The 72,089-nt window shown below is 35.4% G+C and overlaps 3 protein-coding genes across 3 annotated transcripts; 1 reads left to right on the forward strand and 2 right to left on the reverse strand.

Annotated features, from left to right (window-relative positions):
• Positions 1-29,787: 29,787 nt before the first annotated feature.
• LOC129903204 (uncharacterized) lies at positions 29,788-35,299 on the forward strand. Its single transcript, XM_055978711.1, has 4 exons — positions 29,788-29,981; positions 30,049-30,252; positions 32,531-32,695; positions 35,016-35,299. The coding sequence occupies exons 1-4, from the start codon at positions 29,970-29,972 to the stop codon at positions 35,067-35,069; spliced, it is 435 nt and encodes a 144-aa protein (XP_055834686.1). The 5' UTR covers positions 29,788-29,969; the 3' UTR covers positions 35,070-35,299.
• A 482-nt stretch (positions 35,300-35,781) lies between these two features.
• On the reverse strand, positions 35,782-38,697 carry LOC129903195 (U-box domain-containing protein 9-like). The gene is made up of 2 exons (XM_055978700.1): positions 38,301-38,697; positions 35,782-37,118 (listed from the first exon to the last, which is right to left on the reverse strand). The coding sequence occupies exons 1-2, from the start codon at positions 38,544-38,546 to the stop codon at positions 36,036-36,038; spliced, it is 1,329 nt and encodes a 442-aa protein (XP_055834675.1). The 5' UTR covers positions 38,547-38,697; the 3' UTR covers positions 35,782-36,035.
• Positions 38,698-55,390: 16,693 nt separating this feature from the next.
• On the reverse strand, positions 55,391-56,010 carry LOC129892266 (uncharacterized). Its single transcript, XM_055967830.1, has 2 exons — positions 55,892-56,010; positions 55,391-55,769 (listed from the first exon to the last, which is right to left on the reverse strand). Exons 1-2 carry the CDS (start codon positions 56,008-56,010, stop codon positions 55,391-55,393), a joined length of 498 nt encoding a protein of 165 aa, XP_055823805.1.
• Between the last annotated feature and the right edge of the window lie 16,079 nt (positions 56,011-72,089).

The following is a 72,089-nucleotide window of genomic DNA, read 5'->3' on the forward strand; positions in this document are numbered from 1 at the left end:
TCTTGAGTATTTGAGTAGTTATTGTTGAGGTTAGGTCTTTCAATTCCTGCATTGCATTCGTGCCTTGAGTAAATTCTTAGCTAGGTCATCATTCGAGGATGAATGATCCCAAGAAGGATATATTGTAACACCTCATCCCATTCTAACTTAGATCAAAACCGAAGAACCATGAGATAGTAATGAAGTGATCATTGTCCAATGGCCACGGGTGGCACCAATGATCCATAGGAATATCTAAGAGTCCTAGGTTTCTATTCGGAGATCACCACTGGACTTAGAAAAATTTCGAACCATTAGAAATCTTCTACGATGAATTCTATGCCCCATCGAAGTTTCCACAGACCATATGAAGCATCTGTATATTGGTCAATGCCTTGTCATGACCCAAGTTCCATAAGCTCACTCTATGAACTATCAAGGATCCTACGACTCATAGGGTCATTCATAGACTCAAGTGTCACATTCCATTAGCTACAAGAATATGCACCCAAATCTTACAGGGTCTTACGACCCGTCTGATTAGCCTTACATACCTGGAAGATTGATGATCTAAGCGAAACTCAATGAACTTGGTTGAAATGCTTGAACCCTAGTTTTTCTCCCCTCTAATCATTGTTCTTAAAATATTCTAAGTGTTAATGAGGGAAAAGCATCATTAGATACTATTAAGTTACATATTTTAGTTCCAAAATGTCCAAGCTTTGGTTTGAGAAAGGTGGAAAAAGATAATTTTACCCACACTTAAAATTGAAAGGGACTATCAATGGCTTATTATACAAACCATTTATAGGTCATTCTATGGACCATCTGTTGGTCATTTTATGGATTGTAAAACTTTCTATAGGCCATAGAAGACCCTTCGTAGAGGATGGGGTCCAAATTTGACTTTACTAGTTCTTGGTAAACCAGGTTAATGGACACTTTCTATGGGTCGTAGACCCCATGATGGCTCGTGGGAACCAATTTTGGAACTCAACTAGGGAAATTGGGAGAGTATCACTTTGGAGGGTGCCCTTGGATTCATTTGATTCAACAAATAGTTCATTTGAGTCTCTAAGTACTTGATTGAAGCAGACTGAGAGCTAATGGTTTGAGTCAAATTCGATACATCGCTTTTGAGATCCTTGACTCCATATCTGATTACTCAACCCTCTTAAGGATGTGATTCATCATCTCTTCAATTTTAGAACCATCTGGGTTACTCACACTTGCTTGTCCATGGGGAGCATCAGATTTTTGGGGAGATACATATGGGTTTGAACCCTTATGGTTTTACCTATCATCACCTTTAGCTTAATCTTGCTCACTCCATTGTCTATCAGGTGAGAACCCATCAAGTACCTCATATCTTCATCAAATGGAGCATAAGATGTTTCTTTTTCACTCAAAGTTGAATTGCGCTCTCCAGTGGCATTTAAATTTTTTGTTCTGGTACCTATCATATGATTTGCTAAGAGGTCAACACTTTTCATAATCTTTGCTATTTTTTCATCACATTGTTCCTTGTTTTTATCTTTTCATTGGTTACCATTGATGTCAATACCGATCAACCATGAAATATATCGGGTATGCCATGCCATATTAATCTTGACCATTTGATTCAAAAAATTGGACACTTAAAGATAAATGAGGTTCTTGAATGAACATCCCTCTAAGTTATTTACTATTGTTTGATTGAACTTATCCAATGAGCGATAGAAAATTTTAAGTAGCAATTGGTTGGACAATCAATTATTTAAACACTCGATCACCTTCTTCTTGAACCTCATCCATACTTTGTGTATAGCTTCACTCAATATTTTCTCAATATTATTAATCTCATCCCATAATTTGAGCATTCATGAAGTGGGAAGAACCTTTCAAGGAAAACTCTCTTTAACTCCTCCCAAGTAGTAATGGACCCTTGAGGTAACTCTGCAATCCATGTGGTTGCTTCACCAATTAATTAAAATAGGAATAATCATAGCCAGATTGACTTTTGTCTAATATTGTGTATATTGAAAGAAAGGCACACTTCTATGAAATTCTACAAGTGCTTGTTTGCATCTTCAACCGCTTGGCCTCCAAATAAGCCTTTCATTTGTAGAAGATGAAGCATAGGACCGTCTGTAAGAGAATTTCTTTGGATACACCCAACTTCGCGGGTGCTTTATTTACGGAAAACTCATTTTCAAAGACAACATATCATATACTCTCTTCATCAACCACTTGTTCTATCTTTCCCTATTTTTGACAAGTAACAACATAAAATACTATGAAATAAGAACTCAAATTACACACAAGTTTGAATTTAAAATCAATCAAAGATGATCGTTAACAAGATCCTGGCAACGGCGCTATTTTTGATGATTTTTTGCTCAACTATGTGTCATATTTAAGAGCATAGGCGGTCATTTGCAAAACAAAACCCAACTTATGAGGTAGGGGGTGAACCACAATGACTGAAAAATGGCACCCCTCTTCAATTGATTCAAAAACACAAATAAATTAGCAATTATAGTTCTCAACAAACATATATATAAGTGGGAATTTTAGATAACAACTATAATTTGTTACTATCAAGTAATGAATATAGAGACTTATAACATTGTTGTAAACAAAGACTGGAGAGGACTAGGGGTGTATGAATAGCCATAGGAGTTTTAACTTGAATTGGCCAATATTAACCTCAACAAAAGAAATTGGTACATGGATAGCATTCTAAGCCTGATATTCTCTCGAACTATCAAATGTATGTCTCTCAGTTTCTTTCGAACACCAAGATCTTTCAAACAAAATACCAAACATTTCTTGAGTAGATAGACTATACCTAACTCACATCATTAAATGAGAAATTACTTAGATTATCCCATCCTTTGCTCGAACCCATAAAGTAATTTCAACAAGATCTCACTATTGAGTCTTACCCAACTCTATTTTGATTTTCCTTAGATATCTTTTTTTTATGGGAACAGACCCTACACGAGGCTCCCACCTCTCGTGCACAGTCAAGGGTTGAGCATCACCCCAAGCCTTATCATAAATAACAAATAGAAAAATACAAGGAGAGGGACATAAACCTTACCTCCACTCCTAGGTTGGTTCATAAGTCGGCTAACCTACTAAGGTCAGCTGACTCATCCCCAAATACAAAAAAGGACTATCTAGAAACTAAAAAACAATAAACCTATGGGAGGACTCCTCCCGATACAAGTCGACTAAGAAAGCATAAATGAGGGAGACTCTCCCCTTCCATGAGAAAAAATAAAGTAACCTACACTAGTCCCATTCAACTATGCTACATATCATACATAGCTAAATTGAAGAAGAACAAGGTACAAAACTTCTATGTCACATGGGGTGAGAAAATTCTTTTCATCTTTGCCCTTTTTAGTCTTTTCATACCAAGTAAGTCCAAATGGAAGGATGTATCAACATCAAGATCATGATTATAAGAGCTAAGAAGGATGAAAAAAGGGAAAACAATATAGAGTTATAGTAGGCCACAGCTGGAGTTGTTGTTGAAGATGATGTGGGGTTGAATTGTTGTAAGTTGCAACTTGTATGTGATGCAGCTGTGGCTTGAACTGCTGCTTAAAGGTTCAACTGATGGTGCTTTACACCTTGGAGGGTGCTTATGTGCCTGCACACAAACAAATAAGCAAGTAAATAGCTCCAAGTAGCTTGGATGCAGGAGGGCTGCTTCAGGTGTTGTAGCATGGTAGCTGGAATGGATGAATTATTAGCTGCCCATCCAAGTGCAACCATGCACTTTGTAATCCCTACACCTGTAATAAAATAAACAACCCTGCATAATGAGGCACAAAGGCTGAAGATCTGGGGTTTATTGGAAGCTGCTAGAGTAGCAATGTTACAAGAGGCTCAGCAGTGTGCATAATCTTGAGAGCTTTCAGGTTGGTGCACTCTAGTGTTGCAGTGATTGAAGTAGCCAGCAGGCAATGTAATGGAGCTTTAGATGGTTTCTTTGATACTTGTTTGCATTGTAGGAAGTCTAAAAGAGGCTTCAACTTCAAAGAGATATTGCCTTTCTTTAGTGTGCCTGCATATAACAACTTAACAAGAAACAAATATATAATAAAGATACTCTAAGAGTACTTAAAAGTGTTACAGTTGTCTAGTATATCATGCTTATGTAAGCTATAGTATCCTGCAATAGAGAGGCATGCTAATTTATGCTGCAGTTCTGCAAGCTCTTAGGAAAAAGAAGATGATGAGGGACTAGTGGTTGGTTTTTGCAAGTCTCTGATGTTCCTGCACAAGATGCAACAACCAATAGAAGGGAGGAGCTGCAACTCTATGATTATACCTGCAAGGCAGAAAATAAAGAGAGGGGAGTTTATTATAATTCTAGATGCAAGATTAGAGTTTATGAGACTAGAGGAGCAAAAACTAAGGGAGACTCTCCCTTTTACAGTGGACCTAACTATGAATTCTTCAAAGACAATATAACTATGAAGTAGATACATTCAGGTTGAAGAATAAGTTAGTGCACTAGGAAGTACTGCAGGGGAGAACTCAGGGTGGCTTCTTGATCTTATTGGTTCTTCTTCTCTTGAAGTTAGCCATGCCCAGTTTGTCCATTTCCATATGAGCTCTGTCTTCTTTAGGTAGGTCTTGCTTGGTGAAGAAGAGTTCAGGAGAAGTGCATTTGTGGCTATGTTTAGACAAGGAATCAGTTATGTAGTTGGCTTCTCTGAAGATGTGGTTGCAGTTGAAATCTTGGAATTGGCTGATGATGTTCTTTAAGTTGTCCAGCTGCTCCTTGATGGGCCAAGGGGGTTTTGCTTCTTGTTGCAGCCACCTAGTAAGAAGCTGAGAATCCACCTCCAAGTTTACCTGTGAGTAACCAAGATGAAGGCACCAAGAGAGACTAAAGATGGCAGCCTTGATCTCTGTTTGATTGTTAGTTCCTTTACCTAGGGGGGTTGCATAGGCAAAAATGAGATCACCATGAGCCTTCCTAAGGAGTCCCCCTCCACCAATGTTTCTAGGGTTGCCAAAGGCATTGCCATCAGTGTTAAGATTCACCTTGGGAGCAGCTGGTTTAAGCCAACATATAGGGGTTACTTTGGTATCATGAAAGCACTGCTCAACCAAAAGGACCAGGTCCTTCCATTTATTAGGCCAGACCATATAAGGAAAAGCTGTGGTGAGAAGGTTGTAGGTGTCTTTGAAGATGGAAACCTTGACTTTAGTGAGATTAGACTGCTTCCCACTGTATTTGGAATCACATCTATTCTTCCATAGATTCCAACAAATAAAGATAGGAGTTGCACGGAGAATGAGTTTGTAGGCCTCATTCTTATGTTTTGAAGTCCACCATCTCATTAGCAGGTTTCTAAGGAGAGTGTAATCAGTATTAATGCCCAAAGAGTCAAAAAATAATCTCCATACATTATGAGCAAAGGTTCCTGCAACAAAGGTGTGATCAATGGTATCCTGGCCAGGTTTATAACAACAATAGCATTAAGAGGGAGCTCTTCCAAAGCTTATCAACTTCTCATTGGTAGGTAATTTTCCTCTAATGGCTCTCTAGACCAAGAAGGAGCATTTAAAAGGAATACACTTGTGTCAAGTACATGAGTTTAGAATAGTCTTTGTCCTTTTATCTCTAATGATCTCCCATACAGAGGAGAAACTGAACTCCCTATTGGCACTAGGTATCCAGCAAGGCAGGTCCTGATGGAAGGGGTGGTAGCTGAATTGAGTTGCTAAAATATTAGGGACAAATTAAGGAGGGGCTTCTTGGATGATGAGATCCAAATTCCATTGGCCATTGGTTAGGAAAGCTAAAACTTGGGTGTTGTTAAGCCTACAGCTACTAGCAGAAAAGTGTGCTAAGGGGCCAATACCTAGCCAATTGTCCCACCAGAAAAGGCAAGAGCCAGACTTGATTTGCCACTGAATGTGAGGCTCAATATTGTGCTTGTTGTTCATCAGATGCTTCCAAGTTAAAGACTGACCAGTGTGCCATTTTTTGGAGATGATATTGTCCCTCTGACAGTATTTGTCCTTAATAAACTCTCCCCACAAAGTGTTCTTACTTTTGAGGGTCCACCACTGCTTGTACTGAAAGGATTTAGCAACATCATTGATTTGTCTAACTTCTATACCCCCTTTATCACAAGGATAGCTAAGATTCTTCCATGAGGACCAGTGGTACTTTCTCTTATCATTTTTCCACCCCTAAAAGAAGTTAGCAGTGATGCTTTGGATTACTTGATGATGGTAGAGGGAGGGGTACTGGCTGATAACAAGTGTATTAGCATGGATTGAATAACATACTTGACAAGAATAGCTCTTCCCACATAGCTCAATATTTTTGCATGCCATCCAGTGATCCTGTTAATAACCTTTGCAATAAGATCAGAGTAATAGATAATTCTTTGTCTGCCAATGTAAATAGGACACCCCAAGTAGGTTATGGGACTACTCTTTTGGCTAAATCCAGTGATCCTCTTGATTCTCAAGACAACAGCCTTGAAGGCATTGGATGGAACCATAAAGTGACTTTTTTTTTTGTTGATCAATTATCCAGATAACTTTTCATAAGCATCTAAGGTCTTCATGATGAGAGTCAAGGTCTGCTTCCTTCCAGAGGCAAAGATGATGATATCATCAGCAAAGTTAAGGTGGTTGATTTGAGGGCCCTTTAGAGCCATGAAGAAACCATGAAACTGAGGGTGGTGATGAAGACTGTTCATGATCCTAGAGAGAACTTCAGCTCCAAGGATGAATAAGGATGGGGATAGAGGATCACCCTGCTTAAGACCCCTTGTAGAATGAAAGAAACCATGCCTGGATCCATTAATTATAACAGAGTACCAATTGTCTGACATGATTCTCTAAGCCATGTCAATAAATCTTTCACCAAATCCTATTCCTCTCAGAACCAGGTAGGTGTAGGACTATGATACCCTATCATAAGTTTTGGCCATGTCAAGCTTGATCACAACATTGCCCACTATGTTAGGCTTTTTGATCTGGTGGATGATTTCCTGGGCCAACATGATATTCTCAAATATGCTCCTATTCTCAACAAAGTCAGATTAGTTAAGAGAGATGAGATTAGGAAGGATAGGTGCAAGTCTAAGAGAAAAGAGTTTGGAAATGATTTTGTTGGTGAAATTACTCAAACTTATGGGCCTGAATTTAGAGATTTTGGTAGGGTGGTTTACCTTGGGGAGAAGAACCAAACAGGCATGAGAGAAATACTTAGGCATAGTCTGACCACAGAAGAAGGAAATGACTACACTAAGGAGGTCTTCTTTGATGATGTCCCAGCATACTTGGAAGAATTTGCCATTCATCCCATCAGGACCAGCTGTTGAGTTGGGATTCATGGCAAACACCACAGTTTTCAGCTCTTCCATAGAAGGTGTGGCTTGGAGGGCATTCTGCTGATCAGTAACCATAGGAGTAATGCACTGAAGGTCCTGTTGTTGAATATACTTCTCTTCTCCAGTAAAGATTTATTGAAAATGGTTACAAGCTGCTTCAACTATCTCAGCATCACCTTACACCCAAGAGCCTTCATCATTTTGGATCCAATGAATGTACAGCTTCCTTCTCCTGCCTCTAATCAAAGCATGGAAATAGCTAGAATTTATATCACCCTCTTTGAACCAGTGCAGCTAAGATTTCTGCCTGAGAATGGCATCCTCCATTTTTATGTATCTAATATATTCAGCATTGATAGCATGAAGCTTGGACCTGTTATCATTGGAATTCATGTTGATCAGGTTTTCTTCAGCTTGTCTAACAGCTTCCTCATACTCTTTGACTTTAGCATAAATATCACCAAACTGATTTTTAGACCAATCACTGAGAGTGGTGGCAAGTCTCTTCATCTTTTTATGGAAGATCCACATAGGATTACCCTCTATGTGTCTGCTCCAACAGTTTTTAACAAGCTCTATAAAAGAAGGATGTTCGGGCCAACAATTAAGAAACTTGAAATAATTGATGGGGTTGTGATGTTGATCAACCATTTCCAAGAGTAGAGGGCAGTGATAAGAGCCCACAGAGGGGAGGGGAGTGATGGAGATATCTCAATCAATGTTTTCAACCACTGATTTGTTAGATTAGAACTTCAATATAATAATAAATCCATTTCATACAAACAATTTAAGAGAAGATTAATCAAAATAAATTTAAGGTTTTACACCCCCATCTAGCACGCACACCCCTAGCTAAGAATTTAGCTACTCATAAAATAAGGAATAAAGACAATACCTATAAAGGAAATATTCATTCAAAGCTAAATTGATGAAAAACATCTAAATCCAAACTTTAGATGACACAATATTGAAGGTTTCTTTGTCTATAAGCTAAGAGTTCCTCAGTATCACTATGAATATTGTATCTCTTTAGAAACATCTCTCTATTCTCTAAAATGGTAAATTGAACAATAAGAAAAATGGTACATAATTGCACAAATCCCCATTTTAATCCTTGAAACTTTCCAAAGGAAGCACTAATTTCCATAATTGCATTTGATCTATCACCTTTCGTATCAAAACTTGTATAGGACCTATTAAAGGCCAATCCACAATTAAAAATGCCAGTTGTTACCTCACTTCAATATTTAGTATTTCTAAGAGATTCTGTGGTTGGAAAGGTAAAGCACCGATGATCCATTGTACTACACCAGATATAGTACGATACTAATATAACTTGCTTTAGTCCAACCAATAAGACGCCTGTCTTCTTTCATACGCTAGTTCCTCTTTTAGTGTACTTCTGTAGTTTTTAACTCCAAATCCTTTAAACCTGCTATTTCTAAAGAATGCAATGCATATAAAAGAACTAGGGCCTAAAGCCCTTTTAATTAGCATTAAAACATGGTGATAATTTATGAATTTGAGTCTAATAAGAAAATCTATCTCATCAACACGTGACTCAGCATCCATGGGTGAGCTCTAAGGCTAAAAGATCGAGCCCCAACTAGAGGTAGAGGATGACACTGAGGTCATGCGAGATAGAGTAAAGACTTTGGAGCCAGTGGTAGAGCCTTAGAAGGCTCCTACTCCTCGACAATTGGTAGGGTTTGGACCAACCCAACCACCACCCACACCAGCTCTAAAACTTCAGATGACTATTGATGAGTTGTTAGCCATGCTAGAGGGAATGCAGTAGGCCTTAACTCCAGCTATGCCAGCACTATAGGGTCATCTTGCAGCCGCGTCTCCAAAGATCAGCCAGCACTAGCACCCGTTTCCACCCATCCAGTTATAGCAGTTGCGGCTATGCCATTAGAGAAGCAGAAAATGCACAGAATGTTCTTTAGATTATCTTTTTTGATATTTTCTAGGGTATTGAAGAGGCTTCTTATGAGTTTTTGACTACTTTCCATGAGCGGCTATACACATTGGGATTAGTAGAGTCAAGAGGAGCCGACTTCACTTCTTATCATTTTGACATGAAAGCCAGCCACTAGTGGTATTCATACTTAAAAAGTAGACTAGTTTGGTTTTCTGAGGCTTTCTTCCAGGTTTATATCTTGAAGTGTCAGGGATCAACTCCATGATCAGTTCTCTTGATTGGAACAGGGCTCCATGACTATATTTGAGTATAAGTAGAAGTTTCACAAGCTCTCTTAGCTTTATTTATGGATTGTTAATGAAGTTGAGGATAGAGACTGAGTCTATGGTCTTATGGGTTGGTCATTGTTTCATCATAACCGTACCATAGAGTAGTTTTATTGTGAGGCCCAAGGGGGTAGCAAAAAATAGACTCGACATCAGAGAAGATATAGTGGGTCTCACTAGAGGGGTAAGCACTCATATGTAGGCCTCTCTAGTATTTATAGTAGGGGCAGTTTAGTCGTCTTGTTCAAAGGGCACTTCAAACCTTAGAGAGAGATCAGTATATTATGGATGGCCCAAGTTCAGGTCAGATCTTGAGAGGTTTGTCGTTGGGTTCTTTAGGCTATGGTGGCCATCATTTTATGGGAAAATCTTGAGGTTAGTGGGATCAAGTTTTGCCTTTGATAAAGTTTGCGTACAATAACAACTACCATTATAGTATTCAAATGGCTCCATTTAAGGCCTTTTATGGTAGGCATTGTCTATCTCCAGTCGGTTTGTTTACGGCAATGAAGCATAGGCCTCATGGGATAAACTTTGTTTAAGAGACCTTAGATCATATGAGGGTGATTCGAGAAAGGCTCAATATAGCTTAGAGTAGGCATCAGATTTATGCTGATCGTAGGTGCCGACCTCTGAGATTTGCAGTTGGTGATAGAGTAATACCTTGAGTATCTCCCATAAAAGGTGTGATGAGATTTAGGATGTGAGGCAAGATTAGCCCCATATGTACTGGGCCTTCTAAGATTTTAAGGACAGTTGAAGATGTCACTTAACCTCTAGAATTTTAAGCTATCTATCCAGTTTTCCATGTCTTAATGCTGCACTAGTATGTTCCAAATGAGTCTTATGTGCTCTAGTATGATTCATTCATTTTGTAAGATCTTTTAACCTTTGTGAAAGAAATAATTATTGTTCTAGTTAAAGATGTGAAACAACTGTGTTCTAGAGAAGGCATCGTCCAATTTGAGAGGCTACCTAAGAGACTAAGAAGGAGATGGGAGAGCAATTATGCGGTATATTTAAGCCTTTAGGTACTTCTTAACTCGTACTTTCATGGACCAAAGTCCTTTTAATTGTGGATGTAATGACACTCCATATCATTTTTGTATAACTCTTTTCTTTTCATCATTTAGAGCATTCATGTAGCAACCTCAAGTTATTTATAACTTGATGGCATTAACCGTTTGGTCGGTTCGTCATTCTTTTGGGATTTATGTCCGCTTATGTGGTTTGGAATTTTTGGAACTTGCATAGTTGAATTTGGTCAAAATATTAGGTAAATACCTCAAAATTGAATTCTAATGGTTTCATCAACTCTGGAAGGGACATATAGGCTAGTGTCATGGTCGGCTTGAGTTTTAGATCTTTCAGTGTGAGCTCGAACCATTAGGCAATTTAGCCTTTAAACTTTGGCCTAAGTTTGACCTTGGTCACATTTTTGGAAAAAGTGCCCAAATGAGAATTTTGTCAAAGGATATAGCTCTTAAATATTGAGTTTGGTCTAGAATGACCCTTCATGCGCTTCCCAGGATTTTTTATCTAATCTCGAGGCCCTTGTTGTAAATGGCTAAAAAAGGCACTTGGGTTTAGGACCCACTTTTTATCAAGATGACCTTTGTTGGATATTTTGACTGCTCCATTGATTCCAGAACATCCAATTTTGTGGGATAGCATAGTTTTTTTGCTTGCAAGGGATTCTCAATGAGTATCGAGTACCTCATCGAAGAATTTTTGAACTTGGTCAAACCTATTGATCCAAATCCGCTGGTACAGGCCATGTTTACTCTTTGTATTCTTGTGCCCAAGGATGTAATTTTAGTAGCCAATGAGATTGCCAACCACATCCACAGAGCCAAGGGATATGTTCGCAAAGCCTATAGTGGCACTTCCGCATTTGTGTGGGCCATGACTGGTTTGCGGAGGCATGTCCCTCTGTTTGCCTCATTCATGGTAAAGGTGCCTCTTTCATGAAGGTATGGATTTTAACCCTCCATGTTCATGGTATCCAATGACTACGTTCACGAAGGTCTATTGTGTATGATCTTTTATGTAAAAGACAAACGCATTCATCTCTCAGCTCCAAACATAAAACTTGATAACTCTCTTATTTTAGCTCCAAAATGAGTGATTTGAAATCATAGTGTTCAAAAATTTTATGGCCACATGAAAGATCATTTGTAGAGTGTCAAGAACCATTCGTTTGAGGAAATGTTGGGCCTAAAGAGGTTGACAGCCTTCTTTTTGTTTAACTTTTTGGGTGAATTCTTGTATCATGCTCTTTTGGGCTATTTCAAGCCCCGAATTGTGTTCCATTTTGGGATAAGAGTTTGGGAGCTAATTAGGACCTTTTGAAGGAGTCAATTCTAGAATTTCCAATATGGGTCCCATATTTCTATTTTAAACTCCAAAATTGGCCTATCTCAATTTCAATTATTTTTAGTGTCTAAACAACTGTATTAACGTTGTGATCCTATTTTTGATAGCATAGAAGCATTCAAAGGTCATAAAGAATGGAAAATCTCTAAAGAATTAATTTGGAGCGTGCGTAGTTGACCAAAAGGTAGGCTATGATTTCCAATCCTTTAGATTGAGTTTGACTATGTAAATATATGTTGATTTGTGTGAATTTGGGGTGATGACCTAGTTGATCATTTTTTGCTTTGTAGAATTCATGTTTAGGCATATATCGCGTAATTAGGGGCTATTGGCATGTTATCTCCTTTATTGTTGATCATCCACACCTTCTGGTGTGACTTGTTATAGTTGTTGTTGATGTTGGAGCATGCTTGGCCTTAGTATAGGCTTAGACTGGTGTTTGTTATAGACTTGCATAGCATGGAGCTGATAGGCCTTAGAATCTCTCTGACGTTGCTTCGAATGGATTAGCTCCTTGTAGACTGATATAGCAAACTCGGGTCTGACAGTCTGAGCCTTGAGACCTTATATCCACAACTCCCTACTTTCTTCTACTCTTGTGTACTTGGTTTTTGTTCTAGAGGCCACTCGTTAATCCTGGTTAGATTTAGTTTGGGCTTGGAGTGATTTATTCATGACACTCGATGTGGGGTTCTCCTATTGATGCTCGTCTAGCTGCTGATCCAAAATCTAGCTGACTTATCTCTATTCTTGGTTAAATTCCTTGATTCACTCCATTAAATTATGGTTTAAGTCCCTACCTCTATTATTCTCCTCGATTAGAGTCTTTAACATACCAATAGCCTTGGTTAGAGTCCTTGACTATCTTCAGCCTTGGTTAGAGTCCTTGACTATCTCTAGCCTTAGTTACATTCATTGGCTATCTTCAACCTTGGTTAGATTCCTTGTCTATTCTCAGCCTTGGTTAGAATCCTTGACTCTCTTCATCCTTAATTAGAGTCCTCGGCTATCTTCAACCTTGGTTAGAGTTCTTGGCTATCTTCAGCTTCTGTTGGATTTCTTGGCGCATCCTTTTCCTTGGTTCTAGTACTTGGTGTATCCCTTACCTCGATTAGAGTCCTTAGCGTACCAATAGCCTTAGTTAGAATCCTTGGTCTATTCTTCCTTTTGGTTAAAGTCTTTGGCTCCTTCTCTACTATGATTGAAGTTCCTAGCACTCTGTTGTCTCGGTTCAAGTCTACACAAGAACATGGTAATATTACTAATACCTTCGCATTATCCTTGTAGTGTTAAACTCTTCTCTGCAGCTCTTGGACTTATGAGAGTTCATTCGGGTTTCACTTAACTTGTGCACGAGTGTACCCTCTGGTATTATAGGGGCTTGGTTGGGTTTTATTAATATTACCTTCTTTATTTATTTTCTTAGTACACTCATGTGCATTTCTGTTAGTTTCCTTCCCTTTATTTCTATTGTGTTTAAATTCTAGCATTTCATATTACTTTTACTGTTCTTTCTCAGTCATCCAATGATTCCTACTGAGTACATATTTTATAGTACTCATACTACACTTTGCATTTATCTTCATGATGTAAATCCAAGAACCAGCTATCAATGTTGAGATCGAGCCTATAGCAGTCTAATTCGGAGACGAGGATGAGCATATGGTGTTCTGGACTTTAACTGTCTCCTTCTATATGTAATGATTAGTCTTTTGCTTTTTGAGATAAGTCTCTATTTCTATAGTCCACTTTTAGGACTTATATTCATTTTATAGTAGTTCTGTATATGTGACTTTCAGGTTTTACGAGGGATCCTTTATTTGTATATATTTTGGCTTGTTTCTTCTTATTTATGTAACTTGGTTATTCTAGCTTAGTTTTTACTCTTAATCTATTTACTTGCAGTTTTGGGATATGGGTCGGCTTACTTATAGATGGGTTATAGTATATGTCATCATGACTCCAGAACTTGGGTCATGAAATAAAGGATCTAACAAGATTTCGAGACTGACATCGAACATCAAAGCAACATATGGATTCACAAAGGAAAAATTAACTTCTAGATCTAACAATGCATAAACATCAAACTGAAAGACTCGTAACATACCAGTGACAAGATCAGGGGAATCCTTGTGATCTTATCGAGTTTGAAGAGCATAAAACCTGCATTAGCGTTGTTGCAACTAGAACCTCCATGCTGAGTTAGGCGACCTAAAAAATTGGACTGAACCTGCTGAGGAATATCTCTACCCTTTCTAGTAAACAAAGAGTAATTCATATCCAAAGCAACCATCTGTACCAACTAAGCATCTCCTCAGATGGCTCTTGCCACATCTTTGGTAAGTCGGGAAAGTCTGAGTACTAGAAACACCTCATTGAGCTTAGGGTTAGACATCCCATTCTTGTTGAACTTCTGAACAACAGAACTACATGATGTCATCCATAAAACCTCTTTCTGAACTGAGAATGGCCACCACCACCAGGTCTCTAATAAGAGTAGTCACCACTATCGATCTGAGCCCTCTTAGTCTCCCTCACCTTCTCCTTAAGCTTCTCTTATTTAATCTGAGAATGAGTCATCAACCTTGAAATATTCATCTCTTTGATCAAATAGAGGTTCTATATTCTTTCTAAACTATCTCTGAGGCACCAAAAATGAATTTACTCATATGAGCCCTAGAATCGAGCACCATAGCTGGAGAATACCTAGAGAGTTGAGTGAATTTTAAAGAGTACTCCTTCACAGTCGTGTTTCCTACTTCAAATTAATGAACTCATGCACTTTTGATCTCACATCTCGAAAGGGAAGAATCGATTAAGAAATGCTCATTTGAACTTGTCCCAATCCAAGAAACCCGCATTAATAGCACTTTCTTCCTTCCATTGCTTGAACTAAATTTGAGCAATACCTTTTAATTGATAAGCAACAAATTCTGCATTATCCACCGAAGTGACACCCATAATGTTGATAATATTTTGGATCCATTCAACAAACTCTTATGAATCCTCATCCACTTTTAAACCATGGAATTTTGGGGGATTTATCCTTGTAAAGTCTCAAACTTTAGTCGTTGTCGTACCCATATTTAGGTTCATGGGAGATACAACTTCACGGTAGGCTTGAGCAGTCATGGACTGTAAAAGCACTTGGAAAACATCCCTAGACTCGGTATGAGTGGCATGCTCGGCCAAAGGATTGACCGGAGCTTGAGGTGTTTGTTGCTCCTTATCTTGATTCCTTCTTAAGGGAGCACTTCTTAGATGCATGATTCTGAAATGCATAGAACATGAATTAAAATGAAAACTTATAGAGTTCAACACTATTCCACGATTAAGAGTATGAAAGAAGTGAAGTATTTCTTAAATGTATCGTAGACTTTTATTCATGAATGCGGCATGCTTCACACCCCTGAACAAAACTCTACTTAACGCGGCTTTTAGCCACCCTAAGACACTTGAATATGATGGTCTGAATACCAAGTTTTCCACAACCCAAGACTATCCCCTAGACGTGACATGATACTTAGAGTCCCGAGAAACCCCAAGCTAACCACATGGCATAAAGATAACATATATAACTGAAACAAAATTAGAGCATAATAAAGTTTGAGCATGGTTTAATATATCATAATAGGAAAACTAAGGACAACCCAACATACGTGGAAATACTAATCTCTAGCTATCTCTAGTACATAAAAACTGAAAGAGCAGGCTGAAATGAACATAAGGAAAACATAAATGACTTGCCCCGAACCATGAGGACTCACAAAAGTAGTGTAAGCTAATAGGATCCAATACTAACCACGGCTGGAAGAATGTGCGTCAGAATATATATTATGAAATAACACAGGTAAAAGTATATAGTTAGTAATATAGAATGTACAAAGTATGGAGAACATGCATAAACATAGCATATTGACGTGATGAGTCCAAAAATATGCTAATGCAATGACCAAGTAAAACATGAACTAATCTGATAAACTAAGTTCATAAAGCATAAACAAGGTCAATGCACTATTCTAAAAATGAGTCATAATCATATCATAAGTCTTTTATGGGAGATACTGTTAAACAATATAAACACGTGAGCTATTACATGGAGTTTAATGTACTGCCCCCACACCAAAACGAGAAGTTTCCTACTTGCCAGGGTAAGAACCTTTTTCATAAGCCTGGGTGAATCCATTAGCTAGAGTCAAGCCCCAACTAGCTGGTGACTGACTAAGGAATCAAGCCTCAACTAATAGGTGAACATTTTTACTCCTACGATGGTACAAAGTTATGGTAGAAGGGGATGCTTCTAAAGAACTCTACCTCTACTAACGGGTGAGCCTTCATCCCAAAGTCCACTTGGCTCTAAGTAAACTCCCAACGAAAAACATACATAATCATATCATAAATAAAATATTTGAAGTGGTAAGAATCTAGTAATACCAAATTATAGATAACTTTACATCATAAGAATAGCACCTTTAAGTCATGATCTCATAGCATACGAATAAGAAACACTTATCTAAGGCATTTAATCATGATGATATTCCATAATGAGAATACTTCAATCGGAAGCATTCAATTTTATAAAACATACTTGGTACTTTATCTGAAAAGCATCCTTGATTTATAAACTCTTTAAATCATCATACATGCATAACAACATAGCTTAGTTCATAATCATAAAATACTTTTATGGCATGGGTTCATTAAAAATTATTGAAATCATGTAATTTTAATCAAATCATGCATAATAAGATCAATAACGATGAAAAAACTTGATATTAATTGAACCCATAACTTAACCATGAAACTCTAAAATTTTGGGTAAGAATCATAAAAGAGAATTTAAGGTTTCTTTGAGACTAAAGGGGTGAATTGAAACCCATTGATGAAATTTTCCATATACCTTGATGGAATCCTAGCTTGAACTTGGCATAGGAGACTTGAAGCTTCAAGAAACCTAGACTAACCTTGAGAGAAAACTTGGAGAAGAAGATTTGGAGTTTTGAGAGAATGAGAGTGATTGGGGAGAGTTTGAGTCTTAGAAACGGTTATAGGTCCTCAAAATAGGCTAGAAATGATATAGTTTATGAATTAAGAGAGTAGAAAAAACCCAATTAACCTTGAGAAATAACAATCGAATAACTTTTATGAGAGGCATCTACGAATTGTAATCCATTTTGCAGACCATAGAAGGCCATCCGTGACTTGAAATCTTGAGTTTCTAATATCGAACCACAAACATACTTTTATGACTCGTAAATACTTCTACAGATCGTATAGTTAACTTATAGAATCCTAAATTACTAAAGTCACGAAGACTCTAAAGAACAAACCATGAACATGAACTATGACTTGTAAAACTTTGTACGTACCATGCAACCTTATCATAGAGGCAAAGTATTGAAATACATATTCTCTGAAGTTCAATGTACGTGGCCAATTTATGGGCCATATTTCCATGTACAACTCGTATAATCTAGCTGTAAAATCCAAGTACTGAAAATTCAACTTTCTGTAAAACACAATCACAAGACCAACTATGACCCATACTCCCATCCACGATCTGTCTTGTTACTCATAAGGCCCCATCTGAAACTTGACATTTTTAAAGTTTCTAAACGTCACTCCATGAGCCATTTCACAACTCATACATAATCCACAAACCATAAAACCAACTCATAAACACAATACCCACATATTGAAATTTTAAGTCTCATCCATGACCAGCTTCCACAAGTCGTGGAATCAATTAGGGATCGTATAATGGTCTCGTAAATCACTACACCTATAACTTTTAAACTTTTATTAACTTTTACACTTTCGAGGTGTTACAAAATTTTGGTTGCATTCAATGTTCTTTTTGGGGCATATAGCTTCTAAAGAAAGAGTGATCGGTTATCCACAAAAAAATAGAAAAAGTTAAGGTTGGGTCTATACCCACTTTGGTAATCGCTGTTTTGTGGGACTAGCTGGTTATTACCACCGATTCATGAAGGGGTTTTCTTCTATTACTTCTAAGTTGACCCATTTGACTCAAAAGGAGGTTTCATTCCAAAATCTTATAAATGTTAGGAGAGCTTCCCAAAGCTTAAGACTTTTTTGACCATAGCATCTATTTTAGATCTGTTTATGGAACATAAGGCTTTTATGGTTTACTGTGAAGCTTCACTTTCTAGTTTGGGTGTTATTTTGATGCAAGATAAGCAAGTCATTAGATATACCTCTAGAGAATTCAAGGTTCATGAGAAGAACTATCTTACTCATGATTTAAAGCTTAAAACTGTGGTATTTTCTCTAAATATTTTGGAAACATTATCTTTATGGTGTCCGCTATGAGATATTCACTTATCACTACAGCTTCAGAAAGTATTCACTAAGATGGATTAAAATTTAAGACAAGAAATATGGATAGGGTTGCTTAAATATTATTATGTGGCCATTATGTATCATCCTGATAAGGCCAATGTGATAGCTAATGTATCAAACATGTGTGAGAGCATGGATAGCTTGTCTTTTTTAGAGGTTATGAGACATCCATTGTCTAGAGAGGTTCAGACTCTAGCTAACAGGCTTTTGAGACTTGAGTTGTTCAATTTTGGTGGGGTTTTGACTCGTACGAAAGCAAGGTTATCATTTCTATATCAGGAGAAATAGAGTCTTTTTTTGGCGACAGTAGCGGAGCCGAAGGAGATTCTTTCAATCGAGATTCGCCCAAAAAAAAGTATGAGGACAGGTAGTTTCAGGATGCTATGTTAAGAAAAACAATTAATGGGGTTTTGCAAGGGAAAGATAAAGAAATAGTGATGGATGATGATGTTGTTCTAAGGATCAAAGGGCATGTGTGTCACCCAATTCTAATGATTGATAAAGACTATTCTAAGTGAGGTTCAAAATTTGAGATATTTTGTACATCTTGGATCCACTAAGATGAGTTGGGAATTTCAACATCTCTGCAACTCAACTTGTTCTTTTTATAAGAACAAGCACTAGACTGTAAGAATCGGATTCGGATAATTTTTTGTTCTTAAAAATGTTTGTTCTCTTTGGCTCTTTCTTGTTCACCATTGCCCATTTCCTATTTCCTTGAGTTGCTTCTTTTTGCTGGGTAATATCGTTGCCTAACTATGAAGAAGAGTAAGAGAACTTAATGTACCCCATATGTTCGATAAATTATCTAAGAGGAAAAGAAGCTTGTTGGTGAAGTCCGAGTAATCGAGTGTTAGTGGGAGATTCATAAGAATAAGTGTAAGGTAGTTTGGAAAAGTCCACTCGAGCTGGAACTTGTAGCAACTGTGATTGGCCATAACTATTTCACTGAATCCTTGCATGACTATGATTGGCCATAGCCATTGGCCCAAAGATTTGTTCAATCCAAGATTTGCTATCCACATGACCTAAAGTTCATTGTGAATAGCATCTTGGCAAGTTGACATAAATAGTAACTCCGACATGAATAGTGTTTTCCGGCGGCAACCAATTTCATTTCAATTAGAGTTGGTACCTCTGGTTTCTATATCTATTCTTTGCTCATACAGTTGTAGTTATATTTTGTTGACTTTAGACCTTTGAATAATTTATTAGTTCATATGTGTTTTTGTGGCTTTGGGTAGTGATGGTAGACTCGGGTCATGTTCTAGCTCAGGAACAGGGAAGGGGATGAGGGTAAGGAGGGATAAGTAGGTTAAATGAGCGTCTAGACTAAGAGTAGGTTCTTAGAGCATTAGGACATTAATGGGAAAATCCATAGAGCTAGTTAAGATTCTAAAGAAGAGGAAGATTAATATAGCTTGTGTCCAAGAGACCAAATGGGTAGGTTCTAAATCTAAGGAGGTAGACGGGTATAAGTTTTGGTTCTATGGTAGATCGAAGTATAGGAATGGGGTAGGCATTTTAGTAGACAGTGATTTAAGGAATCAGGTGGTGGAGGTTAGGAAAATCACTAATAGGATGACATCGATTAAGGTAGTTGTTGAAGGGATCACGTTGAACATTGTTAGTGCTTATACGCCAAAAGAAGGCTTAGGCGAGGAGGATAAAAGGCACTTTTGGGAGGATTTGGATGAGTTAGTAGGAGGCATACCACCTATTGAGAATCCTTTCGTGGGAAGGGATTTCAATGGGTACATCGGGTCTATTTTGGGAGGGTATGATGATATACATAGAGGCTTTGACTTCGGGGACAGAAATGGAGGAGGAGTTTCACTTTTGGATTTTGCAAGATCTTTTGGGTTGATGATAGCCAATTTGAACTTCCCAAAGAAGGAGAACCACTTGGTAACCTTCCGTAGTTCGGTGGCTAAGACTTAGATAGATTTTTTACTCTTTATAAAGGATGATAAAGGTCTGTGCAAAGACTGTAAGGTCATTTTGATCAACAACTTTACGACCTGACATAAGCTCTTGGTGATGAATTTAGGGATCAAGATAACGAGGAAGAAGAGGGCCGGAGATGACCGACCTAGGATCAAATGGGGGAGTTTGACCACGGTTAGTGACTTAGAGATAGGAGAGAAATTGAAGGATACTAGGTCCTAGGATAGTAGTGGGGATGCGAACAGTATGTGGGATTAGACGGCTAGTTGTATTAGAGTTATAGCAAGGAAAGTGTTGGAAGTCTCGACAGGTAGCCGTGGCTGGTATCGAGGGGATTGGTGGTGGAATGGAGAAGTGCAAGGAAAGGTGGAAGCAAAGAAGATGGCGTATAATAAGTTGATAGGAAGAACGGATGAGGTAGAGAAGTGGAACAATAGGGAACTTTATAAGATAGAGAGGAAGGAGGAAAAGTTAGTGGTTTCAATGGCAAAAATGGCAGCTTTTGAATGCCTTTATGTTGAACTAGAAGAGAAAGGCAGGGATAGGAAATTATTCAGGATAGCTAGGGCGTGGAAAAGAAGGTCACATGATGTGGATCAAGTGAAGTACATTAAGGATGAGCATAGAAAAGTATTGGTAGAGGAGACCCTCATTAAACAGAAATGAAAGTCATACTTCCATAAACTCTTGAATGAAAAAGGGGACAAAGAGATTGTGTTGGGATATTTGGAACATACAAGGAGGTGTCACAATTCTGGGTATCGCAGGACTATTATGGTCGAAGAGGTTAAGGGTGTTGTGCATAGGATGTGCTAGGGAAGAGCGACTGGACCTGATGAGATTCCTGGGGAATTTTAGAAGAGTGCAAGCTCGGTAGGTTTGGAGTGGCTAACTATATTATTTAATGTCATTTTTAAGATGGCAACGATTCCTAAAGAATAGAGGTCCAGCATAATGATCCCTTTATATAAAATCAAGAGGGATACTATAGAGGTATCAAGCTTCTAATTCATACTATAAAAGTGTGAGAAAGAGTGGTAGAGATAAGGGTGAGTAGAGGTATATCTATTTTAGAGAACCAGTTTGGATTTATGTTGGGACTCTCAACTACAGAAGCGATCCATCTTATGAGGAGACTGGTGGATCAGTATAGGGAGAGGAAAAGGGACTTGCATATATGGTATTTATCGAACTAGAAAAGGCTTTCGATAAAGTTCCATGAGAAGTACTACAGAGATGTTTAGAGGCTAAAGGTGTATCTGTGGCGTATATTATGGTGATCAAGAACATGTATGAGGGTGGCAAAACCAGGGTAAGGACAGTAGGAGGGGACTCAGAGAACTTCCCAATTGTGATGGGGTTCCATTAATGATCAGCTCTTAGTCTATTTTTATTTTTCTTGGTGATGGATGGATTAACACAATAAATTCAAGGTGAGGTGCCATGGTGTATGTTTTTCACGGATGACATAGTCCTAATCGATAAAACTCGTAGAGGAGTTAACGCTAAGCTGGAGAATTGGAGACATACCTTAGAGTCTAAAGGATTTAAGCTGAGTAGGACCAACACAGAGTACTTAGAGTGCAAGTTCAGTGAGACACCTCACCTTGAATTTGTCGCTTCCGGTGTGCTATATTACAAAAAGGTGCCACCACAACTTAAGGACAACTTTCACAAAGTGGTGGTTAGACCGACTATGTTATATGGGGTGGAGTGTTGGCTAGTTAAGGTCTCTCATGTTCAAAATATGAAAGTTGCCGAGATAAGAATATTGAGATGGATGTGTGGGCATATCAGGAGCAACAGGATTAGAAATGAGGCTATTCGGGATAAGGTAGGAGTGGCCTCGATAAAAGACAAGATACGAGAAAGGCGACTGAGATGGTTTGGATATGTGAAGAGGAGAGACACAAATGCCCTAGTATGAAGGTGTGAGAGGTTGGCCATGAATGGTTTCAAAAAAGGTAGGGTTAGGCCGAAGAAATATTGGGGAGAGGTGATTAGACAAGACATGGCATAGTTATAACTTACCGAGGACATAACCTTAGATAGAAGGGTGTAGAAGACCCATATTAGGGTAGAAGGCTAGTACATAGTCTTGTTATTCTTCCGTATTAGTAGGCACATTAGCTCATTATAATTATTTGTTCTCTGACTTCTGCTATTATCAATTACTTTTTATACTTTGATTACTCTATTTTATCTGTATCACTTTCGTTATTTGCTTTCCCATATTGATTTGAACTTCTTAGCCTTATCTGACCTCTTTTTATGCTTCTATTGAGTCGAGGGTCTCTCAGAAATAGCCTTCCTACCTTGGTAGGAGTAAGGTCTGCGTACACTTTACCCTCCCCAAACCCCACGTTGTGAGATTTCACTGGATTGTTGTTGGATCTACTAAGATGTATCGTGGCTTGAGGTAGCATTATTGGTGGGGTCAGATGAAGCAAGATATTGTGAAGCTTATTCCTCAGTGTCCAAATTACTAGCAAGTTAAGTATGAGAACTAGAAGCCCGAAGGTACACTTTCAAGGATGTCCACTTATGAATAGAAGTAGGAAAGGATTGTTATGGATTTTGTAGTTGGTCTTCCTAAGACCTTAGGTAAGTTCGATTTTATTTGGGTGATTGTAGACAGTTTGACTAAGTCTGCACACTTCATATTAGTTCTAGTTACTAAGAATGTAGAGAAGTTGGCGAAGATTCATCTTCATGAGATTATTATGATGCATAGAGTTTCAGACTCCATTATTTCTTAAAGAGGTACGCAGTTTGCTTCTAACTTTTGGAGGGTTTTGTAAGGAGAGTTGATAACATTCAAGTATACTTCTTAAAAGAAGTATATACAGTCTTTAGCAATATATTTACCCAATAAAGAGTCTGGTCGATCCTACAGGAAATAGATTGAAACAAGTCTATTAGCAAGCACTTTTCAGTTGTAGTTCCTACTTCCCAAAAACAAATTGCATAAAATAAAAGTGGGGGTTTTGGTTTTGATTGAAGAATATTTAACAATGTAATGACAAGTCAACATGATTTAGTTGGGAAATAGTATGAAGACTAGGCTAGGATTATGTTCCCCGTGACATAAAACTTAATAGACAAACCGTATTAATGATATCGTTCAATATATTGAATGCAAAATCTAGAGAGTTAGGTAACATCTAATTCACCTCCTAGTCCATCTTAGACATATTTCATTCATCTCCTTCTGGTCTCAGAATGTTTGCTTTACTAACCCTCGCTCTGGATCTTAGTGTACTATTTCCTCTCGGTCTCAAATAACTTAAATAAAGTTTTGTTTCTCTGAATTTTTGTTATGATAATATTTTCCTAATTACTACCTCCCTCAAAGTAAAGCAATGAATATGGGTAGGTTCTCAATGCATGCACTCATTAAGAAAGAATTTTAGACGAAGAAAATCACAATACATGCAAGACAAATCACAAAAATCAATCTTACATTTGCCTACTTTGTTATGTTGTCATGGTTCCCACAACTCTAGTTGTGAAAATATTCTTCCATAATTATGATAAATAAATCAATAAAAGATAAATAAATCATGCATAAATGGCTTACAAATATCAAAGAAACAAACTTACAATTGAAGAAAACCTTGATTCAAATCACTAAACCAAAAACCCAAAGAAATCAAGTGTTGTGTTCTTGGCCAAATCTTTCCAGTCGAGTGTAGCCTCAATACCATAGGAAAAATGTTGACCTAAATGTATAACAACAAAGTGTGGTATTTATAGAAGTCTAAAACTCAATCCTACTTGAACTAGGAAACCTCAAATAAGTTGGCTCAAGTGAACCCGGGACGGCACCCATCACAGCCAGTGGTGAACACCAAGGCCAGTGGTGAGGCTCGTGGTGGCTTCCTTCTCCAATACGGTGCCCACATAGCTAGTAGTGAGCATCACGGGGTGAGGCCTTACGGGGAGGCCTTATACATTTAGTGTTTGGCCTTTCCAATACAGCACCCACCATGGCCAATAGTGAGCACCACAGCCAATGGTGAGGCCTCATAGTGGTTTCCTTAGCTTGCAGCATCTCCTGGTGACTGGACGACACCCATAACAAGGCGTATTGTGCACCACAGCCAGTGATGATTGTCGTGGTGTGCACCCTTGGTGAAAAAAATATTATTCCTTTGCTCAAATGTTGTCGCTTCAACTCCATATGCCCAGTACAAATCTCCATGGCCAGTAGTGAGCTCCTCGTACACAGCTTCAATCTATTTCTCATTAAAACCTTAACACATCAAGCTAAATGACACCAACTCATGCACACTTTATTTTTCCTGAAAACTAAAAACAAAACACATATCAAACTAACAAAGTGCACTTGAGAACTTATAATAATTATATGTTTTGAGCGTCGTGTGTGTCATATTTTGGTGACACATCAAGAGTTGGCTACTAGACTTGATTTGAGTAAAGCTTTTCATTCTCATACTAATGGACAGTTTGGATAGAATATTTAGGTATTTGAGGACATACTCTATGCATGTATAATCAACTTTGATGGTCATAAGGATCAGTTTTTTCTATTGACTGAGATTTCATATGATAATAGTTATCACTCTAGAATTGATAAGACTCTCTTTGAGGCATTGTTTGCTCATTGGTTAGTTTGATTCATTTGAGGTAAAGTCGTGGGTTACTTATCTTCTGGTAGAGTCTCTAGAAAAGGTTAAGATGATTCAGAATGAGCCTCTAGCAACTCATAGTAGATAGAAGAAATATGTAGATCGAAAGATTAAAGATATGGAGTTTATGGTAGGAGAGTAAATTTTTCTCAAGGTTTTGCCCATAAAGGGTGTGATGAGTCATGGGAAGAGGGGTAAGTTGAGTCCATAATTCAGTGGTCCTTTTGAGATTCTTAGATATATAGGAAAGATAGCATATGAGTTAGACTTACCTCTAGATTTAGCATATGTTCATCCAATATTTTATATGTCCATGCTATAGAAGTTTCATGGTGATGGTAATTATATCATTCAGTGGGATTCTGTGTTATTTGATGAGAGCTTGTCTTATGAGGAGGAACATGTGGCTATTCTAGATAGGAGGGCCATAAGTTGAGATCTAAACTCTTTCGGACTATGAAGGTCTAGTGGAAGAACTGTCTTGTAGAAAAAGCTACTTGGGAGACTGAATCAGACATGCAAAGCATATATCCTTACATATTTATGTAGTCTGATAAAATATCCACTTGGGAGACTGAATCAAACATGCAAAGCAGATATTTCTTACATATTTTTCTATCATTTTTACCTCATATTTGTTTTTGATGTTCTGGGATAAACATGTTCATAATTAGTATCTAATGTAATGATCTTCCATGTTGTTATAACTGTTTAGGATCATAGTACCCTTATATAAGTTTTTGTGGGGTGAGAATTGAAAAAATATGAAAAATAAAACAAGTGGGAAATCTTACTAGGCTTCACTATAGGGAAGGCCTTCTTCACTATAACTAAGGGAATCTGTGTAGTAGCAAAGGAACTGAAGCTCTGAGGCTTCATTATAGTAAAATGTGGATGTGTATTTTAACAATAAATTTTTAAAATTGAATATCTGTAATAATAGAAAATACTAAAAATAATATAATTTTACTTTTCTTAAAGAGTTTTTAGAACCGACAACCATCAAGTGAGGCTCATGATGATACAACATCTATCCCACATTGTTAGGGTAAACGAAGACATAGCTAATGGATCCAATCTATGATTCCTTCTCATGGACTATCTGAGGATTCGTTCGAATCAACAGAATTATCCTATCCCATGTTAGTGGCATAGTTATGGGGTTTGAATTATTTATATCCTTACATAACTCGGTGTTCAATATTATTCCTAAATAATGCAATAATGCTCAATAACTTTATGATGTCCCATTTTAGGGATAATATCATACTTAGGGAAAAACTGATAATCTGATACCTTTGAGTCTATGATCAATAATTATTTTTTTTGAATTGACCTGAACTGAACTTGCCTTAAAACTTGACTATGCTTTTCTGAAAATCTAACTATGATTTCTTATACCTGAGATACGTTTTCTTTAAAATAAGACAATACTTTCTTTATAAAAATATGTCATTGACACAAAATATACTTTCTTAAAACTCTTTCTGAAATAATGCATTTGTAGCAAAATATGCTTTTTAGAACTTTTTTTTAAAATACTTCTTTAATATTTTGAAATAACTTTACTCATGAAAACAACACTTAAGAATTATCATAGCGAGGTTTTCAAACAAATTTAGCTAAGATGGGGGTCATGTGGTAGAAGAAAACATGAACCGTAAATCAATCAAGAATCATCAACAATATAAGGTATAGTAATTTCAATGGTAAAATCAACAATGAGCAACTTCAAAATAGAGAAATTCAAAAATCATAGACTATGAGGTAAAAATTCTAGCTTTGATCTTAATAACAAAAATTGTAGATGTAGGGCATGAGGAATGAACTCCTCACGATGATAGTCTTACATACCTGGAAGAACAAGAATTCTTGAGAGGAGCTTGATTCAGAAGCTTTAAACCCTAGGTTTTTCTCTTCTTGAGTTTTGCTCTAAGATTGGTTAGAAGAATAAGAAAAATTATGAGGGAATACCGGGATATACTCCCCAAAATGATGCTAAAAATATCGAGGTTAAGAATTAGGAAATAAGGAAAACATGTAAATAGCTTCTGAAATGCTTCTGTTGGGTCAAATCCATAAGGACCATCCATGGTCCGTGGAGTGATCCACAGCCCGTGGACTCCTTTCGTAGAATTCAAATAATTTTGACAACTTTTTGATTCCTATTCACGAATTCATTCTACCGATTGTGGAGTGACCCGTGAAACTCAGGCTAAATGACAACTTCAAGGATTGAGTAAATGAGGACCTTTCACGGCTCGTAACATGGTCCATGGCTCATGGAACTCAGACATGAAATAGTCTCTCTGATCCAATTCTACGGAAACCATCCACGGCTCATGGAACCTGATACTGGAATTTCAGGATGGATTCTTTTGGCTAAGTACTAAGTATTCGTGGGTTCGAACTCTAAGATATTACACTTAAATCATCTATTTTTGGCTTAGTAAACTCAACTCATTTTCTTTATCACCTGATTCTCCACATAAATATATCAGGCAGAGGGACCCACATTTTTGCACCTCTAAAGTGCTTAACACCTTTCTTTAGAAGTAACTTGAACCCTACCCGATTTCTAAAGACGGAAACTAATTAAATAGAGTTATTTGTAAATTAGTAGAATGGGCCTTAACGCACCTTAATTTGTTATGTGATGACTCGACTCTTTTAAACAACCTATAAGAGTTGTCACATATTAAAATCTTTCTTAATAATGGGGCACAACAGCACTTAAAACAAAAATGTAGACGAAGAAAAAATTATTTTGAGCGCACAACTGGCTTGTGTTTTCTTAAGGAATTATAATCTCCTCATAATTGTCAAGGATTCATATTACTTCTTTCCACTAAAACGTAAAAAAATATTTATGTAAAAGTGGCAATGCAAATTACACATTTCTAGCGAATCCAAATGACATAGCAAAATCACACTAACAGTTGTATTTTTATTTGAAAATGATGCACAAAACAAGAGATGAAGTATTTAAGATTTTCGGTTTTGGAAATGAGGTGAAGCCTTTGAAATTATGGTAACCAACTTCAAATTTGAAGCCAAGTCGAGCAACAATGACGGTGTGAGGGGTGATTCCCTTCTGAACTGTGTAAGAGTTAGAAGAAGAGCGTTTGTATGTAAGCACAAAAGTTTTCATTTCCTTTCAATGAGAGACACATGAACTTTATAAATTTTGTTTTCCTCTATTTTCCAGTGCACATCATATATTAATCTCCTTAACCAAAACCCAATAGATCAGAGATAACTATATAGTGCGAATTCGAATGAATATAGTTGATACAAGCATATCACTACTGAAGAATTAATTACCCAAATTGTTAATGTGTGTATTTATTATCGTTGAAAGATGTTTTTATTTTATTTAAAGCGTCATGCTCTTATAAGAATTTGAGACAACTTGTTATGGGATATGGCAAATCAATGGTGTATTTAAATTTAATTAGTCAAGTAGAAAATTATTTTAAACTTATCAATAATTTGAAAATAAAATTAATAATTTGCGTCAAATGCGGAGATATTTTCAATAGTTCTCTCTTTTCCATAATATTGTTAAAAATGTTGTTTTTAATTTGGTCAACAAGCTAAGCTCTGTCGCTAGTTTTTAGACGCAACCTAAAATTAGTGTTGAAAAGAAGAAAGAGGTTGATCAGATCATCTCCGGTATGGGTGCACCGAGGAGAGTTATTGTCAACGAAAGTTAAAACTTTTCAGCCTCACTACTTTGACAATAGACTAGTAGGATTCCCACTGTTCACATGCACTTAAATACTGACAAGTCTTTTTGTCCTTTTTTCCCCTTTTTGTTTTTCTTTAACTTTGTCATTTTACATTATTAATCTCTTTTTTCAATACTCCGCCTCATATATATTTATATAACACTAAATTATTTTATTAAAGATAAAATAAATATTTTGAAATTAAATTATTACCGAATATAATAATGTTTTATTTTTATATAATTCATATAAATTGGGATAGAGAAATATCACTTTTATTTCCACTTTTCAATTAATATTATTTTTACCAATTTAACTTATTTATCTAATTTTGACTTGATATTGAAATTAAAGAATGGAACAAAAATAAATTAAAACGGAAGGAAAGAGTACTTCTTTTGTCTAATTTAGTTGCTCCTCTTTTCGTTTGGTAGGTGAGAGTTAATCGTTTTGCAACATGTGGAATCATATTTGTAGATTTGTTAACTAGAATATGAGTACCATTTTGTTCAAACCACATATTCCGACACCGTAGGTCTAAATTAATAATCTTTGGTGAAAACAGATAGAAAGTGTATTTTTCTAATTCCAGGGGCAGTCCATGAGTTCAAATTCAGTTACCCTGAAGAATTAAATTAAACAACTAATATTTGTTAATGATATAGATGTACCACAAAAATAAATAGATAAATAAATAAATAAATGATGTTCACTAATTTCATAGTGAAAAAGAAAGGTACAATCCATGTAATTGTTTAGTAGTAGTATTTTTCAAAGTCCTAGTTATATTGAAAGTGGAACGTTTGGTGGAGGTGGCTGTTTCCATTATTTCTCGTAAAGGTGGAAACCTTTATTTGACATTTTAAAAATGGTGATGGTGATACTACCAAACTTATTTGAAATCTACGCTTTCTGTTTGTTTTTTATTTGACCTTATATTTAAATATATAAATTCTTTTTCACCTGTTTATATTATTAGAAATAACTTAAATTTTACAATTCCCTTATTAATCTTGACAGAAATAATTTACTATCTTTGAGACATAAGAAGTAAATAAGTAATGTAATAATCGTGAAAGTAAAATGAATAAGAGGAAGTATTTAAGTAGGTCCTCGTGGCATGCCCCACTCACACAACCAACAAACCAAACTCCATCGTTTGACTACTTGTAGCTGACAAGAGTAGAAGGAGGAAAAATTACTACTTTTTCATCAGCAGTATTAATTATTAAATTTCCCTCTACTGAGCTCCCCCCATTCATTTCCTTTGTCTACAAATAATTTCCCCATCTTTAATTCATTGGGTGGTCATGATGGAAATGGTAAGTTCCTCTTAATTGTATATAGATATGGAATTGTAGAATATTGAAATGATTTTTGCTGATGTAGGAATCATGTAAAAGATCAAGTGGAGTGCAGATTCCAGTATTTGGAGAGTGGGATAAGGCAAACGAACTGCCAATCACCCAGTATTTCGAGTCTGCTAGACAAGCTGGATTGATCCGCCATTCTTCTTCACAACAACTAAATCCTCATCTCTATTTCCACAAAGCTCACTTTTATGCTATCCCTAATAATCCTCCCAACACAAAGGTCAGTTTTATTTCTTCTTTTTTCTTTTTTTCCCTTTTACCATAGATCTGTAGAGACGACCTCTGTTGATTGTTTCTTCGATTTCGTTTAATTCGGAATATCGTTTCAAAGTGATTTGCATAGTTTGGATCCCGAGTGACTCTTCATCCCATTTGTCCCGGAGTCACGATTTTTACAAATAAAAATAAATCGAGAGAATTTAACATAGTATAATTCAAATTATATTCATAAAAAAGAATCTATCTAAATAGTATTATTTTTTACAATTAAAAAAAAAGTAAAGTTAACACCTCTTGGACAAGAGGTCCTTGATGACTTAGATTTCTTTTAGTGCGTATTTATATTTACACTTTACTAAAACCTTCATATATTTTTTTTAACTCTAATTTGAATTTTATTAAAGAGTTTTTTTAGTATCATTGACAAAGTTATTAGAATTTAAACATCAAATAAGAAATACTTCCTACGGTCCATCTTATTTGATTTTTAGAGTTTCTTCATACTTCTAAGATAAAAGTATATAATAGCCTTACCAATAAAAATAGCTTTCCTAGATATACCATTTATCTCACTTAAATAATTAACTTGATTAATGCTTCATACTATGTTGGAATATTAATTAAGGATATATCAATTAGTCTTGCGGTTTTAAATATGTCACGTGAAAAATTATATTTAAAGAATTATAAAAAAAAAAATAGATTAAATAGGAAAGATACTCCTAGTGTTCACTTTTATTTATTCATTATTTTAAAAGTAGTTTTTCATTTTTATTTATCACCTTTTTAACATATCAAGAAAAGATAATTATTATCATTTTTCATGTTTTATCCTTATCATTAATTAATTATTCTGCAAATCATTTTTCCAGATCAAATACTAAATATAAATTAATAAAGTAATAATATAATAAAATAATCATATTAATTATTATTTTTTAATATCAAATTCAAAGACAAGTAAAATTTAACTAATGGAGTATATTTGTTTGTTTAAAAGTCAAATACAACAACTTTAATTTGTTGAAGTGACTAATATTTGGAGCACAAGAAAGAAATACATGATATAGTCATGATAGTCTGTTGACATTTCAGGTATGAAATTGTATACCTGTTATCAACCAAATATTTAAGTAACCATAGATCGAGTACAATTATTATGTCAATAATAAAATGGCATTTCTTTGAATTTTGAACCAAAGAGTCATTGGAAGTAGCAAAGTTTCCAACAAACTCAACCCAATTTCAACATTGGACTTGGAAGAAAGCTGAACTTAAGAGGGATTTTTTGACTTTTTAAAAGCATTATTTGCCTCGAACTTATTATAAAATGTATTTTTAGGCATAGTGCCAATTATTCAAATATGTACAGCTTCACCAACTGTCTATCATGTGATATGATATTCTATTGTAAATGCTATAGTAATTACATATCCCTCTTAAGTTCAGCTTTCTTCTTCTTTTTTCGTGAAAAGAAAAGTAGCATATTGTCATTTTGTTAAACTACGTCTCAGTGTCGATTTAGTTGAGAATTGTAAAAACGAATTTTACTACTCATATCGTTACATTAAAGCTTGTCTCAATAGAATAAAAATTTAAATTATTTGGCACTAAAATTTACCATTTACTACTTAGTATGCGAAGATTGTAAGAGATTACAAATCTTTGAGATAACATTGCGGCAGAACGAATGCTAAACCAGCAAGATACAAACAAAGAAGTCTATAAGTGAATACTAGATCTCCCTGTCCTAATTTAATTAAAAATGTCTTACTTGTCTTTTTGGTCTGTCCTAAAAAATATTTCCACCGTCTTATATTAGATGAAAATTTTCTATTTTGCATGATAATTAAGAAATTATTAATATGTTAATTAATTTTATTAATATGGGATGGAGGAAGTAGTCTATAAGTGAATACCCCATCTGTTTCAATTTAAGAGTCTTACCGAAGAATGTTTCTTTTCATATTTAGTAAGTTTTTCAACTCAAACAATCTAAATGATCAGTTTAAGGCCATAAAATTTAAAGAACTACATAAATCTTAAATTTCAGACCATACGATTTAAAAATCTTTTTTTATTTTTAAAACTTTATATTCTATCAAATTAAAATACTTAAATTAAGACGAAGGAAGTACTATTTATCATAATGACATAATTGAACCTTCGTTTATACAATCATTCCAAAAACAAATTGTAGGTAAAAAGTGAGCAGCAATTTATGAAAGAAATCAAAAGAAGAAATAGCAATTAATATTTGTTTGTAATAATATATACAGACAAAGGGAGCAGCAATAAATAAGAAGAGGTGTCCTGGAAAAGTAGAGAAAGGAAGGAAGGAAAGTGGGCCTCAAAGAGAGACAGCCCAGCTGCCCACTAACTCTAAACCTGTGGATGAAGATCTCTACAAAATTCCTCCTCATCTCCTTCCTGGATATAAGCGAGTAAGTTTACTCAATTTACCCTTTGCATTAAAATAATAAATGCATGATATGTGGGTTCCCCCCCCCCCCCCCCCAATTTTAACCATTTGCATGATATTGGTTGCTTATCTTTTATTTGTGAATTTTTAGGCTGTGAACCCTTTTGGATTAGGTGATTGTAAATAATTACTACATTTTTAGGGGCAAAAAACATTTTGGAATGCTGAAGTTATGTATTTGAATAAAAGTGTTGTAACTACTAATAAACAATTGACGTGTTTGGTACAAATATGTTGATCACTTATTTTTTTGGTTAGAATTAGGGCTGTTCAAAACCGTCCGCTACCGATAACCCAACCGCAAAATTGGTTTATTGGCTTATTGGTATTGAGTTATCGGATTAGCGGATGGAGAATGGATTTAAATTTTATAATTAACGGCTTATCGGTGTGGGGGACGGATTACTCAATTTTGTTAATGGGTAAACCGTTAATCCGTTAAGAATTTATTATATTTTATCCCTAAACATATAAAATATGTATAATATTGATAATTTTTATTTGCAAACCTAAAATAAAATAAGGGCCAAACCCATTTAATTAAACAGGCCTAACCAATTTAATTAAATAGGCAGACCCATAACTCATTTAAACTTAAACTGTAGAAGCCCTACTTACTAGTTACTAGTTACTACTTCAACTCTTCTACAAACTTCTTCCGCCTACTTTAGGTTTAGGAACTTCCGCCTAAACTTCTTCCGCCTAAATTTGCCTCAGAAATTCTAGTAGCATCCCAGAGTTGATTCTACATGCATGTCTGAAGTTGATTTTTGATGACCATATGCAGATACTTTGAAGGTAGATGCTGCTTGTGGACTGCTATTTTCTTATTATTGTTTCCTTAAGAAATATTTTTGTTAATGAGCAAATTTGATGAAGTGGGTACTAGCAGCTTTACTCCTTTCTTGGGGTGAATAATATTTTCTGGACCTGATCTCTTGCATTGTTCAATATTTGGGTTGTTTGACCTTTGATTTGGCAGCATCTAGTAGTCATAAAAATAAAGTCTTGAAATGGGTTGGTGAATAGAAATTAGTTTGCGGTTGTTTCCGACGGTTTGGGGGTGGGGGTGTTGTGTGGAAGAAAGGTGAAATTACTTTGCTGATTCACTTTGCATATGTTATAATGCTGTGATTTTAGTTTGTTTTTTTTGGGTACAATTTGTTCTCTGTTTATCTTAAGGTTTGTTGAGCAAATTGGCATATATGTATTTTAGAGGGATGATTCTTTTTGGATAAATTTTTGTTATAAGAACATATGCTTTTGTGCTCAAATTTAATGTGTTCATCACTTCAGCTAGTGAAAATAAGAAGGGAACTTTAGTTGAGTGTGCTCAGCAGGTAAGTCTATTAAGGTCACCACCGATACACCGCCCGTTAACCGTCCGATAAGTGCTAATCCGATACCAATCCAACCGATATCTTATAGGTTGGCTAGCGGATTAGTACTTTTAAAAGCCGATAACCGTTAAGTCAAACCGTTAAGCATAATAATCCGTCCAATCCGCCCGATAAGCACCCCTAGTTAGAATGACTAAAATACCCTTCAAATCTTGTAAAAAATATTAATTTAAAACTATCATTATAGAGAAAAGGAGGAACAATGAATATGGAGTAACAAGGAAGCTAAGAGTTTTGTCTTTAATAAAGAAATTTATAGAATTAGAAAAAATATTAATGATTAAATAATAAAATAATTGATCAAATCAAAAGTGTTTATAAATTGAAAAGACATAAATTGAAAATAATCTGCCTATGACATTTGACTTATTTTAACTTCCTAAGCATTTAGATGTTTAGGGACCACAAAAATAAAGTAAAAAGTATTTATAAGTCAATTTGATTAGCCTATAAACTTCTCTTCGGCTGGTGTAAACACTCATGTGGGTAAGTTTTTGCGCGTTCCCTGGCTATTTCCTTGTTTGAGCTTGTCATTTTACTTTCTTCCGCACAATTTTTACAAATTTGGTGGTGAGATCAGAAATAGATAATTTTGTTTTTGCAATAATAATATCAGCTCTACTTTCTTAAATACTTTTTACCTTTCAAAGAATAAAACACTAATATTTTCCTTCAATTATTTGATAGTTATGAGTACCGACAATATCTGTCAAGAAACTCAAGCTTTATTTTTTTCTGTTTGTATTCTGAAAAATTTTAAACAAAGCAGATTGAAAATTACAGTGAGTTCACCTTCACATTTAATGATCTTGTTTACATTAAACCAACCGATAAAACAACATTTTTTGACTATTTTTCTTTCCTTATTTGATATGGATACAGAAGAGAATGTTTGGATTCTTCTCAAGATGCCTTGCTCCCCCTTGCAAGGCATAGGCACAATTTGCCCAAGGCTATTATTGACATGGAAGATTTTGACAAAAAGAGAAACAGCAACAGCATCTCAACTCCAATATTGGGTAAAAGGCTATCCTGGTACGCTGGAAAAAAGGAGAGATTGAGAAATGGCTACGATAGAGTTTCTCTTATTCATATTAACAACTAATCTAGGAGGAATGTTTTTTCTGCTCTGCACCAATCTCTGTATTCATGCTCTTTTTACTTTTTTTTAAAAAAAATAGTGTAAGATTTGACTCAAAATATGCAGAAAAGCTTATAGAGCTAATAAAGTCTCTTTTTTCTCTAGAACTAATAGGTATATGAATGATTTCTATTGCTTGTTTAAGTCCCCCGCCCCTACAAAATGAAACTAACTATACTAATTCCACCTTTGTAATGGCTTAAATGTTTGATGTAACTCTAAACTCTAACGGAAAGTAGGATGTTTGCTTCAAATCTGGCAAAGGCACTGCTATTTTCTCAGCCTCCTCTTAAGCAAGGAAGATAATTTGAATGGATTGTTGTCCTGCCCAACCAACAATCCTACCACTCATCTTCCCCCCTCAGAAATTAACTAAACGCCGTGATATAAATTCAGACACCCCTCATTCGCAACAATCCATACATCCATTTAACACTAAACCATCTGAAATATTTTGTATACATTCACCTTTCACGCCACATGCACCGGAGATGGCAAAACAAATAGTAAAGCAAGACAGTAGCTATTTGAACATTTTCTAAGAGAAGCCATAAGCAGGATGTATCTATCTTTAAAGGTGACAAACTACTAACAATGCTACATAATGCTGAGAATTTCACAGTAATGTACAAGCCTCAAGATGGACAAGGAAAAGAATCTATATTTTCCTACAAGGAGGAATTCAGTTGTATAAGGTCTAATGAGAAGCAAGAGCACTTACATGGGTGATTAGGAATGTACATATGAAAAAAGATTCAGCCTCAAGTAGTATGCACACGAGAAAAATATCTGTCAAGCCGCTCAAGAATGCCATCCGCCTTCCTCTTGGCTCTAGAGGTCCCGCTTCGGGCAAGATTAGCTATGGTCCCATTGGTACTCTCCTCTTTCCAGATCTCTTTCAACTTTGTTCGGTCATTATAACACACTGTGTAAAGAATCGCGATGCAGTTCTCCTTGTTGTGATCACTTGTGTCCTCCTTAATGATACTAAGGAGACAAGAGACTGCACCCAGCTCTCCCATCTCCTCGATAGCTTTGTGATGACTGGACAGCAGGGCCAGAATGGCTAACAATTCATCAATGAGTATGCGATCGGTGATCTTCTTCATAATCACCTTTATTATTCCTTCAGAAACAGCTTTACCCTTATTTTCATGGACAACACTGAGATTAAAAATTGCTGAAGCAGCATCTTTCATGGCCGACGGTTGTCCCTCATCCAGGAGGTTGATTAAAGGCTTGAGAGCACCAGCCTTCACAATAATATGCTTGTTTGTATCAACTGCTGATAATGTGAAGAGAGCAGCAGCAGAGTTGCTTCTTGTTTCAATTGTTCCAAACTTCAAAGACTCAATAAGTAAAGGAATGACGACAGGATTTTCTGCTACAACCTTTTTATTGCTGTCATGTATTGAGATGTTCAGAACTGTTGTGATCAAATCTTCTTGTAGATCAGGATGATAATTCACATTTCCAGACGAGAGAGGATTTAGCAATTTGGTAACAGCATCACTGGACTCCCTGAAAACAGCCCGTAGAGATGGAATCAGTTTAGTCAGCACACGAACTTGTTTTGCAGCCTTTTTCTGCTCTGGAACATTTCCAGAGGACAATGTCTCAAGCAGTGAATTCAAATGATCTCGGTCTGTATTTTTTATTATATCCTGGTCCTTATCAGGGGAAGGGCCCGGCAGCTCAATTCTGTGCTTCTGGCACCACAGTGAAATAATTTCTCTCACTAGATGATTTGGGGTGAGAATTGTATTGGAGAGAACCTGCTTTGTTTCAGGGCAGGTTCGGTGGCCATCCTTCAGCCACTTTTGAATGAATGGTCTGTCATATGTCTGCAAACAACAATAACATGCAAAATTTTAACGAAAACAACCATCTAGTGATATCCTAAATATATAATCTAAGTACGTAGGGAAATCACGAAGATGAAAAAAGATTTAGCAATTTCCAAATAGAAGGAGATTTGGCATCAAGAGACTCCGTGTTTCCTAGACTTTGGAAACGCAAAATCTTAGCTGATTTAGCTTGCAGTACTGAATAAACATACACTAGTACTGTCTGAGCCTCCTCTCCAGCAATCAAGTTGTTTCTCAAATAAATTTCAAGAAGAGGTAGCTTTGTGGAAATCAAATACAATACAAGTAAATCTAGCCAGAGCATGATTTCAGGAAGAGGTAGCTTTGTGATCCTGCACTCTTTCCTCTACACACGGACCTAGTACACCCGCAAAACTGCAACAGCTAGAAAAGTTGTACATATATTTGTTTTCTCTAGATATTCTTAAACAACACTTTGAGAGCAATTTTAACTAAACCTTCTGATCAATCCCCTCGTTCCCCGACTCTTTCCTAACCAGTTAGCCTTTATCTTACAGTTTAATTTCCCTTTTTTACTTTTTCTAGATGGCTAGATGAACACCATGACATTCAGCAGATGCACTATATTGGCAACAGGTCTTTTGGCTTAAACTACAATATAGTTGAACAATTTTATAATTCTGAATCCGCCTCCCGTGATATTCGTTACAAACAATCACCACTGCAAAACAACACAATCTGGAAATTGCGCAATATGCTTCAAGTATGCAGCATTCTTTTTCTTTTTTCTTGGTCATATTTTCACATAGGACAGACATATCATCCTTCAAGTGAGCCTAATGAGAATGAAGCAGTCAAATTTATTTCTTTTATTCTTATCTACACTAATTTTATTTTATTTTTAAAAAAAAAACTCCCAGTAAAATATCTCTTCAATTTTTTCACAGACACAAAAATAATCGCTAAACTAGTTTATAACAAACAAATGGAACTATATAGACGATAAATAATTTCAAGAACCACAAAGCAGAGTTGAAGAGCTAACCAAAGCAATAAAATTACAGATTTGAACACAGAAAAATACCCAAAACAACAAAAATGAAAATAATAAATTTAAACAGATAAATACAAGAAATGAATGAATTGAAGGGAAAGCAAGAAAATATAAATATAAAAGAATGAAAGATTGAAGCTAACCCGTCCAGAAGCCAAAACAACAGGGTCATTCATAAGCTGATGAGAAAGTGGGCAAACAAATTCATGGGGTGGATTAGGATTCAATTTCAAGTCTTCAAGAGCACACAAACACTGCATGGCTCGATCGATGGCTTCTAAAGAGTAATCATCATCTTCAACTATAGAATTCACCGTTCTCTCCAACTCTTTTTTAAGTTCGTCCTCCCCCGCCGGCAATCCGCCGCCGTCTACGGCGGTTTTCGCCATTCTAGAATGAGTAATATGGAATTAAAGGATTTTAACAGAAAGCGACTGTACTTTGTAAGTAAGAGGTGGTTACAGAATTTGTTACTTTCGGCTCCCTCTTTCTTGCCCACTTTCTTTCTTTCTTCTTTCCTTCACTATCCCCCCCACTCCCCATCTTCATTTCATTTCCCTCAATAGAACCTAAAACAAAATTAATTACCAATATTTTTTAAAAAGACTTTTACCATGATTTTTTAAATTTAAAATATGGACTGAGACGTTTTCAGGTATTTGAAAAAGTTTGATCCTATATTTTAGATCAGATTATGATAATTTATTCTCAAATATTTATTTGGTCATTAAATTTTATAATTTTATTTAAAATATTTTTAAATTATAAAAACTAGCTCATATCTTGATTCGATATTTCATTTTCACTTACAAAATTATTATTTTTTTACTCAATAAAATACATATCTAAATATGAACTTATATTTCAAAAATCATAATTTAAAATCTGTCTAAAGAAGAGTTAAATATTGAGAGAAGACAAAAAATATTCTTTCCATATTAAATCAATAGCACACGAAAATATTTTATGACTTCTAAATTGCACAGGTGGCGTGAAAAGAAAAAAGTTAGAATACATAAATAAATTTTAAAGACATGTCACAATAAGAAGAAAACAAATACATCTCTTTTATTTAAGAACAAGTGATAAATTCTTACCAATAAGGTTGTGCGGGAGGATAAGTATTTCTTCATCATTAATTAAGAGGTTTTAGATTTGTGTTTTTTTAAATATGGAATTGTTTTTATTAAGAAACACTTTACTCCTTAATGTGAGATTTATCGGAACAAATTCAGATTTAGTCAGGCTTCAATATACATACCAAATACTGAATGAAAAAATAAAAAATGATAATTTATTTGATCATCCTTTTCAAATCTTCCACTCTAAAATGCCCAAAGCCAAACAAATATTCATCAATTAATAATTATTTTATAAGATAATTAAAATGCTAAAGGATTAATGTATTCAACAAAGTAATTACGATTAAAAAATTAAGAAAAAAGATATAAGTATCCTTAAACTATGATCGAAATTTTAAGGACATATTTTTTTTGTTAGGCTTCTATTACCCACTAAACTTTTAAAAATAGAATAAGTATCACCCTGAAATTAGAAAATCATATTCTTAAGTAGGGAGTGATGCTCTGTCAGTCTGCACGTATATTTTTAATTTTTTTTAAATATCTTTTTCCTTTTTTCCTTATTCTATTATATTTTTTTTTCTTTTTGTGTTTTATTCTCTTTTCTCTTGGATTGTCATTTATCCATTGATGCTAAAACTTGAACTCAAAATTGTTGGATTATGTAGTCATTTTCGACCATGGATGTTAAAATTAGTTGAAGTGTATTGTGTTAAGTTAGAAAAACAAGTTTAGGCAGAAAAATGTGAAATAAAAGTGTTTTGTTAGGTATTGGATGTCTGTTTCTATTGCAAATTGGATGTAGTTTTTCAAGTGGACCCACTTTTAAGTGGGCAACTTGCCCACTTGGTATTTGTTCTTCTTATTATGCCTATATATAGGCAAGATTGTTGGAAGAAAATAGATGCACAGAGACGAAAAGAGGTAATAAAAGGGGTAAGAATTTTATTTTTTTAAATGTCTAATATTTCAAAACTTGAATTTGTTGCTCTTGATATTTCTGGAAAAAGCTACTCATCATGGTCACTTAATGCCGAAATTCATTTAGAATTGATGGGTCTGGCAGACACCATCAAAGATGAAAATACAACATCTAGTCAAAACCGTGCAAAAACCATGATATTTCTCCTCCACCATCTTGACGAGGGGCTAAAATTACAATATCTCACATTAAAAGATCCCCCTTAAATTGTGGAAAAATTTAAAAGAAAGATATGACCACCTGAAATTGATCATGCTTCCACAAGCACGTCATGATTGGCTAAACTTGCGATTAATGGATTTCAAAAATATAACTAAATATAATTCTGCCTTGTTTAGAATTATAGCTCAGTTAAATTTATGCGGAGATGAAATAACTGATTAAGATAAACTCGAAAAAATATACTATATATTTTCATCCGCAAATATGCTCCTGCAGCAGCAATATTGCGAAAAGAATTTTAAAAAATATTCTGAATTATTATCTCACATTATTGCTGAACGCCACAATGAACTATTAATGAAAAATCATGATAGTCGGTCTGTTGGTTCTTTGCCACTCCCTGAAGTGAATCAGGCAAATTATAACCAACGTGAAAGAAGCCATGGCCATAGTCATGGTCTTGGTCATGGTCGAAGAAGAAATTATAATTATGATGCTCGGCTGGCACCGAGAAATGATTAGCAATATAAAAGGCAGAGTAAAAGGCCAAAAGTTTTACCGAAAAAAAATTCAGAAAGTGTATGCCATAGATGTGGAGGTATGGGGCACTGATCGCGGACTTGCCAGTCATCAAAACGTTTGGTTCAGCTATATCAGGCATCCTTGAAAAGAGAAAAAAATAATCCAGAGACAAATTTTATCTCTGAGGATAATATTGAGCCTATGCATCTGTATGTAGCTGATTTCTTTAATTTTCGAGAAGAAAATATGAATATTGATAAGACTAATAATATTTAAATCATTTTCTTTTTATTTTTATTTTATTTGTACTAAATATTATGTTTGTATTTTCCTGGTCCATGTAAATAAATAAAATTTATGTAATAAAATATGTATTAATTATAATATTTACTTTATTTTCTTTTTAAAGAAAAATATGGATATGCCTCAAATTTTATTTGGATCAATGATCAATCACGAGAATATTTGTGTAATTAATAGTGGAATAACTCATGTATTTTTAAAGACGAGAATTTTTTTTCCAACTTGCTTAGAAGGAAAGCAAATGTTACTACATTTTTTAGTAATTCAAAAATGATTGAAGGCTCCGGAAGAGCTATTATAATTCTGCCTAAGAGAACAAAAATTATTATAGAAGATGCACTATTCTCTTCTAAATCCCAAAAAAACTTGTTAAGTTTTAAAGATATCCCCAGAAATGGATATCATGTTGAGACACTAAATAAAATGAATACTGAATATCTTTGTATAACCAAGAGTGTCTCAGGTCAGAAATATGTTTTGGAAAAATTACCAACTTTGTCGTCTGGTCTATATTATGCAAAAATTAGTGCAATTGAAGCACATATGATCAAAAACCAGAAGTTTACTGATCTAAATAAATTTGTGTTATAGCATGATCGAATAGGTCATCCTGGATCAATAATAATGAGACGAATTCTTGAAAATTCAACTGGACATCCGTTAAAGAACCAGAAGATTCTTACGAATGATGAATTTTTATGTGTTGCTTGTTATCAAGGAAAATTAATTGCGAGACCATCGACACTGAAGGTTAGCATCGAATCTCCTAGCTTTTTAGAGCGTATACATGGAGATATATGCGGACCTATTCATCCACCTAGTGAATTGTTTAGATATTTTATGGTCCTAATAGATGCATCATCTAGATGGTCTCATATGTGCCTCTTATCATCTCGCAACTTGACATTTGCGAAGTTGTTAGAAAAAATAATAAGATTGAGAGTGCAATTCCTAGATTATCCAATTAAGGCCATTCGCCTTGATAATGCTGGAGAATTTACATCCCAAGCCTTTAATGATTATTGCTTATCAATTGGAATAAAAATTGAACATCATGTTGCTCATGTTCATACTCAAAATGGCCTTGCAGAGTTATTTATAAAGCGCTTACAATTGATAGCAAGACCTCTACTAATGAAAACAAAATTGTTAATTACTGTTTGGGGTCATGCTATCTTACATGCAGCAACATTTGTACGTCTCAGACCGACGCATTATAATAAATATTCGTCGTCACAATTAGTATGTGGACATGAGCCAAATATAGCCCATCTAAGAATTTTTGGTTGTGCGGTATACGTGCCTGTAGCACCACCACAACGTATAAGGATGGGCCCTCAACGAAGGTCGGGCATATATGTTAGATTTGACTCACTCTCCATAATTCGATACCTTGAATCATTGACTGGAGACTTATTTACTGCTCGATTTGCAGATTGTCGGTTTGATGAAATAATTTTCCCGCCATTAGGGGGAGAGAAAAAGGAACCCAAAAAAATTACGTGGAAAGTTTCATCACTATCTCATTTCGATCCACGCACCCGCATATGTGAGCAGGAGGTCCAGAAGATCATCCACTTACAGAAAATAACAAATCAAATACCAAATTCATTTACTTATTTGAAATGGATAACTAAGTCACATATCCATGCAGTGAAAGTGCCTATTCGGATTGATGTCCCAAAAGGATCATATACTAGTATCATAGCTTCTAAATCCCAAACATGCCTGAAGCGTGGTAGACCACTAGGTTCAAAGGATAAAAATCCTAGAAAGAGAAGTGTAAAGAATAATAAAGATGATACTACACAAGAACCTCCTGAAGAAGGTCAAGATTTGAGTAATCCTGATATTTCTGAAGAAATCAGTGAACCTGAGACTCAAGTGAATGAAGAACTTTTAATAAGTCTACTGGTGATGAGATAAATTTAAACTGATAAAAAATTACGATGGATAATGTTTTTGCATATAATGTTGCAATTAACCTCATGCAAGATAATGAAAGTCTTGAGCCTAAATCCATCGAAGAATGTCGACATAGATATGATTGGCCAGAATGACAAAAGTAAATTCGATTAGAATTAGACTCACTTGCTAAACGTGAGGTTTTTGAACCTGTAGTCCAAACCCCTGAAGGTGTAAAACCAGTTGGCTATAAATGAGTTTTTGTGCGAAAATAAAATGAGAAAAATGAAATTGTAAGATACAAGGCACGCCTTGTTGCACAAGGATTCTCTCAAAGATCCGGGGTCAACTATGAAGAAACATATTCACTTGTTATGGATGGAATAGCATTTTGATATCTCATCAGTCTAGCTGTACGTAAAAATCTTGAAATACATCTAATGAATGTACAGCTTACCTTTATGGTTCACTTGATAATGAAATTTACATAAAAATCTCAGAAGGATTAAAATTTCCTAAAGCATGTAATAAGTCTCAGGAGATGTACTCAATAAAACTGCAAAGATCATTATATGGTCTAAAACAATCAGGTCGTATGTGGTATAATCGCCTTAGTGAGTACTTAATAAATGAAGGCTATATAAATGATGTCATTTGTCCATGTGTTTTTATTAAGAAAATAAAATCAGAGTTTATTATACTCGCTGTTTATGTTGATGACATAAATCTCATTGAAACCCCTAAAGAGGTCTAAAAGGCAATTGAATATCTACAGAAAGAATTTGAGATGAAAGACCTTGGAAAAACAAAACTTTGTCTAGGTCTGCAAATTAAACATTTAGCAGATGGGATTTTTGTCCATCAATATGCCTACAATAGACCCTTGTGGTCAGGCCCTTCCCCGGACCCTGCGCATAGCGGGAGCTTTAGTACACCAGGCTGCCCTTTTTAATCTGCCTACACTAAAAAATCTTTAAAATATTTTACATGGACAAAACACATCCATTAAGTACTCCAATAGTTGTTGGATCACTTGAAATGGAAAAAGATTTGCCTCTAGAAGAGGATGAAGAACTTCTTGGTCCTGAAGTACCATATCTTAGTGCTATTGGTGCACTTATGTACCTTGCTAGAGCAACCAGGCCTGATATAACATTCTCTGTTAATTTGCCGGCAAGGTATAGTTCATCCCCAACACAAAGGCATTGGAACAGTATCAAACATATTTTGCGATACCTAAAGGGTACTATTGATATGAGTTTGTTTTATACTAACAAAGGTTGTCCAGGCCTTATTGGTTATGCAGATGCAGGTTATTTATTATACCCACATACAACTCGATCTCAAACAAGCTATCTATTTACACACGGAGGAATTGGTATATCATGGCGATCTATAAAGTAGTCTATTGTTGCCACTTCTTCAAATCATGCTGAAATAATAGCAATTCATGAAGCAAGTAGAGAATGTGGATGGTTGAGATCGATGATACAGGTCATCAAAGAAAGATGTGGTCTGGAAAATGATGTTAAAGTACCCATAATTAATTCGAAGATAATGCCGTGTGCATAACTCAATTGAAAGGTGGCTTCATAAAAGGAGACAGAACGAAACATATTTCACCAAAATTATTCTTCACACATGATCTCCAAAAGAATGGTGATATTGATGTACAACAAGTTCGTTCGAGTGATAATCTTGAAGATTTATTCACAAAGGCATTACCAACATCAACTTTTGAGAAGCTAAGATATAAGATTGGAATGCGTCATCTCCAAAATATCTAATGAGGTTTTCATCAGGGGGAGTAAGATATGCGCTGCACTCTTTTTTCTTTAACCAAGGTTTTGTCCCACTGAGTTTTTCTAGTAAGGTTTTTAATGAGGCAGCACTTAAGGTGTATTATCAGATATGTGTACTCTTTTTCTTTCACTAGGCTTTTTTCCACTGAATTTTTCCTAGTAAGGTTTTAACGAGGCACAAGATTTATAGATGTTCACGATAACTATGTATATTTATTCTTTAACTAGAATATTCTTGACATCCAAGGGGGAGTGTTAGGTATTCTTGACATCCACGATAACTATGTCTCTTTCTATTGTAAATTAGATGTAATTTTCCAAGTGGGCCCCTCTTTTAAGTGGGCAACTTGTCCACTTGGTATTTGTTTTTCTTATTATGCCTATATATAGGCAAGATTGTTAGAAGAAAATGGATGCACAGAGATGAAAACAAGAAAATCAATTCTACCCACTCTATATTCTCTTACTCTCTTTCCTTTATAAGTTGTGAAGTTAGTTAATTTATAACATGTTCAAATTTCTTAGGCAATTATTAACGTAGCTTCAAGCTTCGAGTTTGAATTTGGGCTTATAGTAAACAAACTTCGTATTGTGTGGGTGATTTCTCAAAAAATTCAAAACATCTTAATGAATTCATATCTAAAATTTGGGTTGATTTCTTAAACATTTAAATGGATTTAGTTGAAAGAAATGCAAACGAAGCTTTAACTTTCAATTTTGAATGTTGGGTTATCGCAAATAAATTCTGTTTCAAATGTGGGATATCTAAATAGATGAATTTGATTTCTAAATTTTTCTAAAATAGACACATTTTGCAGCTAATTATGATTATTCACCTTTTCAATAAGTCAAATGCCTAATCCAGTTTCAAATATGACAATTTTAATTTATTGTCAGTGTTCAATTTTATTGGATGTCTTTTGTTTTTTATCCGAAAGCTGAAAGATAACCGAAGAAAAAAAAGTAGTCATAAAATATATTTAAAATAAAATTATATTAAAATTTTTTAAAAATATTTATGTTTCTCACTTTCTTAAATACAGTGAAGTACACTCTCCTTATCATCTCAGTGCTTAGGGAGGTAGTTGTTCCATTTTTTTAAAAGTTAAGCAAAAAAATAGGATCCCAACAAAATAAATGTATCACTAAAATTTCCTATAAAAATACAAAAGAGCTAAAATATAGAAGGAAAAATTACATAAATACACAACTTAAGAGATCGTGATTTCTAAAATTCTCTATCATTAAAAATATTATAAAAATCTCCTCTCGGATATATTCTTATCCCCTCTCGGATACATTTATATCCCCTCTCGGATATATTTTTATCCCCTCTCGAATATATCCATATATCCTCTCGGATATATTCCTATCCACTCTCGGATACATCCATCTTATTAAGTAATGTATCATTTGCAATGTATCAGATAATCAAAGAATGTATCCGAGAGCAATGAAAAATCCAAAATTTTTGTAATTGGGAAATTTTTCAAAATAGAATGTAATTAGCCATCATATATATGAGATTTATGTACTTTACCATATAGAATAGTAAAAAAAATGAAAATAATGAGATGGAGGTAGGCTGGTGAAGAAAATGCTTACAAAATCAAGCTCAAAGAATATAAATTGATCTTTCTAATCATCTATGTTGATCATCGTCGAGGTTATATCTGGTTCAAAGACTACAGGGAGTTAGTGGCATATATTTTATGAGACACATTGTATGATTTTTTTAGACATAATAAATAAATGTGCCCTTTAACTTGGCCTTAATTGACATTTATGCTCTCTAATTTTTGGATGTGCATAAGTATACACTTAAACTCGTATAAAATTGAACAAATAAACATATTCATCCTACGTGACATCCTACATGACACTTTATTGTCTTACTTACCGTCCTACGTGTATTATGCCACATAAAACGCATATATCTGGTTGTTTAATTTTATATAAATTTAAGTGTCTACTTGTGCACACCCAAAGTTGGATGGCATAAATGTCAGTTGAATCCAAATTAAAGGGAATATTTATGATAATGCCATTTTTATGAGTTATCGGTCAAGCTCTTGTTTGAGAATATCTTCAATCCTAGAAGATTCATTATATGCGCAAGATAGGAATAAGGTTAGCATATATATACTATCTTTCTCAAACTTCATTTGTGAAATTATATTAAATATATTATTATTTTTATTGACATCCATCATATTCACAAAATTTTATGATACAAAAGATATGAAATAACCATTAACAAAAAGTAACTGTAAGAACCCACCTCTTTTTTCCCTTTTTTTGTTAGATTTTGCGAGTTAAATTTTGGATCAAGAGTCGCCTATGTGTACTGATCCGACCCAATTGAATTTGACCCATTCCAGTTTTCTCTAAAAAGAAGAGAAGATATAGAAATTATCTTAATTCAATGTATGGGGGAGTAGTTACATAGTAACTGATTATCATAGAATTTCCTCTATAAGATGGTTCTGTTTTCCTGAAGAGAAAGTTGAACGGAAAACATAGGAAAAAGGACAGAAACAAATGCATTTAGTTTGTGAAAAGCATTAACTTTATTTCCTAGTGAATTAAAGAGGACTTTGGAGTGATTCTTTTTTTGACAGCAAAATCAACAACATTTGCTGCAAATACAAGGTACACAATCCATCGATTTTGCTCCAAACTTTAGTGACATATGTTGGTACATCTCGAAAGTGCCTAACTCAAATAAAGTAGGAAAATCCAGAAAATTTATTGAGGTCTGCAACTTTGTTTCTACAGAAGACTTCACGGACCGTATAAGATTGCACAGCCCATGAAAACCATCATGAAAGTGAACTTTAGAAATTGGAAAATGGAAGAGAGTTTCACCGACTCATTTAAGGACCGTGGAGGCTTTCACAGATCATAGATCGATCTGTGAAACAGGCCCCTGGTGCCCAAAAATTATATTTTTTATGGACACATGTATGACTTGTAGAGAGTTATACGACCTGTATAACCATCCGTAGAAAGAGACCTTCAAAAAACCTAGATCTTTTCATTCTACGGACACTTGTACTATCCGTGGTACATTATAAGGACCGTAAGTGGCCCATGAAGGCATCCCATTAGCTTTTTAAGTCAGGATCAATTGGGTATTTTTTCACTCTTTTAACTCCTAAACTATGTCGTTTTGGCCTAATCTATGTGGGTATAATTGAATCCTAGAGATCCTAACCTCCTTATTCTCTCATAGTCTTCCAACTCAAGTTTTCCTTCCTCAAGTCATCTCTCTCAAGCAACCTAGGGCTTCAAGATTTCAAGTCTCCATTGAAGATCAAAGTTAGGGTTTCACTCAAGGTATGTGAGAAGTTCATCAATAGGTTCCTCTTCACTCATTCAGTCCCAAAAGAAAACTCAATTCTCCATTAATGATTCTTACCCAACTCTAGGGTTTCATGATTTTAGTATGGGTTCTATTGAATTTTATTTTACTCTTCATAATTGATCTTATTATATATTATTTGATCAAAATTCAATGTTTTCAAAGTTATATTCACGAATCCATGTTATACAAGTATCTTATGATTATGAACTAAGTATGCTAATATGCATGCATGATGATTTAAAGAGTTTATGAATCAAGGATGCTTTTAGATAAAGCATCAAGCATGTTTTATGAAGTTGAATGTTTTCGATTGAAGTAATTTCATTATAAAAAATTATCATGATTTAGATGCTTTAAATAAGTGTTTTTATGAGTATGTTATGAAATCATGATTTAAATGAGCTATTCTTATGATATGAAGTTATTAATGATTTGGTATTACTAGATTCTTACTATTTCAAGGAATATGAATATGATATGATTAAGTATGTTTTATGTTAGGAGGTTTTTCACGACCCAACTCTGTAGGCCGTGACTGGGGCCCGACCTGGACAGCCACATACATACCTATCAGATGTAGTCAATCTGAATCATGAACAATATGATAACTTACTTAAGAACTCCAATGGTTCATGATATTTTCATATAATACATCCCTATCATTTGTCTCCTGAGGAGTCACCACTATCATATCATGAAAGGACGCGCAAGACAACAAGACTTCCATTACATATCAATATCCATAGCATATCATATAGACTCAGCTGAATAAACTTATACACAACCCATACATATGTCTACAGACCTCTAAAAGTATAAACAATATCATATGGCAGGAGAGGGCCCCTGCCGTACCCCTGAATAAACATACATATACATCAAGAGGATTGGTACCAAAATCTAGGCTCCGGTACAATGAAGCACTCCAAAATAGCTGAGTAGAAATCCTAAGCTGGCGGATTCCCAAAATAATTATCTGTACCTGTGGGCATGAAATGCAGCCCTCCAAAGAGAGGGGGTCAGTACGGAATATGTACTGAGTATATAAAGTATAAAATACCATAAAGGATATCACATCTGAAATAAAGATTTAGGAGACAAGTATGATAATTAATAAATCACTGTACCTATGTCTTGTGAAATGAAGTCATGCATATCATCATCATATACCGTACCCAGTCCATTATGAGACTCGGTGTCATAATTATATCATTATATCGTCATATGTATATATATCATACCCGACCCTCTAGCAAGAGACTTGGTGAATAGAGTAGTGTATACTTTACCATACCTGGCCCATTATGGGACTCGGTGTCATAACCATATCATCATAACATCATATCATCATATACCGTATCCATCCCTCTAGTAAGAGACCCAGTGAATAATATAGTAAAACTGTGCATGACAACATACCCGGCCCGAGACTCGGTGAAAGAGGTAATAATAGTATGCATGAGTAGAATATCATGAGGAACCATATACAATTAAATCATCTTTTGAGACTCAATAGAATAAGTAACACTCGAATGCCTAAAGTATGGAATTTATTGGCCAAGATAGTGTAGTTCGCAACAAGTCCGCATCGCAGATCTGGCCAAGAGGAATAACCCAAGAGAAATCAAGAATTTAAACATGAGGTAGTATGGTCCGCGACAAGTCCGCATCGCGGACCTGTGACATGTAGTGGCCAAAATTAAAGTCTGAATTTAATTTGTGAGGCAGTGTGGTCCACAGCAAGTCCACATCGCGGACCTGGGACAAATATTGATCAAAACTGAAGCTTGAATATAATTTGCTAGACAGTGTGGTCCGCGACAAGTACGCATCATGGACCTGAGTGTGGGTAATGCAATAAGATGACGCGAACAACTATTGTAAGTTAAGGATGCTAATTATGATAAATTCTATAAAAATAGGGACTTTTATACCCCAGCAACTATCCAATATACAGAGGATTTCAGGGGGCAATAGCTCAATCACATTAGGAGCTCTAACGTCAAAAATTAATTAAGGATCGTGAATTACATTCGGAATTTATGAATAGACTCGCCCCAAACTCATATCATTCTTTACTTAAATCTAAGACATGCCAAAAGAAAGAAGGGATAGCTTTACATACCTTGAACTCTATCTAATTGTCCAACGTCTACTTTTTGAGCTCGTAGGTCTAAAATTAAGATGACATAGGCCACAATTAGATATCCACATCACTTACTAACTAAGCCAAGTACAAATGAAACTTAACAAAATTAGGGCAACATTTCCCATGCAAACGTAATAATCCTCGAAATTCCAATTTAGCCACACACCAATTAACATATCAACAACAACAATTCCAATAATTCCATATCAATATAGAATTAAATCCATCCTTAAGTTTATTTCAAAACAGCCCAATATACATTCGAATGTTAATGCTTGTATTCACTCCTTTATTTCCATATACCCATAGTATAACAACAACAAAAACTATATCCAATCCTCCGATATTTCACCCCACAAATAAGTTTGTAATAACCAAAAAACATTCCCCAAAACATCATTGCAAAACAACCACAAATATTATACCAAACCACTCTAAAATATATACAATATCTTCATACACTTTATTCTTCCAAATTCATGAAAACAAAACTCATAAAAAATTATTATACATCATAACTCAACTAATTTCATCCATTTAATCCACCTAAAATAGCCTCTTAATCCATAAATCTCAACAAAACGACAAAGAGTTTATAACACTATTTTCTCCATTCTAATCCGTTAAAACTCTACATAAACTTGTTAACAATGAAAAAGGGACAAAGAGTTTATAACACTATTTTCTCCATTCTAATCCGTTAAAACTCTACATAAACTTGTTAACAATGAAAAAGGGACTATAATATTACCTTAAGTATGCAGCAAATAAATTAACACTCTCTTTCTTGGTTGATAGTTAGCTCAAATTGAAGGCAACGCGACGTACAACACTTTTCTCTTCATGAGCTTCAGGATTCGAGGCTCAGATTTTGGTAGAAATTGATGTTTCTCTTTAGGATTCTCCTTTCTCTATGGAAATTTCTGGGTATTCTTGGTTTGAAAATGAGAAAGGAAGGCTAAAAATATCCCTTAAAGGGTGTGGGTATTGGGCCTGACCCGAGTTGGAGTCGGGTTTGGCCGAATCCACTGTTCAGCTTGATCTTCTTGTCTTATAATGTCCATAACTCTTTATCTCGATGTCACATATAATCTCGCGACCTATGGTTGGAAATATATTTCAATTATATACAACTTCCATTTTGAGAGGTTTCCCAAATTCCCAAATTCTAAAGGGGTTATGGCCTCTCGAAGTCAGACTACCAGAAAACATGACTTTAACAAGAAAATATTTAATGGCTTTCACTTTGATTTGGCTCAAGGGTCCTTCTAAGTCGTCTTTAACTTCACATATATTATCTATATAACTTGTCATTTACAACCGAATTATGCCATTTTAAAATTCAAAATTAAAAGTCCTTGGATTTATGTCTGTTAGCTAATGAATAGTCCAATATGCAAAAATACGGAATATAACATTCTTCCCTCCTTTAGAATATTCGTCCTCGAATGTTAAACTAGCCTCATAAAATCTTATAAGGAATTTAGGGGAATTTCTTTTATTGCTACAACATGCAGTTTCATCTATCAATCAATATAGTCAATTTAGAGGTTTAGATTACCTGTAGGCATAGGGAATAAGTGAGGATAGTTATTATTCATCTCTCCTTCGGCTTCCTAGGTCATCTCTTCTCTATTCTTGTTTTGCCATAATACTTTGATGGAAGCCATATCCTTAGTACGTAACCTTTTGATTTGCCAATCCAGGATGGTGATAGGCTGCTCCTTGTAGGATAGCTCCTCTGTTATCTGGACATCATCTATGGAAAATATTCTGGAAGGGTCACCTATACATTTGCGAAGCATTGACACATGAAAAACTAGATGTACTGCTTCCAAATAAGATGGTAGGTCTAACTCATAGGCAACCTTACCTACCTTACAAATAATCTAATAAGGGCTAATGTATCTCGGACTAAGCTTTCCTTTCTTGCCGAATCTCATTACCCCTTTCATGGGTGACACCTTCAAAAACACCCAATCATCAATTTGAAACTCTAACAGTCGACATCGATTATCTGCATATGATTTCTGTCGATTCTGGGCTGCTAATAATCTCTCTTGAATGAGCTTCACTTTATCCATAGCTTGCTGAATCATATCTGGTCCTATTAGTTTGGTCTCACCAATACCAAACCAACCAATTGGTGACCTACACTTCCTGCCATATAAAGCCTCGTACGGTGCCAAGTGGCTACTAAAATGGTAGCTATTATTATAAGCAAACTCAATAAATGACAAATTATCATCCCAGCTATCTCTAAAGTCAATAATATAGGCCCGTAACATACCTTCTAGCATTTGAATAGTATGTTCAGCCTTTCCATTAGTTTGAGGGTGAAATGATGTACTCACTTGTGTTTCCAATCCCTTCTAGAATGACCTCCAAAAGTTTGATGTAAATTGAGCTTCTCTATATAACATAATAGACGTGGAAACCCCATGGAGTCTTACTATCTCCTTGATATATAACCTCGTATAGTCCTCAATTGAATATGTAGTCCTGACTGGAAGAAAATAGGCTTATTTTCTCAGCCTATCTATAATAACCCATATGGAATCATGCTTCTATGGAGTGCAAGGTAAGATTGTAATGAAGTCCATATAAATTGCTTCCCATTTCCAAGTCGGGATTTCCATCTCCTGTAATAGTCCACCAGGCTTCTAATGTTCAATCTTAACCTACTGGCAATTTGGACACTGGGCTACGAACTCTGCTATGTCCTTCTTCATGCCATCCCACCAGTATAAGAATCTAAGGTCATGATACATCTTTGTTGACCTTGGATGAATAGAATATCAGGCATAGTGTGCCTTTCCTATAATCTATTGCGGTAGTCCTGCAATCTTAGGTACACATTGTCTGCCCCTATATCTTAGCACTCCATCAGGTGTGATCTCGAATGGGGTCTTTTCCTTTTAAAGGGATACATCCTTATACTGTGCTAGAACAGGGTCCTCATATTGGGTCGCTTGACCTCTTCCATTATAGAGGATTCAACAACTCCTCGAATAGAAACTCGACCATCATTAGAATAAGCCAAACAGACTCCAAGATTAGCTAACTGGTAAACCTCACGGACTATCTTCTTCTTTTCTAGTTGTACATCTACCAAGCTACCCATAAATTTATGGCTGAGTGCATCTGCTACAACATTCACTTTTCTTAGGTGGTATAAAATATCAATATCATAATCTTTTAGCAACTATAGCCACCTTCTCTGCCACAAATTTAGCTTCTTCTGCTTAAAGATGTATTGGAGACTTTTGTGATCCATGTAGATATCAACATGGACACCATATAGATAATGCCTCTATATTTTCAAAGCATGAATTACATGAGTAGGATAATTTCTTTTGTGCTTTCTGAGTTGCCGGGAGGCATAGGGTATGACTCTGCCATGTTGTATTAATGCACGACCTAGCCCAACACTGAAAGCATCATAATAAATGACATAACCATCTGGTCCCTCGGGAAGAGTTAGGACTAGGGCTGTAGTCAACCTGTCTTTCAGCATCTGAAAGCTTCGTTCATAAGCATCGGTCCACTGGAACTTAGCTGCCTTCTGAGTTAGCTTTGTTAAAGGCACTGAAATCGAAGCAAACTTCTCTACGAATCTCCTATAATATCCTACTAGCCCCAAAAAACTATGTAGCTCAGTAGGCATCATAGGTCTAGGCCAAGTCTTTACGGCCTCAATTTTCTGTGTATCTACTCGAATACCATCATCTCCAATAATATGCCCCAAGAATGCTACTGAAGTCAACCAAAATTCACAATTAGAGAACTAAGCATAAAACTTCTACTGCTGGATCACCCCAAGTACCATCCTCAAATGATCCGCATGCTCCTCTTCAGATCGTGAGTATTCCAAAATATCATCAATAAATACAATCACAAACAGGTCTAGGAATGGCTTGAATACTCGGTTCATTAGATCCAAAAACACTGCTGGAGCATTGGTCAGCCCAAAAGATATCACCCTAAACACATAATGCCCGTATCGAGTCCTGAATACAGTCTTTGAGATATATGCTTCCTTCACCCATACTTGATGATAGCCTGACCGCAGGTGTATCTTCGAGAAACACTTAGCACCCTACAACTGGTCAAATAAATCATCAATCCTGGGGAGGGGATATCTATTCTTTATTATTACCTTATTCAGTTGCCTATAATCAATAGACATTCGCAGCGACCCATCTTTCTTTCTCAAGAATAGTACCAGTGCTCCCCAAGGTGATGTGCTGGGCCTAATGAAGCCCTTTTCTAACAAGTCTCTTAGTTTCTCTTTCAACTCCTTCAGCTCTGCGGGTGCCATTTTGTAAGGGGGAATAGATATAGGCTGAGTATCTGGCAATATATCTATGGGAAACTCTATCTCCCACTCAGAAGGAAGACTTGGAAGTTTATCTGGAAATACATCTGGAAATTCATTAACTACCGGAACTGGCTGAAGAGTTGGTACTTCTGCTTCTAAGTTATACACACGAACCAGATGGTAAGTATACCCCCTTCCTAACCATCTTTCTTGCCTTGAGGTATGAAATGAACTTACCCCTCGGCGATGTCGTATTCCCAAGCCATTCTATAATTATCTCTCTTGCGAATTGAAACTGGACTGCTTTTTCTCTACAATCAACAATAGCATAACAAAAATCTAACCAATCCATGCCCATAATAACATCAAGCTTGGTCATTTCTAACTCTATCAAATTTTCCTTGGTGTGGAGACCATATATAATCACTGAACAATCTCTATATACTTTCTTGACTATAACCGAAACTCCTACCGAGGTAGCTATCTCAAATGGTTCTATCAATTTAGGTTTTATTCCAATTTTATTAGCAACAAAGAGAGATATATATGATAAGGTGGAGCGTGGATCTATCAATGCATACGTCCCGAGAAAAAAATGATAATATACCTGTAACCATATTTTGTGATGCCTCTTAATCCTATTTACTGGTCAAAGCATATATGCGGTTCGAGGGACTGCTAGAACTAGAAGATCCACCACGACATCTACCATGGCTTGCTGATGTATAAATACCCTGCCCCATGGGGCGCATAGCCACCGAGGAATAACTAGAAACTGACCCAATAGGCTGAGCTACATCCCCTAGACTACCCCTAAATGGACACTCACTCATCATATGGCCTTGACGGCCATACGTAAAGCAATCACCTATGTCATAATGGCATTCTCCAAAATGGGACCTACCACAATGAGAACACCAAGAAAAAGCTAGCCTCAAATGGCATGAAGATCCTGTGCTATCCAATCTCTTTTCTGTGAACTGTGGGGGTGCACTCTGGGCTGGCTGAGAAGGATATCTACTATATTTTTGAAGATGCCCACCTCGAAATTCACCAGAATAACTATCTAATCTAGCTCTCTGATGCTAGCATCTATCATGATCTCTATCGGGCTGATGCCTCCTGTGCTGGCCCTCTACCCCTGCTCATATGCCTGGACTCGAGCAATATCCATATGTGGCTGAGAAGACATTGCCATACAGCTATTAACCAAATAATGATCCATCCCCATCACATAATGATGCACTCTATCAGCCATATCAGCTATAATAGTGGACGCATATCTTACTAACAAATCAAACTCAAGGCTATAATCTCGAACACTCTACCATTCTACCTCAAATGTAAGAATTTATCAACTTGGGCTCATCTCATCTCTAGAGGTAGAAAGTGGCGAAGGAGAGCCTCCTCAAACTCATCCCATACCGCTGGAGGAGCACCCTCGCCCCTAGATAAATCCCAAGATTCATACCAATTAACGGCTACATCACACAGCCGATATGAAGCCAACTCAACAGACTCACTCTCAGAAGCCCTAATTATCCTCAACCTACGCTGCATTTGACAGATAAACTCTTGTGGATCATCCGCGGGCCTTGACTCATAGAAATCTGAGGGGTTTACAAGTCAAAAAGTCATGAACCCTTAAACTATCATTTATATCATTATAATCAACTCCTAGCCCATTCCTGAGAGTCTACCATGCCATTAACCTGATCAGTAACTAAACTTCGTCTCTTATGGCCCTATCTTTCTTACTTGGCTAGGGAGCTGGAGGCTCATGCAATAGAGCTGGCGGTGGAGCCGCTCCCTGATCTGCAGCTGCCACTGATTTTAGCTTCTCTAGAGGTGGTGTAGCAGAGCTTGCTGACAAAAGTATAATCTCAGGCATGGACTAGGCATGGGCCCTAGTGACTCTCTAAGTATGACTAGTCTCTCCTGCTACTGATTTGCCTTTCTGGGTAGCTAGCGCTTTCTATGGAGGCATAACTGTAGGCATAATAATTTGTTAGTGAGGGATATTCCTAATAACATAGCTCTATCGCACAGTCTAGAGTAATAAAGAAAGACAATATCCTAAATGTCTTATAGCTTCCTACTTATAGATATGGTGCACAACACACTGATAAATAAGACACTACTAGACACGGTCTGTACACACTCCGAGGATGAACTACTCTAATACAACTTTTGTTATAACCCAACACAGTAGGCCATGAATGGGGCCTGACATGGACACCCACATACATAGTTATCAGATGTAGTCTAGTTGAACCACGAACAATATGATAACTTACTCAAGAACTCCAATGGTTCATGATATTTTCATATAATACATTCCTATCATTTTTCTCCTGAGGAGTCACCACTATCATATCATGAAAGGACATGCAAGCCGACAAGGCTGCTATTACATGTCAATATCCATAGCACATCGTATAGACTCAGCTGGACAAACTTATACATAATCCACAGATATGTCTACAGACTTCTAAGACTATAAACAATATCATATGGCAGGATAGGTCCCCCGTTGTACCCCTGATTAAACATATATATACATTAAGAGGATCGGTACCAAAATCTAGGCTCTGGTACAATGAAGCACTCCAAAATAGCTAACTGGAAATCCTAAGCTGACGGATTCCCAAAATGATTATCTGTACCTGCGGGCATGAAATGCATCCCCCCAAAGAGAGGGGGTCAGTACGGAATATATACTGAGTATATAAAGCATAAAATACCATAAAGGAGATCATATGTGAAATAAAGATTCAAGAGACAAGTATGATAATCAATAAATCACTGTACCTGTGTCTTATAAAATAAAGTCATACATATCATCATCATATACCATACCCGACCCATTTTGAGACTTGATTTCATAATTATATCATTATACCATCATATATATATATATATATATATATATATATATATATATATATATATATATATATATATATATATATATATATATATATACCGTACTTGACCCTGTAGCAAGGGATTCGATGAATAGAGTAGTGTACACTTTACCATATCCGGCCCATTATGGGACTTAGTGTCTTAGCCATATCATCATAACATCATATCATATACCGTATCCAACCCTCTAGTAAGGAACTCGGTGAATAATATAGTAAAACTGTGAATGACAGCATTCTTGGTCCAGGACTTGGTGAAAGAGGTAATAACAGTATGCACGAGTAGAATATCATGAGCAACCATATATAGTTAGATCATCATCTGAGACTCAATAGAAAAAGTAACACTCTAATGCCTAAAGTATGAAATTTATTGGCCAAGGCAGTGTAGTTAGCGACAGGTCCGCATCGCGGACCTGGCCATGAGGAATAACCCAAACAAAATCAAGAATTTAAAAATAAGGCAGTATGGTCCACGACAAGTCCGCGTCGCTGACCTATGACATATAGTGGCCAAAATTGAAGTCTGAATTTAATTTGCGAGGCAGTGTAGTCTGCAACAAGTCCGCATCGCGGACCTGGGACAAATATCGATCAAAACTGAAGCTTAAATATAATTTTCTAGACAGTGTGATCCACAACAAGTCTGCGTTGTAGACCTGGTGTGGGTAATGCAACAAGATGATGCGAACAACTATTGTAAGTTAAGGAGGCTAATTATGATAAATTCTATAAAAATAGGGACTTTTATACACCAACAACTATCCAATATATAGAAGATTTCTGGGGCAATAGCTCAATCACAGTAGGAGCTCTAACATCAAGATTTAAATAAGGATCGTGAATTACATTCGGAATTTATGAATAGACTATCCCCAAATTTATATCGTTCATTACTTAAATCTAAGACATGTCAAAAAAAGAAGGGATAACTTTACATACCTTGAACTCTATCTAAATGTCCAACGTTTATTTTTTGAGCTCGTAGGTCTAAAATTAAGATGACATAGGCTACAATTAGATATCCACATCACTTACTAACTAAGCCAAGTACAAATGAAACTTAACAAAATTTGGGCATCATTTCTCCTGCAAACGTAATAATCCTCAAAATTATAATTTGTCCACACACTAATTAAAATATCAACAACAACAATACCAATAATTCCATATCAATATAGAATTAAATCCATCCTTAAGTTACTTCCAAAACAGCCCAATATACATTCGAATGTTAATTATTGTATTTACTCTTTTATTTCCATATACCCATAGTATAACAACAACAACAACTATAGCCAATCCTCCAATATTTCAGCCTATAGAATAGTTTGTAATAACCACAAAACAGTCCCCAAAACATCTTTGCAAAATAGCAACAAATATTATGCCAAATTGCTCCAAAATATATATAATATCTTCATATACTTTATTCTTTCAAATTCAAGAACAACAACTCATCAACAACATCAAAAATTATTATACATCATAACTCAAATAATTTCATCCATTTAATCCACCGAAAATAACCTTTTAATCCATAAATCTCAACAAAATAACAAACGAGTTTATAACGCCATTTGCTCCATTCTAATCCACTAAAACACTAAATAAACCTGTTAACAATGAAAAAGAGACTTTAATATTACCTTAAGTGTGAATAAACCACATTAACACTCTCTTTTTTGGTTGATTTTTAGCTCAAATTGAAGGCAATGCGACGTACAACACTTTTCTCTTTATGAGCTTTGGGATTCAGGGCTTAGATTTTGGTCGAAATTGATGTTTCTCTCTAGGATTCTCCTCTCTCTCTCTCTATGGAAATTTTTAGGTATTCTTGGTCTGAAAATGAGGAAGGGTGGCTGAAAATATCCCTTATAGGGTATGGGTATTGGGCCTGACCTGAGTTGGAGTCGGGTTGGGCCGAATCCATGGTTCAACTCGACCTTTTTGCCTTAAAACATCCATAAATATTTATCCCAATCTTATATATAAGACCAAGACTATGATTGGAAATATATTTCAATTGTCTACAACTTTCATTTTGAGAGTTTTCCCAAGTTCTCAAATTCTAAAGAGGTTATTTCCTCCCGAAGTCAGCCCATCCTAAAATGTGACTTTAAGAAAAAAATATTTGATGGCTTCCACTTTGATTTGGATCAATGGTCCTTCTTAAGTCATCTTTAATTTCACATATATTATCCATATAACTTGTCATTTACTACTGAATCATTTCCTAGAAACTCACTTATGTTTAGAGGTTATTTCAAACATTAGTATTTCCGTGTATGTTGAGTTATACTCAGTTTTCTTATCATGCTACATTTGACTATGTTCAAACTTTATTCTGCTTTCATAATTATTTCAATTATGTATGTATATTTATGCCATGTGGTTATCTTAGGGTCTCTTGAGACTCTTCGTACCATATTACATATATGGGGTAGTCTTGAGTCGTAACAAACTTGGTATTCAGAGCATCGGTTTCAAGTGTCTTAGGGTGTGTGAAAGCCGCATTATGTAGAGTCTTATTCATGGGTGTGAAGCGCACAACATTTATGAATGAGAACCTACAAGATGTTTAAGAAATACTTCATTTCTATCGTGTGATAGAGTTGAAATCTATAAGATTTCTTCTAACTCATGTTCTATGCATTTCAGAATCATGCCTCCAAGAAGAGCTTCCATGAGAAGGAATCAAGATGTGGAGCAACAAGCTCTCAAGCTCCGGTTGATCCTTTAGCCGAGCAAGAGTTTAGGGTTGCTTTTCAAGTACTTGCCCAAGCCATGACTGCTCAAGCCAACCATGAGGTTGTAGCTCCTATGAATCCAAATGTGGATACAACGATGGCTATAGTTTGAGATTTTACAAGGATAAATCCCTTAAAATTTCATGATTTAATGGTGGATGAGGATCCTCAAAAGTTTATTGAAAGGACTCAAAATATTATTGACATTATGGGTGTGACACTGGTGGAGAGTATGGACTTGGTTGATTATCAATTTAAAGGTGTTCCTTAGATTTGGTTTAAGCAATGAAATAAATAAAGAGTTAATAATGTGGGTCCATTGTATTGGGAAAAGTTCAAAGGTGCTTTTCTAGACCGATTCTTCCCTTTTTAGATGAGAGAGGACAAGGTGTAGGAGTTCATTAATTTGAGGCAAGGTAATATGAGTCTGAAGGAATACTCTTTTGAAGTTCATTTAACTCTCCAAGTATGCTTCAGCTATGGTGATGGTGTGCCACACAGGTACTTTCCAACTTTTCGAGGGTTGCGATAAGGGTTCCGGTTCTAGGGCTATTATGAGTAAGTTCATTTATAGTTTCTTAGAGATCATTGTAAAGGAATGTAGAACCGCTATATTGATCAAAAAGATAAATATCTCTAGGTTGATGACTCATGCTTAGTAGATTAAAGATGAGAAGCTTAAGGAGAAAATTAGGGATATAAAGAAAGCTCGGACCGACAGTAATGACTACTCTCATCAGAGATCAGATAGTGGTGGTCGTTCTTAGTTCAGATAGAGGTTTCCAACCAGACTCTATCTAGTGCTCCAATTCAAAAGTTCTATAAAGATAGGGTACCTAACCCTAAGTCACTGGGTAATGCTTCTACCTCGTAAGCTGAGAAGTCGAATAAAAAAAATTCAAGGAAAATGGGACTGTCCCTAAGCCTATGAGTTGGTCTATGACTCGTAGGGACACTGAAGAGTCGTAGACATGACTTGTGGAAGTAAATATAAGGCTGGGGAATTTGATATGTCTAATATTTGGGTCTATGAGTCGTTTGATAATTGTGAAAGAGTCTGCGAGTCGTAGAAGTGAATCGTCATTGCAGCGCCTTATTCCTGCACATGACAAGTTATAGGACCTCTTCTATGACTCAACAAGATGATTCATAGAAAGGATGATGACTCGTAAAGTCGAGCCGTAGAGAAAATTTAGAGACTCAATTTTTAGGGATTTCTCAGACCCTGCAGGATGAGTCGTTCCTATTACTAATCAATCTTTCTACGATTTGAGAAAGGAAGTATTAAATTCTTTTGAACAAGATTAATGAGGGGTAGTTTGGTTATTTTTCCTATATTTTATTAATGTACGTGGACGTTTTTAGGACCAGATTCATAATGTTAACTATCCTAAATACTCTTAAAACCCTTTTCATTCCATCATTAACTCCCAAACAACTTTAAGACTTCTCTCCTAAGGTTCTTTCAAATGATCATCTTCTTCATCAAGGTATTGGTTAGGGTTTCTTCAAGAACAAGTCTTCTTCTCTGAATTTCAAAATCAATTCACTAATGTATGAAGAAATTCATCCATGAACCCTCCACCCAGAGAGTTCCAATTCTCTTTTCAAAGTATTTTTATAATTTACAATTCAAAAGCCCTAATTTCAATGATTATGCATTAGGTTTTCTTGTTCATGATAAATTCTATAATGTTTGATTAAATTACTTACCTAGTTGATGTTACTTTCATGAATTATGTATGGGATGATATAAGTAGTATGATCATGCATGTTTTCAATCCAATTTCATAATTTTCAATCAAATTGACTATGTATACAAGTTTTACCCTAATCAAGTATGAATTATGATCATGAATTTATAATTATATTTAAGATATGAATTTCGTGTAAGTTATGAAAGAGGTAACTTAGGATCATTATTGGTGAACTAGGAACCTAATGATATGATATGAAAATGAGCTAGTCTATTAGTTTTAAACCCATGAACAAGTTTATGATATACGTTAATATGACTATTATGTTATGTATTCCGTGAGATTTGACTTAGTACCGAATGAGGCTTGAGATGGGAGTTTGATCTACTAGGTCCTTATAGGCCCTCAAAAATATTTCCAAGGCAGGGACCACAATCGATCACCACGGATCGTGTAACTCTTCACAGACCGTGGTATATTCTGTGGTGGTCACTCCTGTAGGCTCTTCTACAGGTCCTTCACCATGACCATGGTTTACGGACTGTGATGCCCTCCACGGACCTTAGAGGAAGTACTAAGACTTTCCCTGCAAACCCAATGATATTTCCTCTAAGTCAGTTATCACAGCACGGGCCATGGTGATGATCATGGTCCATAAAGAGTCCTCCGTTAAGCCGCAGTCCATCCAGTTTTAAGAAGGGTATTTTGGTCTTTTTTGTGTTTTATCAACATAGTGAGATCATTTTAGGGACTGAATCTAACCTATCTAGATGACCCTAAGCCTTTCCTAACTCATTATTCTCACTCAAGACCTAAGACACAAACACCGTTCCTTTGCTCAAGGTCTTCTTCTTCACCAAGAAAAGTTATTGTTTCATTCCAAGATCTCTAAGTCTCCATTTTCAAAGCTTGTATTAGAAATTTATTTTCCTAAGGTATGTGGGTCTCATTCATGGGTTTTTCCTCCCATAGAGCCCAAGTATTTTTCCTAAACCTAATAGCTTATTTGAAATAGTGAATTTTATGGGTTCTCAAATTATGATTTCAAATGTATAGATTCTTGAATATTTAAAGTTTATTTATCTATCTTATCTTATATTGGCTCTTAATTTCACGAGATGGTTGATTTATCAAATGTCCTTATATAAAATCATAAAAAGGGATTTAATGTGAATTGGTGGGTTATCTCAAGCTTGTTTAGTTGATGTATTACATTACTCTCATGCTATCATTGATTTAAATGATTTGAAAGTCGATTGAATAGAACCCAACTAGTTTCACTATATTTTAATAAAGTTTGAATTGAAAGCTTTGACTCCAAAATAAATGTTTATGAAAGAAAATGTCTATGATTAAAGGGACTCTTATGAAAAGAAAGAATGATGAAATGATTATAAAATGATGGATTATACATTTGAAAGGCCAGTTCTCACTTGTGTGAATCAAGAAAAGGTCTTTAATGAGCTATTATACCGAATGATTTTTGATTATCTAAAGTTATGTAAATGGTTATGTTATTATTTTATATGAACTATTCTGTGGGATTGACTTAGCACCAAAGAGGGCATTGAGGTGGGATTCGATAAGGGAATCCTAGTAGAAACCTTTTGTCTCATTAACTATATGCCAACATAGGAGCCCTTGTAGGCTTAGACTAGTGGATCCACTAATAGCCCAAAATATTAAAAAAATAAATGAAGTTGGTGTAGTTCTACCCGGCAAGTAGTCTCTTCATGCCAACGTAGGGTGTTATGTTGGATTACATGCAATAGCTCGCATGGTCTTAAATATCGGTTATGGTCATTCTCTCACAAATGAACGTTTCAAATGTTTTTACTTGATTGATCATGCATGCATTGCACTATGTTCCATACTATGTAAATATTCTATTTTTTTCTTCAATGTTAATGCATGCCAACGTAGGGTGTTATGTTGGATTACATGCAATAGCTCGCATGGTCTTAAATGTCGGTTATGGTCATTCTCTCACAAATGAACGTTTCAAATGTTTTTACTTGATTGATCATGCATGCATTGCACTATGTTCCATACTATGTAAATATTTTAATTTTTTCTTCAATGTTAATGCATGCCTACATACTTAGTACATGCATAGAAGTAACGCATACTCTTTTGCCTATATGATATCACCATGTAGGGACCGGCATTCCTCCTTATTCTTCTCCACGTGGCCAGTAGAGATTGTTGAAGGCTACTTTTAGGTGAGTTCCCATATTTCGGGAACAATAGTCCTTTATCTTTCTCTCTTATTAAATGTTGAGACTTCTAGACATTATATTTTGACTTTTGTTTTATATTGATTGATGGTGAGCAAGGGATATGTCTTAGCCCCTGCCAAGTCTATCATGTAGAGGTATTGTTAGACATGTATAAGCAAGTTTTGACTAATTTGTCTCTCATTTAAATGCTTCCCCTTAGTCCTGGTTTTCTCTTTTATTTCCACTTTTTCTTAAATGTAATTACCTATGAAAATCTATACGAATGCTAAGAGGTTTGGGTGAGGTATCTCTGGGTGTCTCATTCGCTGTGTCGTATCTAGGACCTAAGCTTAGTTCGTGACACATGATTAGCCTCTTCATGGTTATCCATTGGTACCTATTGAATACACTCAATCAAATCAACAAAACACAACAAGTTAGTAAAAACAAAGCTTACAAACACTCAAAAAAATGCACCTTTATATGCCTCACAAATTGCCTCGGCCAATGGTTGTATCATGTTTAGTTATGATGAGTTGCTAGGGTCCAATCTCTACTTGAGGTCAAGAATGGATTCTTGTTGAATCAAGAAAGAACTCTCAAGTGCTAAGGGATGGAAGCCAAGAACTCTCAATGAAAAATAAGCAAGAAAGTTGAAGAAAACAATTTGGGACAAAAAGTCTGCTCTAGAACTAAGTAGCAACAAGTAGAAGGAATTACTTATTGTTAGTTAGTTGTAGGAATTAAAGAAATGAGATGAAGATGAAGAACTAGTTAACAAGTAATTAAAATCAATCATCAAATGTTAAGTAATTGAGAAATCAGAAGAGGTTTGAGTGTAGAAGAAGAACTAGAAAGGTTTGATACTTCAAAAAAATTTGAAGCCTCGAAGAAGTTCATCATTTTCAAGAATTTAATGGGATGATTTGATGATTAAAACTAGTTAACAAGTAATCAAAGATGTTAATTAGTTGTTAAATAGTTGACAAATAGAAGAAAAATGAGTTTAAAAAAAAGTGAAATTGGACACTTCGAAATTTTTTTAGGTCCAAACAAGTTCCCATACTTTTTTTAGTCTCTGAAGTTGACCAACACGCACCAGGTGGCGTGACTGGGCAAAGCTGTTAATGTGGACCCTAACGTATCGCTCACGCGGTCGTTCTATGCTGATGTGGATCCTATGTGGAAATTAATTATTTTATTTTTCAAAATTTGATTTTTTTTCAAATTTCCACTAGTGGACCCACAAACACTTTGACCAACTTTGACTTGAGAGAAATTAAACTAAATGTACCTTTTGGTCATCTTCCTGTTCAAGAACACTTGAAGATATTTAAGAACATATAGAACAAAAAGAACACACACCAAATTCCAAAAAACTCAAAAATAACTAGGAATTTGCTCAAAATTTAAGATTAGCTACCGTTCAACTCAGAGAACAAACCTCAATGATTTTTCCGCTCTAATTTCTCCTCAATTAAGAGACCCACTTTCAAAATTTGAAAAGTTTCAAAAGCTTAAAACCCTTCAATGTCAACTTTACTTCTACATCTCCAAATTGAACAAAATTTGAAATATAGACTCAAATAACACTAGGAACAAGGATCTAGTTTCAAAAACAACAAATAAAATAACAAAAATTCAAAAAAAAATTGACTCTTTTTTTTGAAGACATTTATTTGTGGGAACAAACCTAAATCTAGGCTCTTGATACCAATTGATGCAATTCTAAGGACAAAATTAAGAATAACAAGAAGAAAGTAAAAGAAAAGAAATTAATATAGAAGGGTAGACACAAGAAAGGAATGAAGGACAACCGATTCAATATAAAAATGACCTACTTTGAATATCCCATCAAACACCTAACCTATTAGAAAGACCTCAAGGGAATTAAAATTTCCAAGCAACCCTTCTTTCTAATCTTCAACACAAATAAAAGCTTAAAAGCAAGCACTCAAATCTCTGAAAGAGTAATAGTGTTTATGTTTGAAAATAATCTACCTTCCAAATAATAAGAACTACTACTTATACTTGGATAGAAAAACAAATGTAATAGCTATTACAATTTTACCCTTAATGAAGTAAGGGTCTTATTTGATTGTCTTTCTTTAGGATGAATTAATTAAAATTCATAAAGTAGTATGGCCAACTTGTTCCTTCTCCTTTCTTTCATCATTCCAAGCTATCATAAATACATGGAATCCTCGAGATGGTTCAACAATGCACTCAAGTGCGTCTCTTTTCATGAATAAGCCTTGTAACACTTGGAGCTCACATGCTTGGCTCTTTGTGAAATGCCTCGAGGCACCTAGGGCTGCATCAAAATGGATGAAAAAAGTGGGAAAAGACCAAAATGACCTTGAACAAAAATTGTCGGAGATCATCTACAAGGCTCATTTACGACTGTGGAGGGATCCATAGAAATCAAGGTAAGATTTTGAGTTTCTGAAGATTGATGCTACGAGACTTATCTATGCTATGTAGATGAATCTATGAGTCTTAAATTGTGTTCATAAAAATCAAAGAATTCTTGAGTTTCTGAAGTTTGTTTTACGAGACCTATCTACAATCGGTAAACAAATCTACGATTCTTACACATGGCTTGTCATGTTCAAGTAAAAATCTACGATTTTGAAGTTGATCTACGATTCAATTCTATGACATGTAAAAGAATTTACGACTGGTAAAATTAACTTGTAAATCTCATATCACGTTTCTTATTTCTGAAGTCTCATCTACGTATTATAATTAAATTATAACACCCTTAAATATCCTAATGTAGGTCAAGTCCTAAAAGCCAGAGAAAGAAGTTGAGTTTGGGCAAGAGAGTATTTTTCACGGACACCACCTACGGCCCGTGAAAGCTTCCTCAAACTGTAGATAGGCCCGTAGAAGGAAGCCCTAAAAGTTGGCCACTGGACTAACTTTCATGGACTATTTCACAGTCCGTATAAGTTTCCATGGATCGTGGAATGGATTCTATTGACCAATCCCAGTATTTTCCCTAAATATTATTTCACAAATCATAGAATAGTCTACAGACCGTAGAAAGTTCCATAGACCTAACCCCAAGAACCCCTCTTTCACTACAACTTCTATGATGCATTTCATAACCTATCGAAGGGTCTACGGTTAAGGGAAAATCCTGTAGACCCATCCATAAGGGACACTCTTAGTACACCTCCATGAAGAGGGTTTACGACCCATCACAGCATAGACCCATCCGCAAGGGACACTCTTAGTATACCTCCATGAAGAGGGTCTACGACCCATCACAGCTTTACGACCCATAGAAGAGTCCATGAACCCCAACTTGGCAATTTCTAGTGAGCACCCAATTTTGCGAATGGTCTTCAATGTCCCGTAGACGTCTCACTCAGTTAATAATGAGGGTAGTTTGGCCTTTTTACACCCTTTCCAAAACAAAACCCTGAATTAAGTCCCTTTTCAGTACCCTGTATGCTTTTTTCCCTCATTAACAGTTAGAAGATTTAGAGAAAGGATTGGAGAGGAAAAAAGCTAGGATTCAAGCATAGTCTTTGCATTCTTCGATTTTAGCCAAGTACATCATTCTTTCGGATATGTAAGGCTATTTATAGCATTGGAATGAATTCTTCCTCACACCTTACATCTCAATTTTGTTTGTATGAGTTTCAAGCTTGAGTTTTATTCGTATTATATTGAATTTTCAAGTGAGTTATGATATTTCTCATTGAGTTCTCTATATATATGTTCCTATTTTGATTATTCCCATAATTTGATTTCTCGAATTTAATGTTCATGATTATATTTCTATGAACCATAGTTGAGTATTTGCATTTCTTCTTACTATGCATTATTTTGAGTTGAAGAATGATATATTTTTTTCTCTTGATTGAGAAAAGAGTACCTTATATTACTTGAATTATAAAACTTTACATTACTAATTTTATGCATGATTTTACGAAGTCTAAAAGAGCTAAGGTATCAAGAAAAAATGCTATATTTGAGAAAGAGTTTGAGGAGACACTATTAGTCCTAAATGCACTTAATTTTAAAGAAAAAGTATAAGAGTTGAGTAACGAGTTTGAGCTTATCAAAGTAAATTCCAATGAGATTAAATGAGCTATATTTTGAGTATTTTCACTCACCTGATTATATGAGCATTATTGCATAATTTTGGAAGTAGTAATGAGCAAAAATTTGGGTGAGGGTTTAGATATCTCAAACTCCATAAACTACTTACTAGTGTATGATAGGATCATGCCATTGATTCGGGTGACTCCATACTTAAATCCCTTATATGTACGTTTATATAAATCCATGAGTTGAGTTTGCGTCCCTTATCTTGGAAAGGTAATGCAAACCTTTGGTAATGTGAGCAGTACGTTGTATCATCACGAGGCTCATAGTAATGGTTGTCAGTTAGAGAAACTCCCCAAAAAAGAAAACATTACTTTTATGTTGAGTCGCATTTATTAGCTATATTTTGTAAAGCATTGACATATTTTTATACTTGCATGCTTTATTAGAGTAGATTTACTTTAGCCATTGTTCATGAGTATTCCGATCTAGTTATTTCCTTTTTCAGCTATTGGTGAGTCCATTCTAGCTGAAAGAGTCTATAGAGATTTATAGTTTCCATCTACCATAAAGAAACCACATCCGACTTAGTTTAGTTGGATATGTTAGATTTTGATATGATTCTAGGTATGGACTAGCTTTAGGCTTGTTATGTCTTAGTAGATTGTAGGACTTGAGTTGTCAAATTTCAGTTTCCAAATGAGCCAGTTAATGAGTGAAAGGGTAGTCCAGCAGTGCCTAGGGGTCGTTTCATTTCATACCTTAAGCCTAGAAAATTTCTTAGGGATGTATCTACCATATTATTCAAGTTAGAGATGATAATTGGGATACACCATCCCTTCAGTTAGTTCCTGTCATAAATGAATTTTCAAAAGTCTTTCCTGATGATTTACCTAAAGTCCCTCCCGATAGCGAGATAGACTTCAAGATAGATGTTCTTCTCGACACATATCCTATCTTTATTCCATCATATAGAATGGCTCGTTTATATGACTCATCTAAACTTTTACGAGTCATAACTTGACTCGTAGACTCACTCATTCCCTTAGACAAAATTTTCAACCTCATCATCAAACCTACGAGCAACTCCTATGACTCATAGGAGCTTCTACGAATCGTAGGTGGACTGGTAGACACTATTATCAGTTCATTTTTCTAGTTTTCTCCTTCGTTTCCCCTTACGGAGTCGTTTGGTGTGATGTATAAGAAGAGTTAATTTCGAGATAATTTTTAAGTGGCCTTTAATCCCTTGTTTGGTTGCAAAGGTTGGGATAACTTCTCCCAAGACTAACAATTAGTACTGGGATAAGTTATCACTCCCTGATGGTGGAATAATAATCTCAAGATAACTTATCATGGAATAAAAATGTAAAATAACAAAAATACCCCTTAAACTTTATTTTATACATTCATGTATATTAACATAATTTTTAAATACATCTATAATAACATTCATAACTTTAATTAATCGTTGTTTTTGTAATAATATATTTTTCTATTAAAACATTACATTTTATAAATACAATTTCTAATTATGAATATATTATAAGTGGAATTTATTTTTCTAATTCTTATGTTTATTTATATTTTGATTTCTCTTAGAATGTTCACTCTACTATAAATTACATATTTTTAATTAAATGGTTTATTACTAATTTAAAAATATATTTTATATATCAATTAAAATATAGATAAATTTAAAATGTAGATAATTTTAATAATAAATTTCTTTTTACTTTAATAAACTTAAAATGAAAGTTTTATTTTTAAGATAAATAAGTTGAAAATTTTATTTTTAAGCTAAATAAGAGGAAAGTTTTATTTTTAAGTTAAATAAGATGATTTTTTTAAAAAAAATCTAAATAAGATGAAAGCTTTACTTTTAAGTTAAATAAGATGAAAGTTTAATTTTAAAAACACGTGGCACAATCATGTAAATGCATAATTAAAAATACTTAAGTTAAATAAGATGGAAAATTTATTTTTAGCAATGAATAACTAAAGCTTGCAAAGAAAATATAAAAAAGTAAATAAATAAGGTGGAAGGTATTTTTGTAAAGAAATAATTTATTATTAGAAATTATGCAACGAATATAATTTTGAATATGACCAACCAAACAAGCAATAAAAACTACTCTTAGCATAACTTATCCCATCATAACTTATCCCAACATAAATAATCTCAATATAATTTGTACCCAAACCAAATGACCCCTTAGAGTTTGAGGTGAATCATTGGGTTTATTTGAAGGTTTCACCCATGAAGGGTGTTACGAGATTTGAGAAAAATGAAAGCTTAGTCCCCGTTACATTGCTAGCTCGAAAAGGATTAAAAGAACTTACATTAGGTTGTGACTTGAGGGTGAGGGGAAGTCGCCCCTTTTTCCTTAACAATTTTTATAGGGAGAATTAAAGAAATTCTTCGAGCTAGAGATATTTTTTTTTGATTTACAATGGTAATGCATCTTATTTGGTAGAGCTACCATCAGAAATAGTAGTTGTACATCCAGTGTTCCATATTTCTATGCTTAAGAAGAGATTCTGTTTGTTGAAGAGGCTACATTTGAAGCCGAAGAAGATATGAAAGCTAAATATCTGCATCTATTTGTGCCTCTTAGTGTTGATGAAGAAGGTAACACTCCTTTTCCTATCTCATATTTTGTACCCTTTGAGTGTTTGAGTATTTCAATTCTGCATTGGATTCGTGCCTTATGCAAATTCTTGGCTAGGTTATCACTCGAGACCTAATGATCTCAAGGGAAAGATATTTTAACACCCCAAAATATTCTATGTAGATCAATTCCTAAGAGCCAGAGGAAAAAGTTGAGTTTTTTCAAGAGAGTGTCCTTCACGGACACCACCTATGGCCCATGAAAGTTTCCACCAACCGTGGATGGGCCCGTGGAAGGAAGCCCTGATGTTTGACCACTATACTAACTTTCACGGACCATTCCACTGTTCGTATAAGTTTCCACAGATCATGGAAGGGCCTGTGGAAGGGGGTCCTTTAGGTACATCCCAATATTTCCCCTCGAAAATATTTCACAACCCATAGAAGTATCTATGGAGTGTAGAAGGTCCCATAGATCCAACCCCAGGAAGGTTTCTTAGACCTAACCTCAGGGGACCCTATGAGTACACCTCCATGAATAAGGTATATGACCCATCGCAAATTTACGACCCGTAGAAGGGCCCGTAGGCCCCAACTTCAAAATTTCCATAGAGCTCAAAATTGAGCACCGAGGTTTAAGAAGAGTCTTCTACGGCCCTAGAAAGTTCAAAAGTCCATAGGATGACTTATAGATGGCCCAAATCAGTTTTCAATGAGAGGTAATTTGGTCTTTTTCCCTTCTTTTCGAAATAAAAACTCTGACATTTTAGGACTAAATTATATTTTTTATCGATACCCTACATGACTTTTTCCCTCATTAAAACATAGAAGATTTAGAGCAAGGATTAGAGAGGAGAAAAATCTAGGGTTCAAGAGCAATCTTTGCGTTCTTCGATTTTCCCAAAGAACATCGTTCTTCCAGAAATGTAAGGCTATTCATAGCGTTGGACTATATTTTCCTTGCTCCTTACACCTCAATTTAATTAGTATGATTTTCAATATTGAATGGTAATCCTATCATATTAAGTTTTTGAGTGAGTTGTAATGTCTCTCGTTCAGCTCTCTCTATAT

The sequence above is a fragment of the Solanum dulcamara genome, chromosome 1 (assembly GCF_947179165.1).
Source record: "Solanum dulcamara chromosome 1, daSolDulc1.2, whole genome shotgun sequence".
Classification (NCBI taxonomy): Eukaryota; Viridiplantae; Streptophyta; class Magnoliopsida; order Solanales; family Solanaceae; genus Solanum; species Solanum dulcamara.

Bases quoted from the DNA above. Each gene is read 5' to 3' on its own strand.
- LOC129903204 (XM_055978711.1), top strand. The intron at 30,253-32,530 runs GTCAGTTTTATT...TAATATATACAG, and splicing joins ATAATCCTCCCAACACAAAG to ACAAAGGGAGCAGCAATAAA. The intron at 32,696-35,015 runs GTAAGTTTACTC...ATATGGATACAG, and splicing joins TCCTTCCTGGATATAAGCGA to AAGAGAATGTTTGGATTCTT.
- LOC129892266 (XM_055967830.1), bottom strand. From the start codon at position 56,010: ATGGCTGATAGAGTGCATCATTATGTGATGGGGATGGATCATTATTTG. The intron at 55,770-55,891 runs GTAGAGGGCCAG...AAAATATAGTAG, and splicing joins GTCCAGGCATATGAGCAGGG to ATATCCTTCTCAGCCAGCCC.
- LOC129903195 (XM_055978700.1), bottom strand. From the start codon at position 38,546: ATGGCGAAAACCGCCGTAGACGGCGGCGGATTGCCGGCGGGGGAGGAC. The intron at 37,119-38,300 runs GTTAGCTTCAAT...TGTTGTTTGCAG, and splicing joins TTGTTTTGGCTTCTGGACGG to ACATATGACAGACCATTCAT.